General features: G+C 46.5%; 3 protein-coding genes across 3 annotated transcripts; all 3 read left to right on the plus strand.

Moving 5' to 3' along the window:
- The first annotated feature begins 21584 nt into the window (after positions 1 to 21584).
- On the plus strand, positions 21585 to 23050 carry LOC149402427 (uncharacterized). Its single transcript, XM_089608373.1, has 2 exons — positions 21585 to 21703; positions 21820 to 23050. The coding sequence occupies exons 1-2, from the start codon at positions 21585 to 21587 to the stop codon at positions 23048 to 23050; spliced, it is 1350 nt and encodes a 449-aa protein (XP_089464499.1).
- Positions 23051 to 23852: 802 nt separating this feature from the next.
- Positions 23853 to 25578, plus strand: LOC149402428 (uncharacterized). The gene is made up of 2 exons (XM_089608374.1): positions 23853 to 24125; positions 24217 to 25578. The coding sequence occupies exons 1-2, from the start codon at positions 23853 to 23855 to the stop codon at positions 25576 to 25578; spliced, it is 1635 nt and encodes a 544-aa protein (XP_089464500.1).
- A 24-nt stretch (positions 25579 to 25602) lies between these two features.
- LOC149402429 (uncharacterized) lies at positions 25603 to 26211 on the plus strand. The gene is made up of 2 exons (XM_089608375.1): positions 25603 to 25824; positions 25897 to 26211. Exons 1-2 carry the CDS (start codon positions 25603 to 25605, stop codon positions 26209 to 26211), a joined length of 537 nt encoding a protein of 178 aa, XP_089464501.1.
- The last annotated feature ends 45288 nt before the right edge of the window (positions 26212 to 71499 follow it).

Raw genomic sequence — 71499 nt, forward strand, 5'->3', positions numbered from 1 at the left:
TTTCTTAGTGAGACCCTCAACAGTGTGAAGCACATTCATAAGCTCGGTAACAGTGTACTCTAGCTTGTTCATGGAGTAGTTCAGCTTGAAGGTATCGAAAGATTCGGGGAGAGTTTCTAGGATCATATCTATTTTGGTCTTCCCATTAATTTCGGATCCTAGGATTTCCATCTCATTTAGGTAACTAATGATCAGAATCATATGGTCCCTAACAGGAGTCACAGCCTTCATGCGAAAGTTCATAAACTGTCTGACTGCTTGTTGTCTGGCCTGACGCCCTTGCCCTCCAAACATCTCATTGAGATTGTAGAGCATATCAGCGGCCGTCTCTATGTCACGATGTTGCTGTTGCATCACATTGTTCATTGATGCCAAGATATAGCAACTCACAATCTCATCGGATCGGAGCCAAGCCGCCAAGGTGTCTTTTTCCTCTTGAGTCGAATCATCATTCGTTTGAGGAGGACACGGGGTGGTGAGTTACCATTTGTGCTTGTCAACGGTAAGGAAAATATCGAGGTTACGTTTCCAGTCTATGTAGTTCTCGCCTTCGAGTTTATTTGAGGAAAGGATGGTTGAGAGAGGGTTGAGAGACATCTTGCTGAAGTTAAGTTGAAACAAGTTTATGATTAGTCTTTTGGTTTAGGATTTAAGTTTGTTTAAGTTTTTTGGATGAACAAGACAGGAAAAATCCAAAGGTGTTATGAACGAAATGTCACTCTACTCCTTCGAGGGAAGGCCGCAAAAAGTCTTCTTTCGTAAGTAAATTACTCATCATTAATGCATAGCCAAAATGTCAATACATCGAGCTTGACTAGCCACCTTGTAAAAAAGTTTGATCACTCACATCTTTACGCAGGGCCTTGAGGGAGGATTACTAGGGATTGAGTCTAAGTGTGTAACCAACCACTTAGTCCAAAAGATCGACTTTGAAAAACAATCCACTGAGGGGAGGCCTTGTCTCATTGTCTCACTCTCGGATGTAAAAAAGTTTGATCACTCACATCTTTACGCAGGGCCTTGAGGGAGGATTACTAGGGATTGAGTCTAAGTGTGTAACCAACCACTTAGTCCAAAAGATCAACTTTGAAAAACAATCCACCGAGGGGAGGCCTTGTCTCATTGTCTCACTCTCGGATGTAGCTCATTGAGTAATGATTAGAGCAAAGCGCCATTTAGTACTCTCATTTAAGAGAGGACCACGAGAGTGACTCTTAGTCTGGCGACAATTACACTTTTCATTAGTGTTGGGGATCGTGGGTTGCAAACAACAATTGTAACTGTCACGCCCCGAAAACCGAGACGTGAACTAAGTGAAGATAAGCGATATTAAACATACTTTATTAAACACTAAACGAGTAACTAAACATCCAACATTGCATACTCATAACCAAATTTTCAAAACCAAAGTCACACGGCCAAACAAACTCACGGCCAAGCAAGAAAAATCAAAACCAAATGTTCAAAATCCATAACAATTCGTCCAAAAATCCAAACACAATCCATCTTAAACTCAGTTTTGTAACACAATCTCAGTCCAAAATCATCAAAGCACGTCCAATAATCAAAACCCCCAAATTTTCAGATTTAAAACCCTAAAACCTAATTTTCGGCCAAAACTTCAAGGAAAAACCAAGGAAAAAATTTCAATCCACAATTTTCGAGTAATAACATCACAACCAAGCTCAATCAACCATTCAAGACAAACAATTTTCCCGAAATACCCCAAGACAATCAAAATCCCCAATTTTCTTCATCTCAAACCCTAGATCTCATAAATCCAACTCTGGTTTGATTTACTTACCAAAATGCCGGGAGATTTGAACTCCTCGGTGTGTCCTCACTCTTCACCAATGGTTCTTTCTCGAGCGGCGGCGGTGTGAGCTCACGACAATGGATTTCTCTCGGCCAAGAGTGCGCGGTGTGGAGCATGATTGCGCGCGAGGGTTGAGAGAAGAAGAAGATGGAGAAGGAGATGAAGAGGTGATGATGGTGGCGGTCGATGATGAAGATATTCCTTGAATTTTTTTTCTCTTCTTTGGTGTGGGTCGTGCGGTGATGAAGAACCAGGAGGAGAAAAAAAATCGGGAGAAGAAGAAAAGATAAGGAAGAAAGAGAAAGAAGTGTCTATTTTGTATGGAGACAAATTGCCTATTTACTCATCAAGTCCTTCGGTTTTATCACCGACTCATTCCGACCACATGAAAACATGAAAACCACGTCCTTGTCACAAAAATTTGTGACTTCAACCATAACCGATCGAACTTTTAATTAAAAGATTCAAACCAAGAATTTTCTCGTTCGTTCTCGATTAATTCAAATATATTCAAGTTTTCTCGGAAATAATTCTCGTCCTTGAGAATTTATTTTCTTAAATCAAATTCCGGAATATCTCATCGGAAAATAATTTATTATTCGCGACGAACTCGATAAATCCTTTATTTCATTCCGAGATTCCTCATTACCTTAATATATATAAACTAATTCGATAAACTTATTATTCAAATCCAAAAATACTGGAAATAATTCTTAGAAAATTAATTTACATAATTTTCTCGTCCTTTTGATTAACTTAATTTACAAGATTAATCTTAAAACTTCGAGTCGCAACAGTAACCCCCCCACTTAGTTTTTAGAGTTGGCACATTGTCTCTTATAAGTTCGGAAACACATTTCCTACCTATAGAGCGATAGAGTGGAATTCTAGAAATTGAATCTTTGATCGTCATGTTTCTAGGAAGAGCAGTGTTAGTGCATAAAGACACAAGGTACATACTCGGACATTTTCCTATATTTTTTACTCGGGAAAGTGTATGAGGAAAGTGTGAACTTCTAACTCATTCGAACACTTGAAGTTTGAGATTACACATCTTCTTGCATTTTTCGATAGTCTACGAGGAGACCTCCCACTTGAATTTTCAAGAGCAAATAGATTTTGAATATAAGTGATATAGATATAGTTTTGAAAACATTTTGAATACTTACTTGATTTGGATGACAAAACATTTTCAATTTTGAAAGTGAAAATGGTTTTTCAAAATTCAAACTAGTTTTGTAAAAATTCAATTTCAATTAAATACTCAAAAATCAAAACTTTTCAATCTTACACATTATGTTTATAACATTTAGAAAAACATTTTTTCTCAAGAAAGTTTTTCTATTTGAGTTCTAGAACTCTTGCAATGGGAGTCGGGATTCGGAATTAAAAAAAATTAAATTTTCAAGAAATCCTGGAATCACAGGCAGCGAACATCTCGGAGTAAAAATGCCATAAACGGCGACTCCAATGTCCAATTGAGCTACTTCTAACTGTTTTGGAAAGTAGACTCACAGACTTTTAATTTGGTTCAAGAATCATTCAAATCCAACAAGAAGAAAGATACGTCCCTTTTACAGTTGTTATTTTTTAAGTTCAAGGAAAACTGGACAGAATTTTGGTTCGGACTTAAGTGCAAAAGATTTAAGTGTAACGGAGCGTTTTATTGAGTTGTTAAGTCTTTTTGATGTGTATTATTAACATATTAATAGTATAGCAGAAGAGATAATAACAACAAAAATAAAATGAGCGAGTAAATAAGCAAAGCAAGCAAGACAATATTACTTGTCACAAAATTACCCGAAATTTCTCAAACTTATCAAAAAAAAATTGATCATGAAAGAATTAAAAACTTTTAGAACTCATTCTAGTATGTTTTAATATCATACCAAGGTTGTAGAAAATCAACATGCCTTTTAATTTAAAGACATGAGCAATAAATTAAAAAAAAATCTAAAATAACAATTCTAGCAAAACCATTACTCGAGTAAATTCAAGAAAACGATTTTCAAACTCATATTTCAAATTATTTGCACATGCTTATACTTTGACCGCTCTGATATCATTTGATGGAATAGATCTAGGGTTAATAAAAGTTTTATCGCTTCTAGCAAGCGGCGGAATATAAAAAATTTCTTTAAAACACATAAAACGTTTTTACAATCTAGACAAAGCGCATGAACATATAATTTAAAATTTCAAAACTACATTTAGTTTTTACTCGGTACAAACCTCGAATGGAGCTTGAACATTGAAAACCTTTGGAAAGTTGAAACGTTCATCTTTCCACGCCGCTCGCCTCTCCCACTAGTCTTCTTGAACCTGTTGAGCAACCACGAAAGTTTCTACCACTAGAGTCTTTGAGTGTGGTTAGGATTTAGTGAGTGGGCACTTTTAAACACGATGACTCAAGTACAAGTCTAGGAGCCAAAGAGCTAAACCAAATGATAGGTCTAATGAGGACCTAATTGCAAAAAACAAAAGAACAAGAAGGGTTAGAGAGAGAGAGAGAGAGATGGGCAGCCACTATTCTAGAGAGAGAAGCTCTCAATCTCTAAAATTGTGTATTGTGAATTGTGAATGAGGTGGGGTATTTATAGGAGGAGGATTACCTTCAAAAAGTAGTTTCCTCTTTTTCATTAAGTATCACATATGAGCAAATCTTATTTCCTCTTCCTTACCCCTCATGCATGTCCAACATGCCTTCTAGAAGGCCTTGGATTTGTCTCCTCATTTTGATTGCCTCTCTCTTGCCTTGTGTGCCGCCCATCTAGTTTCCTTCTAGAGGAAATTTGTTTCCTTTTTTTCTTTTGGCAAGTATCTTCATACATCAATGGACAAAATAATTCCTCTTTTCTCTCCTTGGGTTGGACGGTTTGCATGCATCTAGAAGGAGCTTCTAGAAAAGCCCATTAAGAATTTTCAAATAAATTCCATGAAATGAAATTAATCCTCAAGCCCGAATTAATTCATTATGGCCGTGTGGAATAATTTATTGTCATCATATGACAATGTCAAAAAAACCTATTTATTGACATTTATACCATCCCATGTCCAAAAAGGACAAAATTACCCTTTAGAAATTTTTTTGTAAAACTTGTCTAGTTCTTCTTTTGACTTAGCTTCTAGTTTAACTAATCATACTCTAATGACTTGTGGTAGTGACCTCATGGATCCAAATGAACAAAGTTTGAGCTAGCATACTTGGACTCAAAAGTTCACAAACCTTTTCCAAGTTCTAGCTTAATGTCAACTGACTCCACTAAAGAGTTGACACTGAAATCTCTCGGTTCAAATGAATATATTTTCTACTCAAGAATTCTACGTAATTGTAATGATTGGATCCATTGAATATTATCTATGTTTACCCTTCATGAATATCATCAACTAGATGAGATTTACATAAGTACCATTTTACCCTTCTAGTTGCTATTTCCTCAACTCCTTTGTCGCTTGTGAATAAGTTAGAAACAATGTATTGACGAGGAGCTAACAAGTCACATTGATTCATCCAAAAGAGTCATGACTCAATTTGGACACTAGCCAGTTCATTTATTCACATTCCAAGGAACAAAACATGAGGTGATATACATTGCATTTCAGTAATCTTGTACATGAATTCCATATCTATGACTTCACGAAGTTACTCATGACATCTTCATAACTTAGTACTTCACCAATATGTCTTGTCTATATCACATAGTGAATCTAGAACTCTAACTTTCTCAAATGAGAATACTAAGCTATGAAATGACATGTCTCATTTCAGGATTGAGGTAAGCACGATGCAATTCATACGTAGTGACTTCAAGACTGTGGGGGTATAAAAATTCAAATAATCAATATTATTTCGTATGGGATTTGGCCCGACTAAAGCCCACAATCCAATTGTAGACCGGCCCACAAAATCGATCATGGACCTAGTCCGCTCTCGGCAGATCGGCCCAAGTCCAGCAATACTCTCCGAGCCAATGAAGAACTCCAGCTCGGCCACGTCTTCCTGGTCAGAAGGATCGGTCAATCAAAGAGCAGACCACGCCACGAAGACCGGATCTCAGACGACTTCAGCCTTGGCGAGGAGTGTGGATCGAAGAACACGTGTCTTCGGCCAGAAGGTTCCATCTCGCCTATAAATAGAAGAGGAGATGACGATTTTCACACACACAAGCTCTCAGTCTCAGTTTTCAATTAATTCCATTGTATTCTTGTATTTACAATCTCCAGCTCGCCTTTTTGAGTTCGCCACCTCGCCCCTCTTGTAACTCATTTCGAAATTAATAGATTTAAATTAATATTCCCATTATTATAATTTATGCCTTATTATTGTTTCTTATACGACGTCCTTCGAAACCCACCTAAATATTATCTTAGCAATTCTTTTATTTATTTTTTATTGTTGATCGTTGTGAAAATCGACATCAACAATTTGGCGCCGTATGTGGGAAACTTCAGAAAGACCAATCTCGGAAGAAGCAGTTCGTAAATTTTTTTTTATCATGTCTTCCACTCCGACTCATTACGAATCCGGAGAGGAGATCCCCCTGGGGATCAGGGCAATCCTGGATATGCTGACCAAAAAGATAGATGAGCAAGCCGAGACCAACCGTGCTCTTAATGACCGGTTGAGTACTCTCTCGACTCCTCAAACCACCTCGGTTCCTCAAGTGGGATCCGGAGATTTGACCGCCTCTGAGTCTGCTTGCCAAGCAACCTCGGTTGCGCAAATAAGCCGAGCTATCCCTCCCAGAGTCCGTCTGGATTTCTCTGGGAAACAGGTCGCCCCAGGAACAAACCAGTCTCCCATCACAAGCTTTCAGCTTGGGGGGACAGCTGGCGAGGTCGCGACAGAAGTCACGATCGATCCTTCCGGACTCCATCCGCCTTCGCCCGGGGGAGCACCGTCCGGGTCTTTCCCGACTGATTCGGGACCTCGTCCTCCAGCGATCTATCAAACATTCACCCCCAGCGTTTTGGCGGGATGAATCAGACCCGTCATGGCCCGGTAAGTGCAACTGCGGTCAGTCTGGCACAATCGGGACCTCACCTCTTGTTTTTGCACGAAAATGAACAACGATTAGATACCTCGGGCGGTTCGATCATAGGCCGGACCAAGTGAACGCGCCCGGGCCAAAAACGGGAGCTCGTAGACCGAGCTGGACCCTCCAAACCCTGAGGTGTGTTTTGGGGGTTCTGACCGTGCCAAAGGTTGGCTGCCTACGTACCCTTTAGTAGGGATCAGGTCAGAACGTAGTTCAATTTGGGTGGGGAGGCTATCTTGGGCTCGGAGGCTTTGTGAATCCAAGGCTTTAGGGCAGGACCCAGCTCGTAGCTTCTAGCGAAGGCTTTAGAGGGGTCGACTGCTCGTAGCTCGGAGTTCTAGCTCAAGGGCCAAGAAGCAGGAGGGCAGTATATACTGCAGAGGCTCGGGTCGCAGAAGAGGAGCGCGCTCCCTCTCGTGGAGGGGGGTCCTTGACTTTCTGAGCCGAGAGAGGAGGAGGAGTGCGCGCTCTTGGAAATGTCACAAGAGGGCGAGAGAGAGTTCTCGAGAGAAGAGAAGTGTTCTTGGCATCAACCAGGATATAAGTTGTGTCCAAGAAACGGGTCCTTTTTCCTTCCCCAAGGGGGGGGGGTATTTATAGTGTTTGAGGGGAGGCCTTGGGGCGGCCCCTTGAGGCCCACTGGGTGGCCGGGAGCGAGGCGCGCGAGGCCACACACCTAAGAGGGTGTAGGACGCGTGGGACATGTCGCCTGGACGGGCGCGGGGCATACCAGGCACGGGACTTGGCCGGGCGCGGCGTGCCCGGCAGCGGGTGTGCCCGGCCGAGGTGGCAAGAACGCTCGGCCGAGGTGGTGAAGGCGCTCGACCGAGGTGGCCGAGCAGGCGAAGGCGCTCGACCGAGGTGGCCGAGCTGGCGAAGGCGCTCGACCGAGGTGGCCGAGCTGGTGAAGGCGCTCGACCGAGGTGGCCGAGCTGGCGAAGGTGCTCGCTCGAGGTGGCGAGAACACCCGTCTGAGGCAGCAGGGGTGCTCGGCCGCGGTGCCAAGGCGTGCGTAGGCCGGGAGGCCGGGGTGCGCGGGAGCACGCGCGCGGGCCGGGAGGCCGGGGCGCAGAGTGCACGCGAGCCAGGCGCGATAGGGCGCGCTGAGGCCCATTGGGCCGGGGGCCTCAGGGCCGGGGGCGCAGGTGCGTGCACACCGGCCGTGTAGGGCCGTGGGCGCATCGGGGCGTTCGGGCCTGGTGGGCCGGGGCCTGTTGGGCTTCCGGCCGGCAAAGCCCGGCCGTCATCGAATTGTTTTTGAATTTCCGGTGTTCCGAAAATGACCGGTAACATTAGCCCCCCAAGTTTACGGCTTACGGGACGTAAGTCGTGAACTTTTTAGAAAAGAGAAGGGCGTTGAGGTATTTTTACCTTCGATCACATGTGATCTTCCGCAAGCATATCTCTTGTGGTCGGACCCTGGGGGCCGGACCGGGCCAGTCGGGCCGCAAGACCCGCGCACGACCTGGCGCTGGGGGACTGGCGCGCGCGCGAGGCCGGCCCGCGGGCCGGGCCTTGTGTCGCGCGCGTAGGGGGAAGGAGCAGGGTTTGCTCCTTCCTCTATATAAATAGGAGGGCTCCCGCTCTCTCTTGTTTATACTGGCGGCCTGCAGGTAATCGGAAGACTCTTTTGACTTTGAAATTTCCCCCGGGCAGTTGACCTTCTTCTTTTTCTTTTTTCTTTTTTGATGGGGAGTGAGCTTGTTCCCCGTGTTGGTGATCCCGAGGTCGACCCTACCTGCCCTCTCCCAAATTTCGGGGGGGCGGCCAAGGGTCCCTTTGAGGAGCTCGACGAGATTCCTATCTTCGTCGAGGAAGACTTTGGCGCGGCCGACCAATGGCTCGCGGAGTTGGAGACCGACGCTGCGGCGATCGCCGAGCTGGCGGGACCTGGGAGTGGCCCACCTGCCAGGTGCGGCCCCGAAGGGGAGGACGAGGGGCCCGAGGGCCCGCGTTCGTCAAGGTTGGTGATCAACCTGGTCTCCCGCGAGGCGTCCTTTAACGCCCCCCTGCTCAAGCAGCGGGGTGAAGCGGTGGTGAGTGCCGAGCTCCCCCGGGCGTCTAACTTGGACGCCTCGGGTGTCGAGCTTGCGATTGTGCCGTCCGAGTCTTTCTTGGACGAGATTTACTCCGATGATCCCCAAGGGTCGGGCTCTGAGGCTCCTGAGGAGGACTCGGAGGTTCTTCCCGCGAGGGGGGAGGAGAAACATGATGGCGAGGTGTTGGCGACGGTATGGCCGGCCCTCGAATATGCAGAGGCTTCGGGTTACACCTACGCCCGATCGCTGGAGAGGACTCGCATGTACGGAGTAGGCGACTCTGTTGCCCCCGTCGGCTTAAACTGCAAGGGAATTGACGCTGCGAGCACGCTCACTTCCCGAGTCTTCGGCACGCTTCGGGAGGCGTATCACATCCCTCCCTTGGTGGGGTTACTTAGACCTGCCCCCGAGGACAGGCCCTCCCGCCCCAGGGACGGGTATGCGGCCGTGATGATCGGGAGTCTTGTCTGCGGGTTGCGTCTCCCGTTCCCTGCGATCGTCCAGCAGATCTTGACCCGGCTCGGGGTCCACGCATGTCAGATGAGCCTGGCGTTCTATCGCTTGTTGGCCACATGTTTCATGGAGTGGCACTGCTAGACGCAGTGTGCCATGACCGTGGACGACTTTCGTAACCTGGTCGCCGTCTTCCCGGCGCCGGGGCAACCGGGATTCCATATGGCCCGTGCCCGGAGCAACGTGAGGATGGTCGACAGATTGTGACCCGCCTAGCCGCCGGGCGTGGGTATGGGTCACCTCGGACGCTTTTGGCGAGGCGCCCCTTCACTTCGGCCGCATGGCCGACTTTCCAACGGACGAGGGGGCAGCGGAGCTCCCCTTTGTGAGGGAAATATCGGGGATGTCGGAAGCCCGCAAGGCTGGCGAGCGTTCCGTTCCCCCGAGCTGATGGCGCTCACCGGGTGGTTCCCGCCCTTTGCTCTGGGCACCGAAGAGGCGCTCCGGGCGAGCAGGCCCCCGAGTCCCGAGGCTCAATCAGTCGCTCCTGCTTCTTGAGGTATCTTTATGGTTGTAAAACTTGTTGTTTTTACAGGAACCTGACCTTTGTCACTTTGCTTTGTGTAGCTGCGAGGAGGCGAGCTAGGAGGCAGGCCCTTGCTTCTCGCGACCCCGAGTCAATGGCGGAAATTCGCTCCAGGGTCGCTGACCGCAAGGCGAAGGGCGAGCTCGTTGAGACCGCCGGTGTAGTCGAACCGGAGTCTCGGGCTTCTTTGAAGAGGGCTTCGACATCGGCCCCTTTTGATGAGCGCTCCGAACCCAAGAGGGCGAACTCGGCGGTGGAGCTGGAGGCAATAGAGGCCCGAGGGGACTGTTTTCGCCATCTCGAGGGATCCGCACTATCCTGGTGGAAGGGCGTGGTGTCGAAGGGCGACATAGCCTTCTTCCAGGCGGGTTTACCGACGCTCAGAGGGTCAGTACTTCGGTTTTTATTGTAAGCGTAGGTTTTTAGTTTTAACCTTTGCTTCTTTGTCGTCGCAGGCGTATGCAAGGGCCGTGCGAAGCGAAAGGATTTTGCATGACTTCGTCCGGCGTTTAGGGGCATCCCAGGAGGAGCTCGCCCGGACGAAGGCTAGACTGGCTCAGGTCGAGCGAGGTTCACACCCGGGGGCGGAGACCGAGATGCTTCTAGACCAGCTCCGTGAGGCCAGGGTGGAACTCCAGATCGCACAGGGCCAGCGCGACGAAGCCCAACTGTCAGTGGCCAAGATGACGGGCGAGCTCACCGAAGAGCCGCGAGCTGGAGAGGAGGCGACGCGATCAGCGCAGATTTTTCGCACTGAGGTCACCGACCTTCGGAGGCAGCTGGACTCTCGATCCGACGCCTTGGAGACGTCGCACCGCCAGCTTACTTCGAGCGAGGTGGTGCGAGTTAGGGCGGAGCGCGAGCGTGACTCTCTGGCGGAGGAAAACACTCGACTCTCGTCCCGGATTGTAGAAGCAGAGCGGAGAGCGTACGACTTGCAATATGACTACGACATAGGGATCGAGGAAGCCCGTCGTGTTGGAACAGTGGAATGTCGAGACACTACCGTGGCCGAGAACGAGGCCCGGGGGGTCACTTTTGACTTCTTCGACACCTTGTTCCCTTTGTTGGACGAGGGTGCTCCTTGAGCCAAGATGGCTTTATTTTTCAGCGCGTATGTTTAGCGCTTTGTTTATTTCCCTTTTCTAGGATTTTCTTTTCACGCACTTTTGTTTCAGCTCGTGTTTATTAGAGCCGTGGCTCTTTTTATTTATGAGACATTTTCGTTGCTTCCATTTTGAATGCATATCTCATTTTTCGAGCACTTTTCTACTCGCGTGTGCCTTTTTTTGTGGGCTTGTCGTGGCCCAGTGACTTCGCTTCGTGCCTTTCGGCAATCGAAGAGGTCGTACCGGGTAGTCCCCGGGGGCTTTGCATCCGTGCCATTGGCGACCGGACGTATAAGTCGCTTCGGGTTGGGTCGGCGTCTTTCGGAGCCCGTGCTTTTAAGCGACTGAGCTTGCCGGGTTAGGCCGGCATTTTCGAGCTCGCGCTGTTTGAGCGATCGAGCTCGCCGGGTGAGACCGGCGTCCTTGGGTTCGTGCCCTGAGGCAAGCGAACGCGCTTTGCGTCGGGTTTAGGCCGACGTCTTTTAGTGTTCTCGCCCTGGAGCGTCGGAACATAGGCGCACCGGGTTAGGCCGGCGTCTTTTTAGGTGTTCGCGCCCTTGAGCGTCGGAACATAGGTGCGCCGGGTTAGGCCGACGTCTCTTTTTTTTTTTTTTTGGGCCCGCTCACCCTGGAGTGAGCGAACGCGGGTGCGTCGGGTTGGGCCGACGTCTTTTTGGGCTCGCTCACCCTGGAGTGAGCAAATGCGGTTGCGCCGAGTTAGGCCGGCGTCTTTTACTCAAACCACATGCGCCGGGTTAGGCCGGCGTCTTTTGGTGTTCGTGCCCTATGGCTAGCGAACCTTAGTTTGGCTCAAATTTGGCCTTTTCGGGTTTGAGGCAGCGCCTTTACACGACTTACATGCGTCTCGGAAGACGTCTTTCACCTGCGCCTTTACGCGTCTTACGGCACGCCGGGAAGGCCGACGTTTTACTCGAACCCGTATGCACGAAGGGCCGTCGGGGTCCGAGCTACCTAAGTTTGTGCCCCCGTGGGGGACTTAGGCCTTGTGCGTCGGGTTAGGCCGACGTCTTTTGGGCCCGCTCACCCTGGGGTGAGCGAACGCGGTTGCGCCAGGTTAGGCCGGCGTCTTTTTTTTTTTGGAGAGTCGGCATGAGGAGTATCAATCGACTCGTAGACTCAGTGCTCGACTCGAGGGGCGAGCTCGATTCGAGGAGAGAGCTGGACTCGGAGCCCGTCCCGAGGAGCGAGCTCGACTCGGGGGGGTGAACCGGACTTAAGGAGCGAGCTTGTCTTGAGGAGCGAGCTCGACTTGAGGGGCGAGCTCGACTTGAGGGGCGAGCTCGACTCGAGGAGCGAATCTGGACTCAAGGAGCGAACTCGACTTGAGGGGCTAGCTCGACTTGAGGAGCGAGCTCGACTTGAGGAGCGAGCTCGATTTGGGGAGCGAGCTCGACTCAAGGAGCGAATTGGAGCTTCGAGGGGCGAGCTCGACTTGAGGAGCGAGCTCGTCTTGAAGGGCGAACTTGAGCTCGACTCAAGGAGCGAACTCGAGTTGAGGAGCGAATCTGGACTCAAGGAGCGAACTCGACATGAGGGGCGAGCTCGACTTGACGAGCGAGCTCGACTCAAGGAGCGGACTGGAGCTTCGAGGGGCGAGCTCGACTGGAGGGGCGGGCTTGTCTCGAAGGGCAAACTTGAGCTCGACTCAAGGAGCGAACTCGACTTGAGGAGCGAATCTGGACTCAAGGAGCGAACTCGACTTGAGGGGCGACCTCGACTTGAGGAGCAAGCTCGACTTGAGGAGCGAGCTCGACTCAAGGAGCGAACTGGAGCTTCGAGGGGCGAGCTCGACTGGAGGGGCGAGCTCGTCTCGAAGGGCGAAGTTGAGCTCGACTCAATGAGAGAATCTGAGCTCGAGGAGCGAGCTCGGCTGGAGGAGCGAGCTCGTCTCGAAGAGCGAACTTGAGCTCGACTCAAGGAGCGAACTCGACTTGAGGAGCGAATCTGGACTCAAGGAGCAAACTCGACTTGAGGGGCGAGCTCGCCTTGAGGAGCAAGCTCGACTTGAGGAGCGAGCTTGACTCAAGGAGCGAACTGGAGCTTCGAGGGGCGAGCTCGACTGGAGGGGCGAGCTCGTCTTGAAGGGCGAACTTGAGCTCGACTCAAGGAGCGAATCTGAGCTCGAGGAGCGAGCTCGGATGGAGGAGCGAGCTCATCTCGAAGAGCGAACTTGAGCTCGACCCAAGGAGCGAACTCGACTTGAGGAGCGAATCTGGACTCAAGGAGCGAACTCGACTTGAGGGGCGAGCTCGACTTGAGGAGCGAGCTCGATTTGGGGAGCGAGCTCGACTCAAGGAGCGAACTGGAGCTTCGAGGGGTGAGCTCGACTGGAGGAGCGAGCTCGTCTCGAAGGGCGAACTTGAGCTCGACTCAAGGAGCGAACTCGACTTGAGGAGCGAATCTGAGCTCGAGGAGCGAGCTCGACTGGAGGAGCGAGCTCGTCTCGAAGAGCGAACTTGAGCTCGACCCAAGGAGCGAACTCGACTTGAGGAGCTAATCTGGACTCAAGGAGCGAACTCGACTTGAGGGGCGAGCTCGACTTGAGGAGCGAGCTCGACTCAAGGAGCAAACTGGAGCTTCGAGGGGCGAGCTCGACTGGATGAGCGAGCTCATCTCGAAGGACGAACTTGAGCTCGACTCAAGGAGCGAACTCGACTTGAGGAGCGAATCTGAGCTCGAGGAGCGAGCTCAACTGGAGGAGCGAGCTCGTCTCGAAGAGCGAACTTGAGCTCGACCCAAGTAGCGAACTCGACTTGAGGAGCGAATCTGGACTCAAGGAGCGAACTCGACTTGAGGGGCGAGCTCGACTTGAGGAGCGAGCTTGACTCAAGGAGCGAACTGGAGCTTCGAGGTGCGAGCTCGACTGGAGGAGCGAGCTCATCTCGAAGGGCGAACTTGAGCTCGACTCAAGGAGCGAACTCGACTTGAGGAGCGAATTTGGACTCAAGGAGCGAACTCGACTTGAGGACCTTTTTTTTTTTTTTTTTTGGTGGCCGTGAATTCTTGAGTGTATGTCGCAGACCCATTAGCCCCCCAAGATTTTAGTTTACAGGGCGTGCCGTGATGACTAAAAACTTTGTTTTTATAATAAAGTGGGTAAAAGAGACTGCAAACTCTATTTTTATTGATGTTTGCTAACATGGAACATCCTTGAACAGTGTGGCTCATAGGTATTTATTGAATAAGGGAAATCAGAGCAATAATGGGGGGGGACTTGATCACTGGTGGTACTGTCTCAAGTGTTTGGCGTTCCACGAGTGCCGGATTGGAGTTCCGTCCGTGTGCTCGATGTAGTAGGTCCCGTCGTGTATGACTTGTCGGACTCTAAACAGTCCTTCCCAATTAGGGCCTAGGACTCCGGCGCCTTGCACTTGGGTGTTTTGGAACACGCGTCTGAGTACAAGGCTGCCGACGGCGAAGATCCGCCTTTTGACTTTGGCGTTGTAGTATCTCTCGACCTTTCGTTTTTGTGCAGCGAGTCTGGTGAGAGCTTCGGATCTTTTCTCGTCGATGAGATCCAGTTCGAGGCGCATGGCTTCCTCATTTTCTTTTTCGTCGAAAGTGTCAACCCGATAGGTGGGGACTTCTACTTCCACGGGGACCACCGCTTCGACCCCAAAAGCTAGGGAGAAGGGGGTCTCTCCGGTGGCGTTTCGAACGGGCGTTCGATAGGCCCACATGATGAAAGGCAGTTCTTCAGCCGAGGCGCCTTTTTTGGCTTCGAGCTTTTTCTTGAGGTTGCTCTTAATCGTCTTGTTGACGGCTTCCACTTGGCCATTAGCTTGTGGATGTCGCGGGGATGAGAATGTCTTGCTTATCCCTAGTTGGGCGCAGATCTCTTTAACCCTCGCGTTGTCGAACTGCGCGCCGTTATCGGTCACGATTGACGCGGGGATGCCGTGGCGGCATATTATGGACTTCCAGATGAAGTTCGTAGTGTTGGCCTCGGTGATCCTGGCCAGAGGCTCGGCTTCGACCCACTTGGTGAAGTAGTCGATAGCGACGATGGCGTATTCGTATTGTCTCGGAGCTTTAGGAAGCTTGCCGATAATATCTACGCCTCATTTTGCGAAGGGGCGAGGAACAACGATGCTACTTAGGGGAGATGGCGGCTGTCGTGGAACGTTGGAGAAACGTTGACACTTGTCGCACTTTCTCGCCCAGTCGTAGGCGTCTTTTTTCATTGTTGGCCAGAAATAGCCTTACCGAAGCACTTTTAGCGCGAGGGACCTTCCAGCGGTGCGGTTTCCGCAGAGGCCTTCGTGGATCTCGCGGAGGACCTTGGTCGACTCGACGCTGTTGAGACATCGGAGCAGCGGGGTTGAATACCCGCGCTTGTATAAGGCTTCGCCTCTCAACACGTATTTGGATGCGAGGGCTTTTAGCCTTTCGGCTTCTTTGCGGTCTTCGGGAAGTACCCCTCTTCGCAAGAAGTCCGTAAGCGGTGTCATCCAAGTTGGATGAGCGGTGCTCTCAATTGTTCCTACCTCGTCACGTGAGACGGATGGTCGCAAGAGAGACTGGATTGGGATGGTTCCCAACGCGTCTTCGGTGATACCGGATCCGAGGCGAGCTAAGGCGTCGGCCTCGGAGTTCTCTTCTCTTGGGATCTGAACGATCTCGAACCAGGAGAAGGCATCTAGCTTGACATTTGCCTTTGCCAAGTAGGCGATCATGTTAGGTTCTTTGGCAACGTAGTCGCCTTTAACCTGATTTACGATTAACTGCGAGTCACAGTGTATTCGTAAATTTTGTACGTTGAGCTTTTGAGCGAGCTCTAGTCCTACGATGAGGGCTTTGTACTCGGCCTCATTGTTTGAGGCCTGGAACCCGTAGTGGAGGGCGTAACGTAACTTTTCCCGGTCGGGATTTGTCAAAACCACACCGGCGCTTGCTCCTTGGGCATTAGATGCTCCGTCTATGTGTAGTTCCTAGATGAGACCCGTAGGGTCGACCTTTTTCTTTCGAACCGACAAGTCGTCGGTCGAGCCGTCTTCAGCTCTTCCCATGTCGGGAGTGTAGGAGAATTCTGCCACGAAATCGGCTAAGGCTTGAGCCTTTATTGCCGACCGCGGATGAAACTCAATCCCGTACTCACTCAATTCTTGGGACCAGATCGCCATGCGAGTCGATGTTCCCTTTTGAAGAGCCTTACCGATTGGGTGTCCGGTCCGGAAAACGATTGGGTGAGCCTGGAAGTATGGGCGTAACTTTTTGGCGGCTACGAGGAGAGCAAGAGAGAGCTTCTCTATCTCCGTATAACGCATTTCGGCGTCGAGTAGGGCTTTGCTTATGTAGAAGATGGGCCATTGAGCCCTATCTTCTTCACGGATCAGCACAGCGCTCACAGCTCGTTCGGAGACGGCGAGGTAGATGTAAAGCGTCTCGCCTTCTTTTGGCTTGGAGAGGAACGGGGGTTTACCGAAGTAGGCCTTCATTTCTTGGAAGGCCTTTTCGCACTCGTCCGTCCATTCAAAGTCGTCCGTCTTCTTAATTGCTTTGAAGAACGGTTGACACTTGTCGGTTGCTCTGGCCACAAAACGTGCTAGGGCGGCAATCCGACCGGTCAGACTTTGGACTTCCTTGACACGTCGCGGGGACTTCATGTCAAGGAGTGCCTTGATTTTTTTGGGGTTCGCTTCGATACCTCGACGGCTAACTATGTAGCCCAGGAACTTCCCGGACTCGACCCCGAACACACATTTGTTGGCGTTGAGCTTCATTTTGTACCGGCGGAGGATTAAGAACATCTCCCTCAGGTTGTCTACGTGGTTGGTAGCCAACAGGCTTTTAACGAGCATGTCGTCCACGTATACTTCCATGGTCTTGCCGATTAGGTCGGCGAAGATCCGGTTTACCAATCGTTGGTAAGTAGCTCCTGCATTCTTAAGGCCGAAAGGCATGACCTTGTAGCAGTAGAGGCCGCGATTAGTGACAAAGGTTGTCTTGATCTGATGGGGCTCGTGCATTCGTATCTGGTTATAGCCCGAGTAGGCATCCATGAAACTTAAGAGTTCATGTCCTGCCGTGGCGTCGACCAGTTGTTCGATGCGTGGGAGTGGAAAGCAATCTTTCGGGCAGCTTTGTTAAGATCTTTGTAATCTATGCAAATACGCCACTTCCCGTTGGGCTTTTTGACCATGACCACATTGGCCACCCACTTCGGGTACTTGGCTTCTCGGATGAAACCAGCGGAGAGAAGTTTTTCGACTTCCTCGTTTATTGCTAGGTACCGTTCGGGGTTGAACGCACGTCTAGCTTGTACCTTTCCAGTGACGCTTTTATCGTCATTCAATCGGTGCACAATCACATCGGGGTCTATGCCGGGCATGTCTGCATGTGTCCATGCAAAGACATCCTTAAACTCCCAAAGGAAGGCCGCGAGTTGAGTTTTGATGGCGAGAGGGAGTTGTGCACCGATCTTCACTACCTGGTCAGGTTTAGCTTCGTCGAGAACGATCGAAGTGAGATCATCGGGGGTGTCAACTTTCAACCTCTCGATATCGTCGCGGGGGTCTAATTCCCCGAGTTGCCGTGCGCCTTTTTGATCACACGGGTAGTCGTCTTCCAGTTGGTAGACCGTGTTAACCCTCTTTTCAGCGGGCTTGCCGTCCACGCCTTGGACGTAGCATATCCTCGCCTGGGTCTGATCACCGGCCATGACGCCAATTCCCTCTTCGGTGGGGAATTTCACTAGCAGGTGATAAGTGGACGTGATAGCCCTTAGTCTTTTCAACGTGGGTTGCCCAATGATAACATTGTAGGGCGACTCCTGGTCGACCACAAGAAAGGGGACCATGTGAACGACTTCGATGCCTCCGGCAGTTCCGGAGGTGACTGGTAAATCAATGATTCCTTCAGTCATGACCTTTTCTCCCGTGAACCCAAACAGAGGGGTTTGAGTCGGGATAGGGCGGAGCCCCCCGAGCTTCATGCGCTCGAGGGTGGTCTTAAAGATTATATCGGCCGCGCTGCCGTTATCAATAAGAACTCTTTTTACCAAATTGTTGGCCACCTGGGCCTTAATGACTATAGCGTCATTGCGCGGGTGCACAACTCGCTTGGCCTCTTCATTAGTGAATTGTATCATCTCGTAAGGTACGGACGGAGGTTCCTCGTAGGTGAGGTTAACCTGCCCGGCAAGGCCTTCATGGGAGGCAGCTCTGAGGAGCTTTTTCCTTTGCCGGGCCGAGTCCCCGTCTTGCAAGCCACCTAGTATGGTGGTGACGACGTGGAGTTGCGCATCAGCCGTAGCTGTGACCGCCGTGCGGTCGGTGTTTGGGTTGGTCCCTCCACCTTTTTCAGGTTGTGGCCTGTTGTCGGTGGGGGCTGCCGCTCCTACCAAGCGAAGGACAAAATCTTTGAGTTCTCCCTTCTGGATTAACGTCTCAATTGGTTTCCTAAGATGGAAGCACTGAGCGGTCGTGTAACCGTAATCCCGGTGGAACTCGCAATAGCAGGACCGGTCGCGAGACGCGGGGTTGCCTCTTATTGGAGCCGGAGCGACAAACTTGTCACGCGCCACAGCGTAGATTTGCTCTACCAGGGCATTCAAGGGAGTGTAACCCGAGTAGTCTCTAAAATTGCTCGCAAAACGCGGCTTTTGAAACGTATGGGGTCGGCTATCGGAAGCTTGACCTGCTTTGTTTACCCTCTTACGGGGATTGCCAGGCTCGTTGCCGGACTCGTCCCGACGGCGGGAGCTTTGGTTGCTGCTCCTGCGGCCGTCGAGGTAATCTTCTACCCCCATAAAGGTTTTGGCTCGGTTCATTAACTCGGCCATCGTAGAAGGGACTCTGCCGACGACGGACTTTAGGAAGTCTCCAGTGCGCAAGCCCTCGATGATGGCTGTAATCGCGTCACTGTCGTCAAAGCGGTCGACGTTGTTCGATTCTGTGGTGAATCGAGTGAGATACTGTCTCAAGGACTCGTTATTCTCTTGCCTGATTGACCATAAGTACATCTTGGTCTTCTTTTGGACCATGGATGTAGCAAATCGTGCTAGGAACATGTCCTTCAGGTCTTTGAACGATTGGACGCTCCCCGGTCTTAGATTCTTAAACCACTCAAAACCGGGTCCGGTGAGGGTAAGACTAAAGGCTTGGCATAGAGCCCCAGGTGAGACGCCCTGCATCGTCATCCAGGTCTCATAATGTTGGATGTGATACGTGGGATCAGATTTCCCATTGTATGGAGGGAGATTCGGGAGTTTGAAGTTTCCCGTGCACACCTCAGCAAGGATTTGGGCGGTGAAGGGAGAGGAATGTTCTTCCACGACCCCGTACGTATCACCGGCCAAGCCGCCTTCACGCAGGTCACGCACCTCGTTACGGAGGTTGTGAATCATGGTGACGACGTCGAGGCCAGTGTTGGGGGTCGCTCCTTGTTCAGGAGGAGTCACCTGTCGCCTTTCGTTCGACCCTTGAGCCGTGCGAGGGTCCCCATTGATTGGGGCCGTAGGGTTGTGACCCTTACGAGCGCTCAACCTCTCTCTGAGGTCTTCGCCACGGTTGTTCCGTTGGGCGGTAAGTCGATCTCTAAGATCCGGCCCGGCGGTATGGGGGCGCGAGCTTCGAGCCACGCGCCTTACTCGCCGAGTCGTTGTACCTTCCCTGACATTGCCTCTTTGACCGAGTCGGTCATGGGCTGAACGTCGGGAGGTCTCTTCTTGAGAGGAGACCGGTATTGCTTTCGTTTTCGACGGGCCGGCTTCGATCTCAACAGGGAGTTCCCCGTCCTTGGTGAGAGAAGTCTCGACGTCTGCCGAAATTTCCAAGCCTTCATAGTTGGGGTCATAATCATGTCCCTCGTCCATGAGGTCCTCAGATTCCCCAAGGTGGGAGCCGTGTGCAGGCGCCTTGCCCGCCAGTTGGCGGTGGTACCTTGCATTGGCTATTTTCAGATGGCGGATTTTCTCCTCCATCTCAAGGATGCGGTCGTCCCGACTGTCCTGAAGAGGAGGGGGCGAGGGAGTGGGGCTCTCGTCGTTGAGAGACTCCTCATCGCCTTGTGCTCGGGAGCGCAGGAAGTATTTCTTCACGGCGGTTGCGTTTTCGGGGTTGCTCACACCCTCAGAACGAACGGGTGGTTGACCACTCATGTCTTTCTCGAGTCGAGAAGAAAGGGGTCGAACTGGAGAAGGGAGTTCGGGCTGTGTAAGTCGGGAACGCCCCTCCTTCTAGCGCCAAAATGTTATCGCACGAAAATGAACAATGATTAGATACCTCGGGCGGTTCGATCCAAGGCCGGACCAAGTGATCGCGTCCGGGCCAAAAACGGGAGCTCGTAGACCAAGCTGCACCCTCCAAACCCTGAGGTGTGTTTTGGGGGGTGTGACTGTGCCAAAGGTTGGCTGCCTACGTACCCTTTAGTAGGGATCAGGTCAGAACGTAGTTCAATTTGGGTGGGGAGGCTATCTTGGGCTCGGAGGCTTTGTGAATCCAAGGCTTTAGGGCAGGACCCGGCTCGTAGCTTCTAGCGAAGGCTTTAGAGGGGTCGCGTGCTCGTAGCTCGGAGTTCTAGCTCAAGGGCCAAGAAGCAGGAGGGCGGTATGTACTGCAGAGGCTCGGGTCGCAGAAGAAGAGCGCGCTCCCTCTCGTGGAGGGGGGTCCTTGACTTTCTGAGCCGAGAGAGGAGGACGAGTGCGCGCTCTTGGAAATATCACAAGAGGGCGAGAGAGAGTTCTCAAGAGAAGAGAAGTGTTCTTGGCATCAACCAGGATATAAGTTGTGTCCAAGAAACGGGTCCTTTTTCCTTCCCCGGAAGCGAGGCGCACGAGGCCACACACCTAAGAGGGTGCAGGGCGCGTGGGACATGTCGCCTGGACGGGCGCGGGGCGTACCAGGCGCGGGACTTGGCCGGGCGCGGCGTGCCCGGCAGCGGGTGTGCCCGGCCGAGGTGGCAAGAACGCTCGGCCGAGGTGGTGAAGGCGCTCGACTGCGGTGGCCGAGCTGGCGAAGGCGCTCGACCGAGGTGGCCGAGTTGGCGAAGGCGCTCGACCGAGGTGGCCGAGTTGGCGAAGGCGCTCGACCGAGGTGGCCGAGCTGGCGAAGGCGCTCGACCGATGTGGCCGAGCTGGCGAAGGCGCTCGACCGAGGTGGCCGAGCTGGCGAAGGCGCTCGACTGAGGTGGCCGAGCTGGCGAAGGTGCTCGCTCGATGTGGCGGGAACACCCGTCTGAGGCAGCAGGGGCGTTCGGCCGCAGTGCCAAGGTGCGCGCAGGCCGGGAGGCCGGGGTGCGCGGGAGCGCGCGCGCGGGCCGAGAGGCCGGGGCGCAGAGTGCGCGCGAGCCAGGCGCGATAGGGCGCGCTGAGGCCCATTGGGCCGGGGGCCTCAGGGCCGGGGGCGCAGGTGCGCGCGCACCGGCCGTGTAGGGCCCTGGGCGCATCAGGGCGTTCGGGTGTGGTGGGCCGGGGCCTGTTGGGCTTCCGGACGGCAAAGCCCGGCCTTCATCGAATTGTTTTTGAATTTTCGGTGTTCCGAAAACGATCGGTAACACCTCTTTCGTGGCGGCGAACCCAATATGACCGAACTGGACAGGTTCAAGGAATCTATAACGGCCGAGCTGAGAGCTTTTCGTTCAGAATTTCATTCTGCGATCAGCTCGGCTCCCGAGATAGATCGTCTCGTTGAAGAAACAAGGTGAACTCCTTTCGCCAGAAATATCACTGAAGTGCAACTGGGAGATACCGGAAAGGTTCGCCTTCCACGATACAGCGACACCTCAAGTCTGAAAGCTTTTATATTGTCCTTCAGAGTTGCAATGGGACGGTTATGCTTGCTGAGAGAGAATTAGAGGCAGGATACTGCCAACTATTCGCTGAAAGCTTGTCCGGACCCGCCTTGGAATGGTTCTCCAAACTCGAACCAAATTCCATTGATGGTTTCGATAAGCTATCGGCTGCATTCCTGAAACACTATTCAATGTTCGTGGAGGACGATCTGACCATAGCAGACTTATGGGGGATCCAACAAAGAGAGAACGAATCTTTGAAGGATTTCATGATCCGTTACAAGGACGTACTCTCGAAAATCTCCAACGTATGCCACGAATCTGCCATAACCTCTCTAAGGAACGGATTAAGGCACGACTCAAAGCTTAAATTGGAGATGACTGTTAACCGCCCCCTTACACTAGAGGATGCAATTCATAAAGCCGCGAATTACGCAAAGGCCGAAGAAGAATTTGCTTCCTACGAAAGGCAACGCGTGGCCGAAAAGAAACCACCCTCCAATACATGGGTGAGGCCCGCAAATACTGGGAATAACCCTCGTAGGATTAATCCCCATGACGCCGCACCTCACACCAAAAAGCAACACGCCCCTCCTAATTATATGCTCAATGTCAGTGACGACATTAAGGAGGGAGGTCTCCAGGCTAAGAAATGGACACGGGACCCCAATGCGTATTGCAGTTTCCACAAGGCTAACGGCCACGACACGGTTAATTGTGAGACCATGCGTAAGGCTTTAGCCGAGAAATATGCAAAGGGGGAACTAAAAGATGTTGATCTAGGACCCCCGCCAAAGAAGAAGAGCTTCAATAGCAACAACAGGGGAAGGGGCAACCCCTCCCCCAAAAGAGCGAGACCCGAGGAGGAAGGGGAACCAAACTCCCCGCCGACTGTCGTAAAACACAGGGTTGACTTCATAATGGGCGGCTCAAAGTTTTGCAACGAAACTGTTAACTCCATCAAAACACATCAACGTCGGTTAAGTAACCAAACCACTAAAATCAGATTAGAACAAGATGTTCAAATCTCGTTCTCCGAAAAAGAAGCAATAGGGACAACCGAACCGCATGACGACGCACTCGTAATCACGATCGACGTGTCTAACTGTGAGGTCGCGAGAGTTCTAATCGACGGAGGTAGCTCTGTAGATCTTATCTTCAAAGATACCCTGGCAAGGATGGGAATCAACGAAGACGAGATTGAAAGGGAACAAACCCATCTGACAGGTTTCAATGGGCCACTACCCCGTCCTTAGGAACGATCAGGTTGCCCGTAAAAACACATGGAATCAATAAAATAGTAGAATTCCAAGTACTAGATTGTCTCTCCCCATACAATATTATCTTTGGATGACTGTGGATACATAGGATGAGGGCTGTGCCTTCAACCTTTCATCATTGTATTCGCTTCCCTACGCCTGAGGGGATATAAGAGATCCGAGGTAATCAAGCGACCTCCCGTAGCTGCTATCTCACTAGCCACAAACATTGTGCTAAAACAATTAAAGAAGAACAATAGCAACTAATGAACGTGGAGTCGGACGAGGGCATCTCTATGCTAAAAGAACCCGACTCATTTGATGCACCAAGTACCGAAATAACGATCCAAGTACAACTCGATGGCTCCGATCCTTCCAAGTGCGTCGGAATCGGGACCAAGCTCAGTAGTAGTACCCGGCGAGAACTAATTTGCTTCTTAAAATGAAACAAATCCACCATCGCCTGGTCAACCGTAAGATATGCCGGGAATAAACATCGACATTACGTCTCACCAACTTAACGTTGACCCCAGCTTTAAACCCGTAAAACAAAAAAGGCGAAATCTCGGTCCCAACAGGGCACGGGTGGTCAACTACGAAGTCAAAAGACTGCTCAGTGCAGATTCAATCCGCGAAGTGAAATACCCGGATTGGCTGGCAAACACTGTCGTCATAAAGAAAAAAATGGGAAATGGAGGGTATGCGTCGATTTCACCGATCTAAATAAAGCATGCCGGATCAATTACACGCCTTGCGAGGAATTGGGGCTAATTCGGATCAATTACATGCCTTGCGAGAAATGCCTTCACCCCGTAATAGTCGTGAAGTCCAAAGGTTGACAGGACGCATCGCTGCCCTCAACCGCTTCATTTCTCGGTCCACAGATAAATGTCTTCCTTTCTACCGGCTCCTTAAAGGAAACAAGAAGCTCGAATGGGACGACAAATGCGAAGAGGCGTTCAAAAAATTGAAAGAGTATCTATCGACGCCCCCAATCTTGGCAAAACACGTTGCGGGAGAGCCACTCTATCTATACGTCGCAGTGTCTCAAGCGGCAGTTAGTGGAGTGCTCGTCAGAGAGGAGCAAGGGGACCAACGACCAATCTTTTTATACAAGCAAGTCGTTAGTCGATGCTGAAACCCGATATCCTATTATGGAGAAGTTGGCCTTGGCCGTCGTTTCTGCCGCGCGAAAACTTCGACCATACTTCCAATCTCATACCATAATAGTAATGACATCACATCCGCTCAGAAGTTTCCTACATAACCCTAATCAATCAGGAAGATTAACTAAGTGGGTCGTGGAGCTGAGCGAATACGATATTGAGTACCGAGTAAAGACATCCGCAAAATCGCAAGTTTTAGCGGATTTCAACATCGAACTCCCGAGGGAAAATCCCACCGTGACCGAAGTCGAAGGCACTTGGACACTTAAAGTGGACGGAGCATCATCGAAGCAAGGGGCAGGAGTAGGGATATACCTGACGTCGCCCCACGGCGAGACCATAGAACAATCGTTCAGGCTCGACTTCGTCGCATCAAACAACGAAGCCGAATACGAAGCACTAATCGCCGGACTTAGGTTAGCTACCGCAGTTGAATCAAAGAAAGTGGAAGCTTTCTGCAATTCCCAACTCGTGGCGAACCAATACTCCGGAGAATACGAGGCTAGGGACGAGCGAATGGAAGCTTACCTGAAAGTCGTAAAAGATCTCACGAAACAATTCGAAGAATTCTCCCTGACTAGGATTCCTCGGGGTGAGAATACTTCGGCCGACGCATTGGCTGCCTTGGCATCTACCTCGGATCCGGACCTCAAAACGATCATCCCAGTCGAAACAATCAAACAACCTTCCATTGCCATAACCACTACCGTGGTCATAACAATAGAAGGGGGGGATTTGAGAGATGAAATACTACATTACATCACGACTGGTACGGTCCCATCCGATAAGATGGCAAAACGCAAGGTCGTGCTGAGAAGCGCGAGATTTTGCATCATAGATGGAAGCCTGTTTAAAAGAAGCTTCGCGGGACCCTACCTCAACTGCGTCAGGACGGAGGAGTCTAAACGAATCCTGGAAGACGTGCACGAAGGGGAATGGGGAAATCACGCAGGTGGACGAGCGCTTGCCATCAAAATAAAGAGGCAAGGCTACTTTTGGCCGACCATCCTGGCACACTGCGAGGCGCACTCGCGCCGCTGCAATCAATGCCAACGTCATGCCCCCAACATAAAAAGACCCGCGGAAGAATTGTCCTCTATCTCGGCGCCATACCCATTCATGAAATGGTCTATGGACATTGTGGGACCAATGCCGGTCGCCCCTGGCGGGTTAAGATTTCTATTAATCTTAACGGATTATTTTTCAAAATGGGTGGAAGCTGGCGCCTTCGTCTTGATAAAGGACGTCGACGTCACAACATTCATCTGGAAAAATATAGTTTGGTGGCATGGAACTCCCCACGAGATCATAACGGACAACGGATCACAATTCATATCGAAAAAGTTTAGAACTTTTTGATTCCATAATAACATTGAGGTAAGAATGTCAACACCACGATATCCTCAAGGAAATGGGCACGCGGAAGCAACAAATAAGACCATAGTTGACTCCATAAAGAAAAGGCTCGATACCAAGAAAGGGCGGTGGGCAGAAGAGCTGCCAGGCGTGCTATGGGCATACCGAACCAGCCCGCGGAGGCCAACAGGGGAAACCCCGTTTTTCCTCGTCCATGGAGTCGAATCTGTCATCCTAATCGAGCATCAGGTGCAAACCCTTAGGGTAAAATATGCACCTGAGGATGAGCCAAAAATGACGAGGCCCTATGCGATGCCTTAGACCTTGTGGAGGAAAAGCGAGATTCAGCCCTATCACGGTTATCCCATTATAGGCAATCCATCGCTAGACACTACAACAAAAGATGTTAATACAAGAAGATTTGATGTAGGAGACTTGGTCCTCCGAAAAATCTTCCAAAACACTGCTGAGGCAAATGCCGGAAAACTCGGGGAGAAATGGGAAGACCCCTACAGGGTCACCAGAGTAACCTATCCCGGCCTTTATGAACTTGAAACACTCAACGGAATCCCGGTTTTAAGATCATGGAATGCTCGAACCTCAAAAAATACTACTGTTGAAACGAGTAAGAATTGAACTACGTCCGACTTGATCCCTGCATAAGGGTACGTAGGCAGCCTCTTACCACAAAGGCACAGTCCCCCCCACCTTTTTGAGCTATGGAGCTCGCATCTCGGCCAACGACCCCGACCTCGGACTTGGCCAACAATGCAAATACCTCAACATCTCGGGCCAGAAACGACATCTCACGGCTTCATCAGAGATCGACCTCACCTAGAAACCTTAAGGGAAACTTTTTAGATCCCCGACGATCTAAAAGACTTGACATAACTTTAACCAAATTCGTTTGCGGACTTCGGCTTCAAATCTAAAGGGAAACGCTTCGGACCGGCAATAATCCGAACAACTTAACGTATTTTGAACGACGAACCAATTCAAAACCTCAGCCTAAGGGAAACTTTTTAGTTCTGTGACAATCTAAAAGACTTAGCGAATCATCTGAAATCTTTAAGGGAAACATTTTAGGCCGAATATGGGCGACCTAAAAGACTTAACAGATTATGCGAATCCAATCTATCTCAGAAGTAAAAAAAAATAATATTTTAGACATATTCAGATCGGTCGGACGGACTAAATAAAAGACGGAATATAAGCATCTGTGCAAGCAAAGGAAAGTTTGACGAGCTAAACACCTTGACAAATTATTCGACATAAAATTGCATTAAAAATAATTAGATAAAATAATTCGAATATAAAATAGAGGTACCGCAGCCCCCTATAATTGTATCAAAAGTAGCAAAAACTTCACCTAAAACATACGGGCCCCAGAAACAAAATAAACATTTTTATTGAATAAAGAAAAAAGAAGACGGCTGCCGACTTAAGCATGGTCACGGGGTCCGACCTCAATGTCTCGATGCTCGGGGGTGAGAGTGAATGCCACTTCTTCGTTCCCCTCTGGGATAGAATAGAGAACCTCGTCAGTTCGGTCGAGCATCGAGCCGTGCTCATTGAGGGCTTCCGCGGGCTCGACCTCGGTCGCAGGGGCGTCGGTGGGAGATCGGTCCGAGTACGGAGTGAATGGGACGTCCTCGATCTCAGGAAGCGATGGCCGCGTAATCGGCTTCATACTGAGTGATGTCGTCCTCAGTATCTTTCATCTCGGCGATGCAATCCGAGATCTCGCCCTTCAAGGCCTCCGAGATCAGCTCTTTATTCCCCCGGCACTGCTCGAGCTTCTTCAGGATGAGGACGGCTTCGTCCATCTTCTCCTTCTGTGCACGATGCTTGAGTATCTGTTCACGATACTTCAGCGAGGTCGCCTTCTTCGCCGCATGCATATCCCGATCCCGCTCCGCCTTCGTCGTCCTCTTCATCCGGGCGATCTCTTCGAGAGCATCTTTCAGCTCTTTGTTCCGAGCCGCCAGATCGACCGCCAACCTCTTGCTCTCCTTTTCGAAGTCATTGGAACGGGCCGCCCATCCCTTGATCTTCTCCTTTTTGTCATGGACGTCGGCGGATAAGAATTGAACCTTGCCACGAAGGCGTTCAATCTTGCCGTTCAACCTCTCCAAGAGAGCATCCTTGGCCAGAAGGTCGTCCTGAAGGATGGCAATTTTCTCATTCATGCCCTGGAGCTCGGCTTGAAGAGACTCCGTCCTCTTTTGAACCTTGGCGAGCTTTTCCTGCTCGACCTTGGAGTCGTGAAGACGCTTTTCGTAGCAAAAAACACCTCGGTTCAATTGGGTGGACAACTGGAATCAACCAAGCTCTCCCGTTAGTTCGACCACAACAAGATCAGTAAGAATTAATTATTTCTCTAAGTATAACAGGTCGACTACATACTAGAGATAAGAATAAAAAGACTCACTCCGGTTATGGCCGAAGCCATCATCCTGTACCAGTCCACCTCGTCTAGCTCAGGGACCTTCGGAAGCCCCATGCCGGAACAGGTCAATTGACGAAGAAATCCCACCGAAGAGTAGATATCGTCGCACAACATATGATCCTGCGGATAGTGAAAATTGACGGTATGCTTCTTCTTCCGAGATGCAGCGGGTCAGAATCAGCTTGGCCTCTGGATTTCGACCTCGAGGAAGACCTGCTTCCTTCCGCTGCAGCCTTACCCTTGGCCGCCCGAGTCACCGCGGTCACGGGGACCTCAGGAGTAGGCTCTTCTTCATCCCTGCCAGCGAGGTCGAGAACCGAATCTTTCTTTTTTTCTTCCTTTTTTCTCCGGGGGCACCGCCCTCAGGAACCCGATTCGCTGGCATCTTCCTCTTCTTGGGCGCTCCCACGGCCTCGGCCCTTTCAGGGGCTCGACCCTCTTCGGCCCCTTCGGGGATGTCTTCCTCGACCCCGGGGATTCGAGCTTCCTTAGCCTCGGGAATTTCGGCTCCCTGGACGTCCGTCAGGGCAACCTCGGTCGTCTCAAGTACCTCGTCAGACGGCACCAAAACAACTGGGATCTCGGACGTCAAACGAACCGCGGTCACTTCGACCTCGGGATCGTTGATAGGAACGGTCGGGGTTGGGGCCGAAGTCGAGGCAGCGCCCCCCTTCTTTTATTTCCTCACCTCACGAGCACTGATCGGGGTATTCATGTTGTCTCCTACGTCTAATTGATTATAATAAAAACTTGATCAAAATGGCACGTACACAATTGACCGCGGGAAAGAGGACGAAATCAAATCAAACTAACCTTCTTCAAAACCTTCTAAAAAAGCTAGGGGCTGAGGCCAAAGCTTGGCCGAGATAAACCTGTAAGAAGTAAAGTTTGACCACTCTACTTCGCCCTCCTGCAATATGGAAAGTTTCTCGGCGAACTCTGCTCCCTGAGATGGGGCCTTAATCTTTTCTATAAAAAAAAAAAAAAAAACAGAACAGATAAATGTCAGTCTATCTCACCCACCTACATAGTGAATATCAAAGAGAAAAAATATGATGAATTAATTTTCTGTGCATACTCGGCGAGCTCGCCCACTTCGAGGAAAAAGAACGAGCTCGATCCCCAAGTGAGTGCTCGTTCACGGCAAAGTAAAAGTATCGCCTTCCCCAATATTTATCCTTCAAAGGCAGGCCCGAGATCACACCTCTACCTGCAGCCCTCGAAAGATAGAAACACTTCGGATCGTGTTTCGAATTCACCTTAACGACACAAAGACGGACCAAGTCCATCAACGAGAGTTCGAATTTTTCCTCATGAGCCACAACAATCAGACCCATCACCATCCTGACGAAGGTCAGACACATCTGGGGCAGGGTTAACCCTAGGGTCTGAACGAAGTCGAACAGGAGAGTATGAATGGGAAATCTCAATCCGCATTTCTCCAGCCAGATCTCGTATATACAGCAGAAACCCTCCACGACAGTGTCGGCGGTGGCCCCAGGAGGAGGAAGAAGAATTCTTATTTCTGGGGGAATCTTATATTTTTCGCGGATTCTCCTAAGGTCAGTCGAGGTCACGGTAGAAGGTAACAGTATGTCTTCGTTCCCTGAGCTCGACATTCTAAAATTAAGGTTTTCAGGGGCGATGTGTTTAAAGTTATGAACTTTCCTGAGTTCGCTGGTCGAACAAAGAATAAAAGTGGTCGAAGTCTAAATAAAATCGAAGAATTTAGAGAGAGTTTAAGGGAGAGAGAGAGAAACTCAGAAGAGAAAGTTACCTTTTAACCGCGGACGACGAGAATATAAGTAAGAAGAAATGACTCTTCGGTACGCTTATTTATATGTTTCTTGATTAACTAAAATCCCAAAAAAATCTAATGATTTCATAAATCAAATCGAATCTAATCTAAGATATTTCCCGCGATATCTGCAAAGATAACAGATTCTCCGACTCTTCGACTTCGGCCTACGAAATACGGTCACGTCATGCCACGTGTGAAGAGGACGCGCTGCCACGTGGTCCCGAATCTTCGATCTCCCCCTATTTATCCGGAATAGTTCAAATTCTCCGCGCTAAATATTTTCAACATAGCAAAATATTTTCAAAATATTTGGGGGCTAATTGTGGGGGTATAAAAATTCAAATAATCAATATTATTTCGTATGGGCTTTGGCCCGACTAAAGCCCACAATCCAGTTGTAGACCGGCCCACAAAATCGATCATGGACCTAGTCTGCTCTCGGCAGATCGGCCCAAGTCCAGCAATACTCTCCGGGCCAATGAAGAACTCCAGCTCGGCCACGTCTTCCTGGTCAGAAGGATCGGTCAATCAAAGAGCAGACCACGCCGCGAAGACCGGATCTCAGACGACTTCAACCTTGGCAAGGAGTGTGGATCAAAGAACACGTGTTTTCGGCCAGAAGGTTCCATCTCCCCTATAAATAGAAGAGGAGATGACGATTTTCACCCACACAAGCTCTCAGTCTCAGTTTTCAATTAATTCTATTGTATTCTTGTATTTACAATCTCCAGCTCGCCTTTTTGAGTTCGCCACCTCGCCCCTCTTGTAACTCATTTCGAAATTATAAGATTTAAATTAATATTCCCATTATTATAATTTCTGCCTTATTATTGTTTCTTATACGACGTCCTTCGAAACCCACCTAAATAATATCTTAGCAATTCTTTCATTTATTTTTTATTATTGATCGTTGCGAAAATCGACATCAACAGAGACATAAGAGGTTAAATGGTTTGTTCTTATTCTGTCTCTAGAAGTGCACTGGTCAATTCAGTACCTTTAGAAGATACCTAGAAGAACTATAGAGTCTCCAACTCTCAATGTCCCATAACCAGACATCATAGATTCTCCTAACAATCATACTGAGATCAATAGCCATTTTTATCCTGAGATGTGAATATACTATTTTAAGCAAACCATGAAGAGTTTTTTCATGCAAATCTATATTTGACTCTTCATTTGTTGTTAGTTTTGTTTTAGAACTAAAGACTATAGTTTATCATAAAGCTTCAAACAGAGAAGGAAGAATGAATGAACGTTTCAACTTTTATTAATAATTCAACAATTACAAGCAAGAGTCTTCGTAAGACTTTATTACATCAAATGTACATAGATAAAGACTACTACTCTTCTTGTAGGTACCATTGACTATATTTGTGTGCCATCCAACGAGGAAGTCAGAAAGCAGTTAATGGTATAAGCTCACGGGACACCATATTCGGTACATCTAGGTGTGACGAAGATGTATCAAGACTTGAAAAAGGTATATTGGTGGCCAGGAATGAAGAAAGATGTAGCCGAGTTCGTTCAAAAGTGCCTAACTTGTCAACAAGTTAAGGCAGAGCATCAGAAACCAGCTCGAATGTTGCAACCACTTGAGATTCCACAGCTCGTCACGACTCAGTCTGGGTCATGATCGACAGATTGACCAAATCAGCTCATTTTCTGCCCATCAAGACCACTCGCACTGTGGATAAGCTCGTTGAACTCTACATAAAGGAGATTGTTCGTCTCCATGGGGTTCTTAGCTCGATTGTTTCTGACTGTGATGCTCGCTTCACATCTAACATCTTGAAGAGATAACAAGAGAACCTGGGGACTCCCTTGAAGTTTAGTACTGCTTTTCACCCACAAACCAATGGTCAAAGTGAACGAACGATTCAAGTGTTGGAAGATATGCTTCGAGCTTGTGTATTAGACTTCCAAGGCTCGTGGAGTCGTTACCTTCCGCTAGTTGAGTTCTCGTACAACAACAGCTACCAAGCAACAATTGGTATGGCGCCGTATGAGGCTTTGTATGGGTGGAAGTGTCGCTCTCTAGTTCACTGGGATGAAGTTGTGAGAGCAAATTTATTGGACCTGAGATGTTAGAGCAGACCACAGAAGCGATTAAGAGAATCCAAGCTTAAATGAAGAGATCTTAGAGTCGTCAGAAGAGCTACGTAGACAAGCGTAGAAGACCGCTAGAGTTTGAGGCAGGAGAGAAAGTCTTTCTGAAAGTCTCACCTATGCGAGGAGTAATGAGGTTCCGAAAGAATGGAAAGCTCAGTCCAAGGTATGTCGGAACTTTTGAGATCCTTGAGTGTGTAGGCAAGACAACTTATCGCTTGGCGTTACTGTCATCCATGTCCAACCTCCACGACGTGTTCCATGTATCCATGCTACGAAAGTATGTGCCTGATTCGTCGCATTAACTGCAAGAGAAATAGGTTGAGATCTCTCCTGAAGTTTGGTATAAAGAGCCAGCTGTTGCGATTCTTGATCGCAAGGATAAAGTTTTGAGAAACAAGACCATCCCTTTGGTCAAGGTGTTATGCAAGAGACACGCTGTAGAAGAAGCTACATGGTAGCTTGAGAGTGAGATGTAAAAGAAGCACCATGCTCTGTTCTAAGTTTCAAGGATGAAACTCTTTTAAGGGGGTAGGGATTGTAAAGAATAAACTTATAAATCTCTCGACTTGTAAATTCACGTCTAATATACAAGCTTCCATTTGTACAATTATATTATTGAGTGAATTAGGGACGTATAAGTTTATTGAATTAGTTTAGCTTATTTTAAGGTAATGGAAAATCTCGAAATAAATAAAGGATTTATCGAGTTTGTCTCGAATAATAAATTTTTTCGAAGAAATATTCCGGAATTTAATTCAAGAAATAAATTCTCAAGGAAGAGAATTATTTTCGAGAAACTTTAAATATATTTAAATTAATCCAGAATGAACGAGAAAATTCTCAGTTTAATCATATAATAAAAATTCGATCGGTCATAGATTTATTTAAATAATTATGTGATGAAGAATATAATTGTAATAATATTCACGACCCATTTGAAATGAATTTTTAAAGTGCGGTCAGTTTGGAGTTATGAGAGGAGAGAAGGATTTAAATGAGCAATTACAGGAAAGTTATTCATATAAATACCTTCTTTTTTCTCTCTCTCTTTATCTTCTTCATTCTTCTCCTTTCTTCCTCACGTTCATCTCTTCTCTTCTCCCTCTTCTTGCGCGCGCCACCTACAAGAAGAAGAGAAAAAAAATTCCAGCAACAATCAATTACAATCCGGCCATCACTCATCTTCATCTTCTTCTCCTTCAATCTTCGTCCTTCTTCATCTTTGCGCGCCACCCGCCGAGCCGAGCCTCACCACCGCGCGTGCTCCAACAAGGAGGAACGATCACCGCGAGCTCACCGGGAAAAGGACGCGCGAGCACAGGGAACAAGAAATTTCACGAAATCAAGGTAAGAAAATTTCTTACCCGAATTGAATTTGAAGGTTAGGGTTTATGTTTAAAAATGTGGATTTCGTATTTGTGATGTTCTTGAGGTTGATTGGTATGATTCCATGCTTGAATTTGTGTTTGAGATTGATTCCTCAAAGTTGTTTCTGAATTGGGAATGATTTGGATTTTCGCCGGATTTTTTTGGTGTGAACAGCCTCTATAAATTGACGTGGGCAGGTCACTACGAGTCTATTTTGGATTCTTTTGATATTTTTCTTGAAAAGTAGATGTTATGAGGATACGAAAAAATCCAAGAACGTGTAATTCTGTTAAGAATTGAGTGAGTTATGAATTTTCGAAAACAATGATTTGATTTTGTTTCGTACGATTTCTTCGGTACGAACACGTATGAGTCTTAAATAAGTTTAATTTCCGAAAAGCCGGAAAATAATTAAATTAAATTCTCGAACCCCCGAACCGACTCATAGCGAATCCCGATAATGAACCTTAAACTTTTCAACATCTTCCGAATCGAATGACTAATGAACTTTCAACTTCAGATTCTTGTTTTGTCAACGCTTTAGGATGTGCTGAGTCTCGAGAAGCGTGAAAAGCGAAGAATTTCCAAAAGTCAACAAGTTTTTCGACGATCTATTTCGGGTAAGCGCGGAGACATAAGTCACCTACTTACCAAGTGAATAATCTTGTGGTGTGCATTTACGTGTTACTAAAAAGAGTAAGTAAAACCTTAAAAGACATAAACACCAAAGATTAAGGGTTCGGCCACTTTTTATCGAAACCTTAGTTCGGGTTTTACCCGTAAGTTCAAACGCTAACTTGAACCAGCCACGTTGCTACTTTGACTTTGTTGTAGTTATATCCCTCTGCTAACCATAGAGTTTAGCTAGATCTGAGGTGGCACGAGAGCATGTCGGACTCTCGGATTCGAGCCGATGGTAGATGTACCGGGAGTCACGTCCCAAGTCTTCAAACTAAAATACTTAACGAGCATGAAAGGGGAACCAAAATTCTTTCGGGATTTATTCCGAGATGTTTGTAATTAGTTGTGTACTCTATATGCTAGAGTATCCAAATAATAAATAATGTTGTTGGTGGTAACCACGAGTTACGACTCGTGTTGAGGACTAAGACGGTCCTAATGGCGCTGAGTACTCCACGAGCGCTTCCAAGAGCACCCCATTCTTGCAGTGGGAAAGGTCGCCACAGTGAGCCCATTTGGTGTGTCATGATGGCATGTACCGCCGGGGCCCAAACAAAGATGGTACAACTAGTGGATCCCAGACAGTCATAAAACACTTAAGCCAGTGATGACTACTTCTCGAAGTCTAAGGTTGGCTTCTTGTCATTCCAAGGGTTGTAGCAAGGGATGTTGTATAACCTTGTGGAATGACAAGTGATGGCGTAGAGCGAGGCCCCGCGTTAGGCAAGCTCTAGGATCATATGCATCTGCATTCTGCATCCCTATGTGTTTGTTTTCACGTCACATGGCATTAGTCATTTTTTTCCTAAGTTAGACTCCCGGTTACTGAGTCAATCGACTCATAACTTTATGACCCTTGGTAATGTAGATAAGGGTAAGGCGGTGATGTGAGCAATAGAAATGAAGATCGAAACCGGGCGTATATCTCTTGACCTATTGGCTACTGGGAACTTACCCAGAATCAAATTACTATATATTAGTATTTTTTCAAACTCTGTCCTAACTATGCTCCCCAAACTATCCCATGTATATATGCTTAAAGTCGAGAGCTTGTGTATAAATAAGAGTCGCTATAAGACTCTAAGTCCTATACTTAATTATCATATGTTTAGTATTTCCGCAATTTAAATTATGTAATATATTTACTTATTTGCGTTCTCTATATTTATAATTGCGTACTATCTCGGAGTTAGCCTTTTTGGCTCGTGAGCGATGTTGATGTCGATTTCGGGATTGTCAACAATCATAAATTATAATATGATATATATTTGATTTATTTAAATATGAATATCAGAAGACTTCGTATAAGAAACAAATATTTTAACTAGAAGAAATGAATAAGGACGAGCAAAAGAATAACAATATATTTATTGATGAACTAATAAATTACAAATGGGCGAAATGCCGAGCTCTAGCAGGCGAACTCAACAATAAGAAGATAGGAGAGAAACACTAAGAATAATTTTATATCCGCTTCTATTTATAATATAAGAGAATTCATCGAAGAGGACACGTGTTGATCAGCTCGGCTCTACCACGTTGCTGGTCGAAGTCGTCTCAGATCCGGTCTTCGCGGTGAGGTCTTCTATTTGACGAAGACTGGTTCCTTCGACTAAGTCAACCCGGTCGACTTATCCTTCTTCAGCCAGTAAGAGTCGGACTGGTCGATTGGTCGACTTTGGATAGAACTAAAGCCCAACTATAATGATTATATTTTAGGAAATTGATTTTTGAGCCCCACAATTAGCCCCCGAATATTTCAAAAAAAATATTCCGAGTATTCTTTGAAAATATTAAAGCGAAACTTTCGAAATTTCAGAAGTAAAAAAAAGGGAGGAAAATGATCCAAAATTTCCTTTTGGCATATGGCGCGCATTTGCGAAATATTTTTGACACGTGGCGCGATATTAGCCGCCCTTCAATGGTCGAAATCGAAGAGTCGAGTGTCAGTTGAGATTTTATATTATTTTAACTGACAGAGTATTTGATTTGATTTGTAATCATTAGATTTTATCGGAATTCGGTTTAATATAAATAAGAGTAATTCGAAAAGACTTCTTATTCCATTTATATTTTAAGCAGCTTCAGTGAAAATGTAACTTCTATCTTCTTTCACTTTCTTCGAAATACTTATTTCTTTTCTCTCTAAGACTTTCAGCTTTTTCGTGAGTTCGACTTTGTATTTCTTTCAGTTCAACTAGCGAACTCGAACAAATCCATAGTTTTAAACACATCGCTTCAGTTCAGCTAGCGAAGTGAAACAAACTTCAAACCTTCAAACACTTTAATCTTTTTTCTTTGAATTTAAATGTCTGGGTCCGGGATTTTTCAGTCGGGATCCAATCTTTTGAGTAATGAGCACATCCTCATGCCATCGGCTGTCAAGAGCTCGGATCTTGTAGACATTCGTTGTAAATATCAGATAGCCCCCGAGATCGGGCTTCTTCTCCCATCACCGCTTGATACGACGAATACCCTGGTTGAGGGGTATTGCTGTATTTACGATGTTTGATTGGAATCATGTGGGCTTCGATTTCCAATCCACTCTCTTCTCTTCGACTTCGTCGAGGCCCTGGGGTTAACCCTGTTGGAATTGATCTAGGGTTTAAGAAAAAGTTTAACTAGTAAAACGTTTTTACTAACCTAGACAAAGAGCAAGCACATGTAAATAAAACTAATATGAGCATTAAATATTACTAACCTTTTTAGAAGCTTGAACGTTGAGAAGCTTTTGGAAAGTTTCCACGTTCGTCTCCCGCGCAGCCCATCTCTCTTTCTTTCCTCGCCAACTCGAGCAACCACGAAAGTTTCTATCACTAAATCACTCGAGAGAAAAAGGAATTAGTGTGTGGGCACTTTTAAACACTACGACTTAAGAACAAGTCTTGAAGTTGAAGAGCTAAAACACTAGGTCAAATGAGGACCTAGGTGCCAAGACCAAAAACGAAATTGAATAAAGAGAGAGAGAGAGGGGAGTCGGCCAAGCTAGAGAGAGAAGCTCTCAAATCTCTAAAACTTGGATGAATGAAATGTGAAGAATAAGGCTCCTATTTATAGGAGAGGTCTCACCTTCAATAAGGTAGTTTCCTCTTCTATAGAATTTCACATATTCATGAGCAAATATTGCCTTATTCTTCTCAGATTCACACGGCCAAGACTTGCCAAGCAAGTCCTTAGATTAGTTTCCTCTTTTATTTGCTTCTCCCTTGACCCATATGGCCGAAATCCCTCTTGCCTCTTAGAGGAAATTTGTTTCCTCTTTTTCTTTTGGCAAGTATCTTCATACATTCATGCACAAAATATTCTCTCTATTCCTTTGGGTAGTGGGCGCCTAAATCACTCTAGAAAGGGCTTCTAGAAGCTTTTCCATTTGTTCATGACAACATGAAAAAGACCCATTAAGAATTTTCAATAAAATTCTTATGAAATTAAATTAATCCACAAGGCCCAAAGAGACTAATTTAGGCCGAGTGATAAATGTCATTAAATGACCTTGTCAAAAAATTTATTGACATTCATTTCATCCTATGTCTCAAAAGACAAAAATACCCTTTTGACAATTTTCACAAAACTTGTCTCGTTCTTGTTTTGACTTAGCTTCTAGTTTAACTATTCCTACTCGATGTGATTTGTGACAGTGACCTCATGGATCCAAATGAACAAAGCTTAAGCTAAACACTTGGACTCAGAAGTTCACACACCTTTTCCAAGTTTAGCTTAATGTCAACTGACTCCACTAAAGAGTTGACACTGAAAATCTCTCGGTTCAAATGAATTTATTTTCTACTCAAGAATTTAACCAAATTATGATGAGCAGATCCACTGAATATTATCTATGTTTACCCTTCATGAATATCATCAGCTAGTCGGGATTTACGAAATTACCATTTCACCCATCTAGCTGTTATTTCCTCAACTCCTTTGTCGCTTGTGAATAAGTTAGAAACAATGTACTGACGGGGAGCTAACAAGTCACATTGTTTTATCCAAAAGAGTTAGGACTCAATTTGGACACTGGCCAGTTCATTTATTCACATTCCATATAACAAAGCATGAGGTGATATACATTGCATTTCAGCAATCTTGTACATGAATTCCATATCTATGAGAACCTCACAAAGTTACTCATGACATTCTCACAACTTAGTACTTCACTAATAGGCCATGTTCAGAATCATATAGAGAGTACAAACTCTGACTTTCTCAAATGAGAATACGTAAGCTGTGAAATGGCATGTCTCATTTCAGGATTAAGGTAAGCACGATGCAATTCATACGTAGTGACTTCGAGACATAAGAGGTTAAATGGTTTGTTCTTATTTTATCTCTAGAAGTTTACTGGTCAATTCAGTACCTTCGGAAGATACCTAGAAGAACTATAGAGTCTCCAACTCTCAATGTCCCATAACCAGACATCATAGATTCTCCTAACAATCGTACTGAGGTCAATAGTCCTTTGACCCTAAGACTGCGAATATATCGTTTTAAGCAAACTACGAAGAGTTTGTTCATGCAAATCTACATTTGTCTCTTCGTAAGTTTGTTTATGGACTAAAGACTAATGTTTTATCATAAAGCTTCAAATAGACAAGGAAGAATGAATGAACGTTTCAACTTTTTATTAATGAATAAGCAATTACAAGCAAGAGTCTTCGTGAGACTTTATTTCATCAAATGTACAAAATAAAGACTACAACTCTTCTTGTGGGCACCATAGACAATAATCCAGTGCTCGGGTCCAGGGTTGGATTGGAAACGGCTAACTACGCCAACGGCGAAACATATATCAGGTCTAGTGCAGAGCATAGCATATATGAGGCTTCCTACGGCAGAGGCGTAAGGAATTTTCCTCATGTCTTCAATCTCTTGTGCAGTCTTGGGAGACTGGTTCTTAGAGAGTGAGACTCCATGCCTAAAGGGTGTTTGGCCCTTCTTGGAGTCTTGCATTGAGAAGCGATCCATCACCTTATCAATATAAGATGCTTGAGAGAGTGGCAGGGTCCGGTTTTTCCGATCTCGAAAGATTTGGATCCCCAGAATGTACGCGGCTTCTCCTATATCCTTCATGTCGAATTGCATTGCTAGCCAGACCTTAACCTTAGATAATTTACCCACATCTTTACCTAAGAGAAATATATCATTGACATATAGTACCAGAAACACAACTTTGCCTTCGTGTATTAACTTGTAAACACAAGGCTCATCTATTGACTGTTCAAAGCTGAAGCTTTTCACAGTTTCATCGAATCTAATATTCCATGACCTAGATGCTTGCTTTAGTCCATAAATAGACTTAAGCAACTCACAAACCTTGGTCTCTTGACCTTTTTCCACGAAACCGTCTAGTTGAGCCATGTAAATGCGCTCGTCAAGATTGCCATTCAGGAAGGCTGTCTTGACATCCATTTGCCAGATCTCATAGTCGAGAGCTGCAGCTATAGATAGGAGTATGCGGATGGATTTAAGCATCGCGACTGGCGAGAAGGTTTCTTCATAGTCAATCCCTTCTTGTTGGGTATAACCCTTCGCCACAAGTCGTGCTTTGAACGTCTCGACGTTCCCATCTGGACCCTTTTTCTTCTTGTACATCCACTTACACCCTACGGGTTTAATCCCTTCAGGAAGGTCTACAAGTTTCCAGACTTTGTTTACATACATCGAGTGCATTTCAACTTTCATGTCGTCAAGCCAAAGGTTTGATTCAGAACAAGCCATCGCTTGGCTATAGGTAACAGGATCATCCATGTCAGAGACGGCTATGAGAGAGTCTCCATAGGACATGTACCTGTCAGGCTTTTGAGTAGCCATCCCACTACGTCGAAGTACTACTTGACGAGATTATGAAGAGTTAGGTTATGTTTCAGTTGGGGTAAGAATAGTTCTTACAGATGAGGTAGAAGCTTCCTCACCCAACTTTTCTTCAAGCACAATTTTGCTTCTAGGTTTCGCATCCTTCATAAAGTCCACCTCGAGGAAACGAGCATTCGTGCTAACGAAAGTCTTATCGTCCTCGGGACTATAGAAAATGAAACCTTTGGTTTCCTTTGGATATCCCACAAACAGGCACAATTCTGACCTACTAGCCAAGTTGCTAGTCTTTTGCCTTAGCACATGTGCAGGGCAACCCCAAATTCGGATGTGGCCCAGATTTACTTTACGGCCAGTTCATCTTTCATAAGGAGTACCAGGAACCGTTTTGTTGGAATCGATCTAGGGTTTAAGAAAATACTTAACGCTTCGGTAAGCGGCGGAATTTTAAAAATTTTCTTTTACAAGTAAAAACGGTTTTTTACTAACCTAGACAAAAGAGCAAGTACATGTAATTAAAATCTATTATGAGCTAAGAAGTTTACTAACCTTTCTTGAAGCTTGATCTTTGAGAAGCTCTTAGAAAGTTGCAACGCTCGTCTCCCCTCGCAGCACGTCTCTCTTTCTTTCCTCGGCACCTCGAGCAACCACGAGAGTTTCTATCACTAAATCACTCGAAATAAAGGAATTAGTGAGTGGGCACTTTTAAACACTACGACTTAAGAACGAGTCTTGAAGTCACAGAGCTAAACACTAGGTCGAGTGAGGACCTAGGTGCCAAAACAAGAAAAATCGAAAATAAACTAGATTGAGAGAGAAGAGGGGCGGCAGCCACAAGTTCTAGAGAGAGAAGCTCTCAATCTCTAACTTATGTGGAAATGAGAAAAATGAGAAGAATGAGGCTCCTATATATAGGAGAGGTCTTACCTTCAATAAGGTAGTTTCCTCTTCTATAGAATATCACATATTCATGAGCCAATTTCCTCTTTACCTCTATGACATACTCGGCCAAGGTAGGCTTCATTAAGCCTTGGATTTGTTTCCTTTTTTGTTCCTTGCCTTGCTTCTTTCTCAACTTGGGCGCCTACCTCATTTCCCTTAGGGGAAATTTGTTTCCTCTTTTTCTTTTGGCAAGTATCTTGATACATTTATGCACAAAATATTCTCTCTTGTCTCTTGGGTATGTTGGGCGCCTATCTCATTCAAGGAAGGCCTTCTAGAAGCTTTTCCACTTGTTCATGACAACATAAAAAAAGGCCCATTAAGAATTTTCAATAAAATTCTTATGAAATGAAATTAATCCACAACGCCCAATGATCAAGTCATGGCCGAGTGACATTAAGTCATCAAATGAACTTGTCAAAAAATTTATTCACATTCATTTCATCCTTTGTCTCAAAAGACGAAAATACCCTTTTGACAATTTTCGTTCTCATTTTGACTTAGCTTGAGCTAAACACTTGGACTCAAAAGTTCACAAACCTTTTCCAAGTTTAGCTTAATGCCAACTGACTCCACTAAAGAGCTGACATTGAAAATCTTTCGGTTCAAATGAATTTATTTTCTACTCAAGAATTCACCTAATTATAATGAGCGGATCCACTGAATATTATCTATGCTACCCTTCATGAATGTCATCAGCTAGTCGGGATTTACTAAATTACCATTTTACCCTTCTAGCTGTTATTTCCTCAACTCCTTTGTCGCTTGTGAATAAGTTAGAAACAATGTATATGACGAGGAGCTAACAAGTCACATTGTTTCATCCAAAAGAGTCAGGACTCAATTTGGACACTGGCCAGTTCATTTATTCACACTCCAAGGAACAAAGCATGAGGTGACATACATTGCATTTCAGCAATCTTGTACATGAATTCCGTATCTATGAGAACTTCACAAAGTTACTCATGACATTCTCACAACTTAGTACTTCACCAATAGGCCCTGTTCGGAATCACATAGTGAGTCCGAACTCTGACTTTCTCAAATGAGAATACTAAGTTGTGAAATGGCATGTCTCATTTCAGGATTAAGGTTGGCATGATGCAATTCATACGTAGTGACTTCGAGACATAAGAGGTTAAATGGTTTGTTCTTATCTTGTCTCTAGAAGTGCACTGGTCAATTCAGTACCTTCGGAAGATACCTAGAAGAACTATAGAGTCTCCAACTCTCAATGCCTCATAACCAGACATCATAGATTCTTCTAACAATCGTACTGAGGTCAATAGTCCTTTGACCCTAAGATTGCGAATATATCGTTTTAAGCAAACTACGAAGAGTTTGTTCATGCAAATCTACATTTGTGTCTTTGTAAGTTGTTAAGTTTGTTTATGGACTAAAAGACTAAGGTTTTATCATAAAGCTTCAAACAAAGAAAGAATGAATGAACGTTTCAACTTTATTATTAATGAATAAGCAATTACAAGCAAGAGTCTTCGTAAGACTATATGACATCAAATGTACATAAATAGACACTACTACTCTTCTTGTTGGCACCATTGACAACACGTTTTAGACGGAACTTGGTTCAGAATGTAAGCGGCTGTTTCGAGAGCATATCTCCAAAAGGAAAGAGGGAGTGATGAGTAAATCATCATTGATCTAACCATCTCCATAAGAGTTCGGTTCCTTCTCTCTGACACTCCATTTTGTTGAGGTGTGCCAGGTGCGGTAAGCTGAGAAGCGATACCTTCTTCTTTAAGAAAGTCATCGAACTCTCCAGACATATACTCACCACCTCGATAGGATCGAAGGGTTTTGATTTGTTACCAGTTTGCTTTTCCACTAAAGCCCTAAAGACCTTAAATACGTTAAAGGTCTCGGATTTGTGTTTGAGCAAATAGACAAAACCGTATCTTGAGTAATCGTCGGTGAATGTTACGTAGTATTCGTATCCACCACGTGCCTGATGACTGAGTGGACCACATATATCAGAATGTACTAGTTCCAGCAGCTCAGTAGCTCTTCGACCCTTGTCAGAGAAAGGTCGCTTAGTCATTTTTCCTTCTAGGCAATATTCGCAAGTAGGTAGTGAACCTATTGCAGAGGCTTGGAGTGGACCGTCCCTCACAAGTCTTTTAATCCTGTCTAGACTGATATGACCATGTCTTAAGTGCCAGAGGTATGTTGATTTTGTTAGATCGGAGGATTCAGAAAGTTTGATCCTCTTTGGTTCCCTAATTAGATCATTATCTATTTCGGTGTCTAAAAGAGAAGGTTGAGTGGGATAGATGTAGAAAAGAGCATTCTTCATACATGCATCAGTGACAAAAGAATTATCAGGAAACGAAATACGAATTCCATTCTAAATGAACTTTAAACAATAATCGTGCTCAAGAAGACGAGCAACGGATATTAAGTTCTTCCGAAAGGTAGGAACAAAATAAACATTATTCAAGTTTAAAGTGCGGTCTTCAAAAGACAGCGTCACGGATCCCACAGCCTTTGCAGACACCAGGCTCCCATCACCCCGTTTGAAACAGAAGTCGCCTTCCTCTAAGCTTTTGGTTTTCTTAAAACCATTCAAGGAACAACAAATATGGTTAGTACCAGCGGAGTCAAGAATCCACGTTGATACATTATCAGCTACTAAGCATGCTTCGGTAACTAGTACAATACTATGTTCCTTTGCTTTGAGATTGGCAGGACAGTTCTTTTTATCGGCCTTGTGAGGTCTCTTCTCAGTTCCAGAGGCGGAGGCTTTGTGCTCAGTAGCATGTACCTCTCCTTGATTCATCTTTCTCTTAGTGAGACCTACAGCAATGTGAAGTTCCTTCATAATCTTGGTAACAGATTACTCTAGCTTGTTTATGGAGTAGTTCATCTTTAAGGTATCAAGAGATGCGGGGAGAGTTTCTAAGATGACATTCTTCCCATCAATCTCAGATCCTAGGATTTCCATTTTATTCAGAAAATTAATGATCGGTATCATAAAGTCTCCAACAGGATTCCTAGCCTTCATATGACAGTTCATAAACTGTCGGACTGCTTGTTTCCTTGCTTGACGCCTTTGCCCTCCAAACATCTCATGGAGATTATTGAGCATGTCGGCGGCAGTCTCGATGTCATGATGTTGTTGTTGCAACACATTGTTCATTGATGCTAAGATATAGCACCTCACAATCTCATCGGAGCAGAGCCAGGCCGCCAAGGTGTCTTTGTCCTCTTGAGTCGAATCATCATTCGTCAGAGGAGGACACGGGGTGGTGAGTACCCATTTGTGCTTGTTAACGGTAGGTATTATGTCGAGGTTACGTTTCAAATCTACGTAGTTTTTGGTTTCGAGTTTGTTCGAGGAAAGGATGAAAGAGAGAGAGAGTTTGGAGACATTTTGCCTATAAAAGTTGAAACAAGTTTATGATTAGTCTTTTGGTTTAGGATTTAAGTTTGTTTATGACTTGATAAAATCCAAAGGTGTTATAAACCAAACGATAATTTACTCCCTCAAGAGAAGGCCGCAAAAAATCTCCATTTATAAGTAAATGACACATCATTAATGCTTAGCCAAGATGTCAATACTGTTGTCGGTCGTTTTCGGAAAACCCGAGACGCCGAGAAGGCACGTCGCTCAAAGGGCCGATGGTCAGGCCGGAGGTCCTGAAGAGCGGCAAGTCTTCAAGCCCTCGCCCAAACTCTTGACTCCTTGAGTCGAGCCTAGCCCCTCAAGTCGAGACTTGAGTCGGCTCCCCGAGTTGAGCTTCGCTCCTCGAGTCGAGCCTTGAGTCAGTCTCCTCAAGTCGAGCCTTGAGTCGTTCCTCGAGTCGTTCTCGAGTCGCTCCTCGAGTCAAGCCAGTAGTCACTCTCGTCGAGTCGAGCCTTGCTCCTTGAGTCGAGTCACTCTCGTCAAGTGGGAACCTTCATATTTCACGTGGGAAGAATGGTATTCGAAGACCCCTAAAGGCCCGCAAGAGTCCGGCAAGACGAGCCATTCACCGCGCGCACAGCACGCTACGCCAGCCAACCGTGCAGCAAGCAGCGCGCCGCGCTAAGACGCGTCTGCGCCGCGCGCTCCATGAGCCGCGCATCCTGCGCCGCGCGTCCTGCGCCGCGCGTTCTGCGCCACGCCCCCTGCGCCGCACTTTGTGCGTCGCGCGTTGTGCGCCGCACTTTGTGCGCCGCGCGCTCCGTGCGCCTCCAGTTGATGCCGCGCGCGCTCCTAGTCCCACATGGACGAAAAAGAAGCCCTCTAAGGCCCCCAAACACCTATATAAACCCCCTCCCATTGAGGGGAAAGCCATCCAATAAATTCTCTTCATCTCCTATCGACACGCTCGATTTCTTACTCTTCTCTGCTTCTCTGGATGCCATATTTCGCCTGAAGCAGTCTCTCTTCTCTCTCCCCCGTTCTCAGAGGTTCCGAAGCACTCACGGGGACTTCTCGGACGTCGCTCCCTCTGACCGAACATTCTCCGGTGCTCAAGCACGCCCCTAGGGTTCTCGACTAGAGTCCCCCTCGCGCGTCTAACACGCTAGACGTGTACGCGATCTCCAAAGTTCTGAGACGCTACCGAGGACTCCTCGCGCCCCGTCTCCTTCGTTGAGCACGCCTCTCCACCAAGGCTCCACGCCTCATACTGCGTCTTTCACGCTTGAACTACGTTCTGACCTGATCCCACGCACGGGTACGTAGGCAGCCGACAACCATGGCACGGTCACTCCTCCTCCTCACCCCCTACCTCTCCCGAGAGGCGAGTTGATCGGAGAAAACCCTAGCTCGAGACTATCGAGTTCACACTCTTGGCCCGGGTGCGATCACTTGGTCCGGCCTTGGATCAAACCGCCCGAGGTTTTAAATACTTGTTCATTTTCGTGCGAAAACATTTTGGCGCTAGAAGGAGGGGACTTCCCGACCTATTCAGCCCGAAATCCCTTCTGTTCATCTTCTTCTTTGCTTCTGCGAACTCAACCTTCTCGAACTTGAGAAACGATGAGTAGCCAATCACCCGTACGTTCTGAGGGCGTGAACAACCCCGAAAACGTCACTGGGACCAAGAAATACTTCTTGCGCTCCCGAGCGCATGGTGACGAAGAGTCGCTCTACGAAGAGAGCTCGACCCGCTCACCATCTCCATCTCCTGATAGCAGGGACGACCGCATCATGGAGTTAGAGGAGAGTATCCGCCGACTGAAGGCGAGGAACGCAAGGTACCACAGCCGACTGGCTGCAAAGCAACCTATGCGTGACACGATAATCCCCAACGGGGATCCTGAGAACCTCAACGAGGAAAGCCGCGACCGCGACCCTGATTACGAGGGTACTGGTGAGTCGGAGGATATCGAGACTTCTCTCACGAAGGATGGGGGACTCCCCACCGTGCTTGAAGCCGGTCCGTCGAATCCCTTACCACGAACATGCGATGCGCCGGTAGCTTCTCAAGAGGGGAATTCCCGACGTTCAGCTCTCGACCGACTAGGTCCGAGGGAGAATGTTGCGGAAAGTCAGGGCGCGCGGAGAGCGCACCGTCGCAAACAAAGCCTGCGCCTCCGTACGACCAGCCCTGACCTTAGGGACCGCCTAACTGCTCAACGCATTGGGCGTAGCAATGATCTGAGAGAGCGACTAAGCTCTAGACCCAATATCCCGCTGGCGGCCCCAACTAACGGGAACCGCCGCGCAGGACAGGGGTCTAACGAGAGGCTGCAGGTGACTCCTCCCGATCAAGGGGTTACTCCAACGACCGGTCTCGATGTGGTCACTATGATCCACAACCTTCGAAATGAGGTACGAGATCTCCGAGAATACGGAATAGGTGGAAGTGCCTATGGGGTCGTTGAGGAGAATTCATCACCTTTCACTACTCAGATACTGGCTGAGGTTTGTACGGGGAATTTCAAGCTCCCGAACCTCGCTCCCTATGATGGGAAGGCAGATCCTGCTTACCACATCCAGCACTATGAAACCTGGATGACGATGCAGGGTGTTTCTCCTGGCGCCATGTGCCAAGCTTTAAGTTTGACCCTCACCGGACTCGGCTTTGAGTGGTTCAAGAACTTAAAGCCAGGAAGCATCCACTTGTTCAAAGACCTGAAGGACATGTTCCTAGCACGGTTCGCTACATCTATGGTCCAAAAGAAGACCAAGATGTACCTGTGGTCAATCAGGCAAGAGAATGGCGAGTCTCTTAGACGATACCTCGCCCGATTCACTGAAGAGTCAAACAAGGTCGACCACTTTGACGACGGTGACGCAATTGCCGCTATCATAGAAGGCTTGCGCACAAGTGACTTCCTCAAGTCTGTCGTCGGCCGTGTCCCTTCTACCATGGCCGAGTTAATGACTCGAGCTAAGACCTTCATGGGAGTCGAAGATTACCTCGACGGCCGCAAGAGCACTAATCAAAGCTCTCGCCGTCGAGAAGAACCTAGCCGCGAGCAGAACGAACCTCGTAAAAGGCGAAACAAGGGGAACCAGGTTTCTGGCAACCAACCCCCTGTACCTCAGAAACCGCGACTTGCAGAAAACTTCAAAGGGTACTCGTCATTCACGCCGCTGAACACAGCGCCAGAAAGAATCCTGGCTCTGGCACGTGACAAGTTCACGCCCCCGGCTCCAATGAAGAAGGATCCCGCAACTCGCGATCGATCCAAGTATTGTGAGTTCCATCGGGAATACGGTCATTTGACCTCGGAATGCTACAACCTCAAAAGGCAAATCGAGGCTTTGATCCAACGGGGTGAGCTGAAAGAGTTTGTGTTACGCATGATTAGCGCTGCGGGCCCCACCACGAACAGACAACAGTCTGGTCAGGGAGGAGGAACGGCCGCTTCTGCCGACCGAACCACGGCTACTGCCAACGCCAACCCATAACTCCACGTGGTAACCACCATACTGGGAGGTCCACAAGATGGAGATTCAACCCGACAACGGAAGAAATTCCTTAGGGCCGTGTCTCAGGAAGACGCTGCTATGCACGTCAACTTCACATATGAAGAACCTCCGTCCGTGCCTCACGAGACGATGTATTTCACCAATGAAGAGGCCAAGCGAGTTGTGCATCCGCACAATGACGCGATCGTGCTCAAGGCCCAAGTGGCCAATAACTTGGTGAAAAGGGTTCTCATCGATAACGGCAGCGCTGCCGACATAATTTTCAAGTCCACCCTAGAGCGCATGAAGCTCGGGGGGTTGCGCCCGACTCCGACCCAAACGCCATTGTTTGGGTTCACTGGGGAAAAGGTTATGACCGAGGGCATTATCGACCTGCCGGTCACCTTTGGGACCCCTGGAGGAATCAAGGCCGTTCACATGGTCCCATTCCTAGTGGTCGATCAGGAGTCGCCTTATAACTTAATCATCGGGCGACCCACGTTGAACCGGCTAAGGGAAATCACTTCCACGTACCACCTACTGGTGAAATTCCCCACCGAAGAGGGAATTGGCATTATGGCTGGAGACCAATCCCAAGCCAGAATATGCTACGTGCAAGGAGTTGATGGCAAATCCGCGGGAAAAGCGATCAACACAATCTTCCAACTGGAAGACGATTTCCCATGCAACCCAAGGGATGCAAGGAAGTTCGGAGAACTTGACCCCCGGGATGAAATCGAAAGACTCAAGGTGGAAACCTCCGATGATCTTGTGCCAATTGTCCTGGACGAATCTAAGCCTGATCAGGTTGTAAAAGTCGGCACCCGACTTCCACTCGCCATCAAAACTCAGCTTACTGCCTTCCTTAGGGAGTTCAAGGATGTTTTTGCATGGACTCATGCGGACATGCCCGGAATCGATCCCAATGTAATAGTGCACCGATTGAACGACGACCCAAAGGTCGCTGAAAAAGTGCAGGCTAGATGAACGTTCAACCCAGAACGATACCTGGCCATAAATGAAGAGGTCGAGAAACTCCTCACCGCAAACTTCATTCGAGAGGCTAAGTACCCCAAGTGGGTCGCCAACGTGGTAATGGTAAAAAATCCCAACGGGAAGTGGCGAATTTGTACAGACTACAAAGATCTTAACAAAGCCTGCCCTAAGCACTGCTTTCCACTCCCGCGCATCGAACAACTGGTGGACGCCACGGCCGACCATGAACTTCTAAGCTTCATGGACGCCTATTCAGGCTACAACCAAATTCGAATGCACGAGCCCGATCAAATTAAGATGACCTTTGTCACCGATCGAGGTCTCTACTGTTACAAGGTCATGCCTTTCGGCCTTAAGAACGCGGGAGCAACGTACCAACGCTTGGTAAATCGGATCTTCGCCGATCAAATCGGCAAGACAATGGAAGTATACGTGGACGACATTCTCGTTAAAAGCCTACTGGCAACCAATCACGTACGCGACCTAAGGGAGATGTTCACAATCCTCCGCCGATATAAAATGAAGCTCAACCCCAACAAATGCGTATTCGGGGTTGAATCCGGGAAGTTCCTCGGTTACATCGTCAGCCGACGAGGCATAGAGGTGAACCCGAAAAAAATCAAGGCACTCCTTGAAATGAAGTCGCCAAGACGAGTCAAAGAGGTACAAAGCCTGACCGGTCGGATTGCCGCTCTGACACGCTTCGTGTCTAAAGCCACCGACAAGTGTCAACCGTTCTTCAAAGCTCTGAAGAAGACGGACGGCTTTGAGTGGACAGACGAATGCGAAAGTGCCTTCCAAGAAATGAAGGCTTACTTTGGGTCCCCACCATTCCTCTCTAAACCGAGAGAGGGCGAGACGCTATACGTGTATCTCGCCATCTCTGAAAGAGCTGTAAGTGTTGTCCTTGTCCGCAAAGAAAACAAGGTCCAATGGCCGATCTACTACGTGAGCAAGGCCTTACTTGACGCGGAAACGCGCTACACCGAGATTGAGAAACTTTCTCTGGCTCTCGTAACGGCAGCAAAGAAGCTACGATCGTACTTTCAAGCTCACCCAATCGCGGTGCGAACCGAGCATCCAATCGGTAAAGCTCTTCAAAAGGGAACATCGACTCGCATAACGATCTGGTCCCAAGAATTGAGCGAGTACGGGATTGAGTTCCACCCAAGAACGGCTTTAAAGGGGCAGGCCTTAGCCGACTTCGTGGCAGAATTCTCTTATATTCCCGATATGGGAAGAGCGGAAGCTGACTTGAACGATGATGAGCTAACTCGAAAAAGGAAGGTAGACCCAACGGGTCCCATCTGGGAGTTATACGTAGAAGGAGCATCTAATGCTCGGGGGGCTGGCGCCGGAATAATTTTGATTAACCCCGACGGGGAAAAGCTGCGATACGCCCTTCACTACGGCTTCCAAGCCTCCAACAATGAAGCTGAATACGAAGCGCTCATTATAGGGATAGAGCTGGCACAGAAACTCGGCTCCCATAACCTGCGAATACACTGCGACTCGCAGTTGATCGTAAACCAGGTTAAAGGAGATTACACCGCCAAGGAACCTAACATGGTCGCGTACCTGGCTAAGACAAACTCCAAACTCGATGCCTTCTCTTGGTTCGAGATTCACCAAATCCCAAGAGAACAAAATTCGGAGGCTGACGCGCTTGCTCGCCTCGGATCTGGCATCGACGAAGACGGATTGAGGACCGTGCCCATTGAATTTCTCCCACGGCCGTCCGTCTCCCGAGACGAAGTCGAGACCGTAGAGGTGGCATCTCAGCCCACTTGGATGGACTCAATTGTCGAGTTTTTGCGAAGAGGGGAACTCCCCGAAGACCGCAAGGAAGCCGATAAACTGAGGGCCTTAACATCCAAATACACGCTCCGTGAGGGCATACTCTATAAGCGCGGTTACTCGACGCTGCTGCTCCGGTGCCTCAATAGCGTTGAGTCGACCAAGGTCCTCCGTGAAATTCATGAGGGCATCTACGGGAACCACGCCGCTGGAACTTCCCTTGCGCTCAAAGCGCTTAAGCAAGGCTATTTCTGGCCTACCATGAAGCGAGATGCTTGCGAATGGGCAAGGCATTGCGATAAATGCCAGCGCTTCGCGGAAATTCCGCGACAGCCCCCGACCCCATTAAGCAGCATCGTTGTCCCACGTCCCTTTGCTAAGTGGGGCGTGGACATCATTGGTAAGCTCCCTAGAGCGCCAAGGCAATACGAGTACGCCATTATCGCTATCGACTACTTCACTAAGTGGGTAGAGGCCGAGCCGCTTGCCAGAATAACTGAAGCAAACACGACAAACTTCATCTGGAAAAGAATCATATGCAGGCACGGTATCCCCGCCTCGATTGTGACCGACAACGGAGCACAATTTGACAACGCGCGAGTAAGAGATATCTGCGATCAATTGAAGATCATCAAGACCTTCTCCTCGCCGCGTCATCCTCAGGCCAACGGCCAAGTCGAGGCAGTCAACAAGACTATCAAAAGCAACCTGAAAAAGAAGCTCGAAGACAAGAAAGGCGCCTGGGCCGAGGAATTGCCATTCGTCCTATGGGCATATAGGACAACCGCGCGAAACGCCACCGGCGAGACGCCATTCTCCCTTGCATATGGGGTCGAGGCCGTGGTTCCAATTGAAACCGAGATACCCACGTTCCGAATCGATACATTCGACGAAGCGGATAACGACGAGGCCATGCGCCTTGAGTTGGACCTGATCGATGAAAAGAGAGCGAAAGCATTCAGACGCCTCGCCGCACAGAAGCGCAAGGTCGAAAGATACTACAACTCCAAGATCAAAAGGCGAACCTTTGCCGTTGGAAGCCTCGTCCTCGGACGAGTGTTCCAGAACACACAAGTCCAAGGCGCCGGCGTCCTAGGCCCGAACTGGGAAGGCCCTTACAGAGTCCGCAAAGTCATTCACGACGGGACATACTACATCGAGCACACGGACGGAATTCCGATTCGCCACTCGTGGAACGCGGAGCACTTGAGGCAGTACTACCAGTAGCTAGCGTCCCCCGCATTTTTATCGCTTTTATTTCCCATTTTCAATAAGGCCTACGAGCCAATGTTTTAGGACTTTAATTTTCTCGCAAGTTTTTCGCAAAAGTAATAAAACTCGAGTTTTCCGTTTCAAATTCCGTTTTATGCAAGTTTTCTGGTCATCAACAATTAACTTATAACCCAAAAACTTGGGGGGGCTAGCTATGGTAAGGAAACTCTCAAAAGAACACGCTCACTCTCAAAAGAACACGCTCCACCAAAAAAATCTTAAGACGCCTACATGGTGCACGTAAGACGCGTAAAGGCGCAACCTAAGAAGCCTACATGGCGCACGTAAGACGCCTAAATGGCTCAACTTAAGACGCCTACATGGCGCACCTAAGACGCCTACATGGCGCACGTAAGACGCGTAAAGGCGCAACCTATAAGACGCCTACATGGCGCAACCTAAGACACCTACATGGCGCACGTAAGACGCGTAAAGGCGCAACCCGTAAGACGCCTACATGGCGCAACCTAAGACGCCTACATGGCGCACTTAAGACGCCTACATGGCGCAACCCAAGACGCCTACATGGCGTGCTTAAAACGCCTACCTGGCGCGGCCTGAGACGTCCACTTGGCACAATCCGGCACACGTAAGGCGCCTACGTAGCATGGCTGACTCGCAGTTGAAAATACTTAAGAACGCAAACCATCCAAGTGACTGGCGTGTTTGAAAAGGTATCCTGCTGAGGTAAAAGGATGGGCAAAACAATTGACACAAACAATTGACCATCTAAGCATGCCATAAAAGATGAATGTGCGAAAACATTCATAAGAATAAATAAATAACTTCTCATAAAAGAAAGGGGCAACTGCCTCAAATCCTAGAAAGCATGCGCTAAGACAAGTGCGCTAAAGGGAAAAATCCTAGTAAGCAAGCGCTAAAACAGGTGCGCTGAATGGAAAAACCTAAAAAGCATGCGCTAAACACTTGCGCGAGAAAAATAAAGAAAGAAAAAATGTCACTCGGCGGGATCGTCACCTACTGGATCGGCCCCATCGAGTGATGGGAACAGCGAGTCGAAGAAGTGGAAGGTGACCCCCCGAGAAACATTCTCGGTAGCTGTGGCGTCCCGACACTCCACCGCCGCCGCATGTCTTGCCTCCTCGACTCCGACATCAAAGTCGTCTTGAAGGTCGGACGCAAGCTGCTCCGCCGCGGCTTTCTCCTCGGTGACCCGAGCCACCTCCTCCGCCAAGGAGTCGCGCTTATGCTCCGCACGAACACGGGCAGCCTGGCTCGATGTAAGCTGGCCCTGAAGAATGCCAACTTCTTCTGTGTGCGATTCCAACTGACGTCGAAGGTCCCGCGCTTCGCTCCGGAAGACCTCCGTCGATCGAGTCGCCACTTCGAGGGCTTGATGTTCCGTCGTTAGCTCCTCAGCCATCTTCGCCACCGCCGCCTGAGCACAGTCGCACTTGCCGCAGGTAACTCCCAATTCCACGCGAGCCTCCTGAAGCTGCTCGCGGAGACTCGCAAACTCCGCCTTTGAGTGATCGCTCGGCGTGGGCCAGCTGAGACTTCGCTTGAGCAAGCTCTTCCTGGGCACGGCTCATCCGCCTGATAAGGTCGTGAAGGATCTTCTCGCCCCGGGTCGCTCGAGCAAGCACCTGAGAAGGCAAAAAGATAGTTTAGCAAAAGATAGGTTCATCACAAACGAGGCAAGGGAAACTTACTCTCTGTGCATCGGAAACGCCGTGACGAAAGAACTCCACGTCGCTGCTGGCCACGACGCTCTTCCACATCTTCATCGAAGATTGAGCAAGGCCCAGGGAACATTCCCCTCTAACCTCTGCAGCCTCCACGTCGACCATCGAGTTTACGCGCTTGGAGTCCGAAGACGTGTCTGGTAAAGCCGAGGAGGAGGGTCGCTTCAAAGAAGCGCGAGGACCGCTCCCCATCCGATGATCGGTATCGGGTTTCTCCCGACCGCTCCGCGCAGCAATCCGACAACAGACCGCCGCCAACGACTTCGAGTCCCGAGAAGCCTTCGCTAGGCGCGCTCGAGCCCTCGCCCTAGCCGAAGAGACTACAAAAGCAACAAAAGTCAAAAACCTAAGCTAAAAAAAAGAGCAAGAAGTGTGAAACATCGACATACCTTGAAGATCGCCACTCGAGAGAGATGATGCGGCACTGGGGGCACTCTCGCTCCGCTGGCTAGGTGGAAACGGCGGAACCACCCGGTGGAAGCCATCAGCTCAGGGGAACGAAATCGTTCGACGGCTTTCCGAGCCTCCAAAATTCCCCGGATCTCCTTCACAAAGTCGAGGTCATCAGCCCCCGCATCGGCGGAAAACTCGGTCAAGGGACCGAACCGGAGCTGCGCATCGCCAAAAGCCTCCGCCGAGACCCACACCCATGGTCGTCGGTTATGCTTCTCTGAATCGACGATCAACTTAGTATTCCGGCGATCGTGGGCCACGAAGAGACTGGGTTGCCCAGGCGTAGGGAAGACCGCGATGAGATTGCGAAAGTCACTCACGGTCATTACCCGCTCAGTCTGGCAATACTACTCCATGTGGCACATCGCCACGATGCGGTAGAATGCCGGACTCATCTGACATGCGTGCACCCCCAGACAGGCGAGAAGCTGCTGAACGATGGGTTGAAATGGCAGCCGCAACCCGCAGTTGAGACTCACAACTGAAACTGCGGCAAATCCACGACGAGGCCGTAAAGGGCGGTCGCCCTGTAAGGGACGGAGAAGCGCCACGGACGACGGAATGGCAAATGCCTCCCGGAGACCGACGAATGTCCGGTAGGTGAGCGAGCTCGAAGCATCAACCCCCGAACAATCGAAGTCCTCGGGAGCAGCAAAGCCCTCCTCGGGATACCACTCCATCCTAGCAAGCGACCTCGCCGATACTAACGCCTCTGCGTCAGGGGTCTCGGGCTGAGAACCCCCTGGCTCCACGGAAGGGCACCTGCCCTCCGACACAACCGCGGCAGCCGCCGACGGTACCTTGGGACGCTCCGATGCGAGGCCTTCGGCCCCCGGACATGTCTCTGGCTCACCTCCGGGATCCTCAGACTCGGGACCAAAGTCGTCCACGCAGTCTATCTCATCGAGAATCGACTCCAGCAGAGTCACCGCATCCGCGTCCGTAACATCTCCCGGCACGCCTTGAGAGTCCAAGTCGGACTGCGGCACGTCGAGGCGGGCTTTGTCACGAACCCCCTCGCCGACTAAGTTGATCACGAGGCGAGGGGCAGGTTCCCCGGACGCGGGATGATCAAGCTCCCCACCTGTATCGCGCCCAGTTGGCGCATACTCTTCGTGAGGCTGAGCAGCGGGCACGGTCGCACCCAGCTCGCCTTCCTCCAGTCACTGCTCTACTCCGCTTGGATTTTCTTCCACGTGCAGAGGAACTTCCCTTAGTCCCGCGAAGAGATCATCCTCTATGTGTTCAGAACCCTGAAACAAGAGAGAGAAATCAATCTCGGGACTCTCAGTTGAGAAAAGGGGAGGGACACCCATAATGCAAGCGTAAAAGAGAAAACAAGCGTAGAAAAGAGAGAAAAAAATAAAGTGAGGAATAAAGAGAAGGGGGGAGGCCTATTTATAGACTTCTAGGGGGGTAGGAGTCGAAATCCTACTCCCACAAGGAGCAAAATCGGAGAAAAACTCCAAAAAGTCGGAGTTCTCCCGCGCAAGGCGAACCAGCCCCGCGCACGGGGCGCGCCGCGCGCCAAGCCCGCGCGCCGCGTGGGTCGCGCTGCACAGATCGCGCGCCGCGCCGTCCAGGGCGCGCGCCGCGCGGCCCCCTAAAAAAAAAAAAAAAAAAAAAGAGGAAAAGATATTTCCTCGGGGTCACAAGACACGGGAAATATTTTCCTCAAACACCCAACTAGAAGAACAAAAAGTTCATCGCTGGGACACCTCCCGAGCGACGAACTTGGGGGGCTATTGTTGTCGGTCGTTTTCGGAAAACCCGAGACGCCGAGAAGGCACGTCACTCAAAGGGCCGATGGTCAGGCCGGAGGTCCTGAAGAGCGGTAAGTCTTCAAGCCCTTGCCCAAACTCTTGACTCCTTGAGTCGAGCCTAGCCCCTCAAGCCGAGACTTGAGTCAACTCCCCAAGTTGAGCTTCGCTCCTCGAGTCGAGCCTTGAGTCAGTCTCCTCGAGTCGAGCCTTGAGTCGTTCGTCGAGTTGAGCTTCGAGTCGTTCTCGAGTCGCTCCTCGAGTCAAGCCACTAGTCACTCTCGTCAAGTCGAGCCTTGCTCCTTGAGTCGAGTCACTCTCGTCAAGTGGGAACCTTCATATTTCAAGTGGGAAGAATGGTATTCGAAGACCCCTAAAGGCCCGCAAGAGTCCGGCAAGACGAGCCATTCACCGCACGCACAGCACGCTGCGCCAGCCAGCCATGCAGCAAGCAGCGCGCCGCGCCAGCAAGGCCGCGCGCCGCGCCAGTCAGGTGCGCGCCGTGCCAAGACGCGCCTGCGCCGCGCGCTCCATGCGCCTCGCGTTCTGCGCCGCGCATCGCGCGCCGCGCGTTGTGCGCCGTACTTTGTGCGCCGCGCGCTCCGTGCGCCTCCAGTTGATGCCGCGCGCGTTCCTAGTCCCACATGGACGAAAAAGAAGCCCTCTAAGGCCCCCAAACACCTATATAAACCCCCTCCCATTGAGGGGAAAGCCATCCAATAAATTCTCTTCATCTCCTATCGACACGCTCGATTTCTTACTCTTCTCTGCTTTTCTGGATGCCATATTTCGCCTGAAGCAGTCTCTCTTCTCTCTCCCCCGTTCTCAGAGGTTCCGAAGCACTCACGGGGACTTCCCGAACGTCGCTCCCTCTGACCGAACATTCTCCGGTGCTCAAGCACGCCCCTAGGGTTCTCGACTAGAGTCCCCCTCGCGTGTCTAACACGCTAGACGCGTACGCGATCTCCGAAGTTCTGAGACGCTACCGAGGACTCCTCGCGCCCCGTCTCCTTCGTTGAGCACGCCTCTCTCCACCAAGGCTCCGCGCCTCATACTGCGTCTTTCACGCTTGAACTAAGTTCTGACCTGATCCCACGCACGGGTACGTAGGCAGCCGACAACCAAGGCACGGTCACTCCTCCTCCTCACCCCCTACCTCTCCCGAGAGGCGGGTTGATCGGAGAAAACCCTAGCTCGAGACTATCGAGTTCACACTCTTGGCCCGGGTGCGATCACTTGGTCCGGCCTTGGATCGAACCGCCCGAGGTTTTAAATAGTTGTTCATTTTCGTGCGACAACAAATACACCATTTTTTTTACTAGCCACCTTGTAAATTGGTTTGATCACTCACATCCTTTCGCAGGGCCTCGAGGGAGGATTACTAGGGATTGTGTCTAAGTGTGTAACCAACCACTTAGTCCAAAAGATTGACTTTGAAAAACAATCCGGCGAGGGGAGCTGGTCTTGTCTCATTGTCTCACTCACTACCAGAAATATGGGATACAACTACAGTTTTTTTTTAACTCCAGTTTAGCCTTTTAATGGAGTCTTTGAATACAGACTACGGTTACCTTTTTTTAGGCCTATATTAGACTCCAGTCGAATATAAAGCTGTAGAGAATGGTCTATTTTTATCTACAGCTAATATAAAATGTAGTGATAATACTCACAAAATTAAAAATGATAAAAAATTCACCATTTTTAAATGGAGGGAAATTTCCCACAAAATTTTGGCACATTTACACTACAGTCAAAGGTAAAGAAGGAGTTGTAATACTTAAAATATAAAAAATTAACAAAATTTTACTATTTGAGTGTGGGGGGGAAAATTTCCCACGAACAAAATTGGTTTCATGACTAAGTATACTTTCTCTCTCTTTCATCTTTGTGTATCTCTCTCTCTTTCTCTCTATCTCTACGTATACACTCACCTCCGATCTACAGAACTACAATCCTCACCTTCAACCTCCCCTCTCAAATACCTCATTCAGTCCTCCAAATCCTGACCTGGAAATATGAATCACAAACATAACATTCAGATACTCTCTCTCATCTCGTATCTCTCTTTCACCCAGAGTCGCTGGCAACCATCGCCTGTTGTCAATGGTGCCCACAAGAAGAGTAGTAGTGTCTATTTATGTACATTTGATGTCATATAGTCTTACGAAGACTCTTGCTTGTAATTGCCTATTCATTAATAAAGTTGAAACGTTCATTCATTCTTTCTTTGTTTTAAGCTTTATGATAAAACCTTAGTCTTTTAGTCCATAAACAAACTTAACAACTTACGAAGAGACAAATGTAGATTTGCATGAACAAACTCTTCGTAGTTTGCTTAAAACGATATATTCGCAATCTTAGGGTCAAAGGACTATTGACCTCAGTATGATTGTTAGAAGAATCTATGATGTCTGGTTATCAGGCATTGAGAGTTGGGGACTCTATAGTTCTTCTAGGTATCTTCCGAAGGTATTGAATTGACCAGTGCACTTCTAGAGACAAGATAAGAGGTTAAATGGTTTGTTCTTATATTGTCTCTAGAAGTGTAAAATGACATTCCGACTAGCTGATGACATTCATGAAGGGTAAACATAGATAATATTCAGTGGATCCGCTCATCATAATTAGGTCGAATTCTTGAGTAGATAGTAAATTCATTTGAACCGAGAGATTTTCAGTGTCAGCTCTTTAGTGGAGTCAGTTGGCATTAAGCTAAACTTGGAAAAGGTTTGTGAACTTTTGAGTCCAAGTGTTTAGCTAAAGCTTTGTTCATTTGGGTCCATGAGGTCACTGTCACGAATCACATCGATAGGAATAGTTAAACTGGAAGCTAAGTCAAAACAAGAACGAAAATAGTCAAAAGGGTATTTTTGTCTTTTGAGACAAAGGATGAAATGAATGTCAATAAATTTTTTGACAAGTTCATTTGATGACTTAATGTCACTCGGCCATGACTTGATCATTGGGCCTTGTGAATTAATTTCATTTCATAAGAATTTTATTGAAAATTCTTAATGGGCTTTTCTTATGTTGTTATGAACAAATGAAGAAAAATCTAGAAGGCTTCTAGAAAGTCTTACACGCCCAAACCCAAGAGAAGAGAGTTTATTTTGTGCATAAATGTATTTAGATACTTGCCAAAAAAAAAAAAAAAAAGAGGAAACAAATTTGCATATGGATGCACATGGGAATCGGCCAACTAGAAAATGGAACAAAATAGGAAACAAATCCAAGCCTTTAATGGCATGAGTTGGGCGCCCAACATGGGTAAAGAGGAAACTAGTTTTTTGCTCATGAATATGTGATATTTTGTAGAAGAGGAAACTACCTTATTGAAGGTAATCCCTCTCCTATAAATAGGGCCCTCATTCTCATTGTTTTCTCATTCAACATAAGTTAGAGATTGAGAGACTCTCTCTCTAGACATTGTTGGCCGAAAATCCTCTCTCTCTCTCTCTAGTTTATTTTCGATTTTTTCTTGTCTTGGCACCTAGGTCCTCACTCGACCTAGTGTTTAGCTCTGCGACTTCGAGACTCGTTCTTAAGTCGTAGTGTTTAAAAGTGCCCACTCACTGATTCCTTCTTTTCGAGTGATTTAGTGATAGAAACTTTCGTGGTTGCTCGAGGTGCCGAGGAAAGAAAGAGAGACGTGCTGCGAGGGGAGACGAGCGTTGCAAACTTTCCACAAGCTTCTTCAAAGTTCAAGCTTCAAGAAAAGTTAGTAAACTTCTAGCTCATATTGGTTTTTAATTACATGTACTTGCACTTGTCTAGGTTCTTGTAAAAGAAAATTTTTAAAATTCCGCCGCTTATCGAAGCGTTAATTATTTTCTCAAACCCTAGATCGATTCCAACATCGCCTCCTCTCCGCCGCGCCTTCGCCATCTTGTCGCTTGACGGAAGAAGGTGATGAAGATGAGAATATTATTTCTTATGATTTATTTTTCATTCTCTTCGATTTTCTCCTAGAAAAGCTAGGGTTTGATTCTCTGTTTCTCTTTTCCTTTCGATTTCAATGTTCCAGCGAGTGTTTCCGCCGAGAAGAAGGGGTGATTCACGTGGTCAGGTGAGGATTCAAATATATTTTTTGCCTAATTCTCTATGAAATTGGGGTTTTAAAACAATTGGGGCTTTTGTTCCTCTATTGTACTCCGTGGATTTCATGTTAATTTGAGACTCGAATTGGCTTGTTTTCGGTACTAATTCTGTTATTTCCAATAATCTTTATAAAATTTTGTTTGAAGTTTTATTTCTCTTTAATTTGTTACTCAGTTGCTATGATATTTATGGAAAAGTCCTTTCTGATGATGTGTACACTGAAGAGTCCAGTTTTGCTAAAGGTTCGGGAGGAGATCAGGTACGTAATTGTAATTCTTCTTCTACTTTAAACTTTACTGTAATGATCTTCTGTTTTGATTATACCTTTTTTTGTTAGTATATAGTCGATGTGTTGATATCCCATAAAACTAATTTCAAAGAAGTTAAAGCTATTATTTTATTTCATAACATTTTGCATACAAACTGATATCTATGGACTCACAAGCGACGAAGTCAAGAGTCATTTGCAAGTTAGTCAAGTTTTTTTTTAACTTAGATACCATATAAAATTTCAATAGTTTGCTGATATGCATACAAACTGTTCGATTAAATGACGCAAAAAGTAAAAGAGGCTCATGAGCACTTGAAAGTGGGGTTACATCCCTAATTTACTAAATATTTTTGTTCCAAGTGCATATGTGTTAGGCTCAGAGTCAAATTTACTTGCTCTAGATGTGGGAAGAGACGAGCTGAGTTTGCGTACAGAGTCTGGAACTGCAAGCACTCACCATCAGAGCCTCTATGATATCAATACGCTTGAGTGGGATGAATATGGTGCTTATGAGGGGATTGAATGACTATGCTCTTGTATTTTTAGGATTATACTGAGATGTCGATTGCATATAGGCCTTCCCATGAGGATGCAACTTATGACATGAAGTATGGTATCAGATCTGGTAATATTCTCTTCAAATGAAAATGAGGACCTACTTTTTGGGTATTTTTTAAAACAAATCTTAACTGTTTAGAAAGTAGATTAACAAGCTATTCTTTATGGGTTTGATATTGCATTGTGATATAAGGGAGGTGGTAGGTCTTCCATGAAAATACTCTTTAAGGATTTTTTGGGGACTGAGGTTTGTTTATAGTACATGACAATTCGTTGTTTGATTATGCATATATGTTGTTCTATTTTATTATGCATCCCAATACTTGTTTTTTTTTTATTATGCATATATGTTGTTCTAGATTGGTGATTACAGATAATTAGGTTGTTATGTGATTATTGCAATTTTTTTCCTCATTTTATTTTAGTGTTGTGATAGAAAAATGTTTGAGTTCGATTGTGCAATGTGCAAAAAAGAGATCTATTTAACAATAATCACAAATTTCGATGAGACAATGTTGGGATGGTACTTATATAAGGAAATTGCGTTAGTACCAACACCAAGTTTACATAGAGATTGTGTAATGTAATGAAAAAGGAATGCTTTGATTTAAAAAAAAATTGAAAAGGGAATGTTGTTCATTTCCCAAATATATGCCATGAGTTTGAGTAAGCATTTTTTTCGTAACTAGTCATGTGCTGTGTATATATGAAAAATTGTTCCTGTGTATATGACCTTAGAAAATTGTCAAGATCATTTTAATCGTATATATACTAATAAGTTATTGACACCTAATCGTCATTCATTTAATAACAAGTTTATTGATTTTAATCAACTATATACCAAGAAAATTGTTGGTGATAGTGTTAGCTTTTAAGTTTTTTTGCAACCATGAATATCTATCTTTTATTGGGTTTTAAATGGAATTGAAACTGCTATTTTTATGGCTAATATGTCTTTGATTTTTATAACTTGCTTTGTTAAAATTGAGTGTGTGTATCGTATTGAAGTTTAAATCTAATCTTAGTAAGTTAAGTTATATTAGAAAACATACTTAAAACATATTGAAGTCAAGTTATATAAGAAAATAGCTACAATACGTTACTGTCAATCATTTTTGTCTATGGGGTGATTATACTTTAGTGCCTTGCTTATACTGTATATAAACTCGAGTTATATTTTGCAGGACCTGACTCTCAAAGAAGTTGTTTAGAGTCAAAGAAGTTGTTGAGAAACGCATCACTTCGCGCTTCACCGTCACTCCAACGCTCTTGTCGATGTTCTTCCGCTGGTAAGTTTATAATTTTTTCATGTTTTAATGGTATACTTTGCCATGTTTTTTATTGTCTTTATTTTCTGAAACTGTTATTGCAGGCTGGGGTTCTCACTGGAAAGTCTTGTCGATGGGCTGCTGATGAGCAACAAGGATAATGTGTGGGTGGAAGATGGTAAATGCTATCTTGTCCTTGTGTTTGAGGCAAAGGCTTTGGCACTATCCGATTATGAGAAAAGACAGGTAAATGAAACTGTTATACTGTGTATAACTGATACAAAGTCATGATGATCAAACTTTATAAAATATGCAGATATCTCCATGAGCACATCACATATTTTGAGAGAAACGAAAAACTGGAAGCACTTGAAGCAATGAATGATAAGTTTCGTAAGCGCTTCAAGAATCCAAAGTTGTCAAAAGTAACTGCGCCAAAGTTTGCAGGCACGCCTCGATCGCTTGGTGTCGGGCTCTTGTGATCAGCCTTGGACAGATCGCTCGGGTCTCTTGAGGTAGCAAACAAGAACTTTGTTATCATTATATGATCTATTTCTTGTAATGATTTTGTAGTGTCATAGGTTTAAGTATAATTTTCATTGTAATTCATGACTTGGTATTTTTTTTATGGCATTGGTTTAAGATTTGGGTATAAGATTGTATTTAATATTTTTTATTTGCTATATTAAATTATAAATAATTAAAATCGGTGGGATATTATATGTTGTTTTGTTGTATTTTTAATTTATTTTCTATTTTTAATTATAAATGTTTTTTATTTTATATTTATATAAATATATATTTTTATTAAAAAATTGCTCTACACAAATAAGATGGAGTCTATATTGTTAAAATATAATTTCATACATATAAACTACAATTAAAAAATGTAGTCTTCAACAGAAAAGACTGGAGTCATAGGCAAATAGATAAGACTCCAGTGCAATAGATGACACAAAAACACAGTACTCTGTTCAACTCAATTAATTATAACTACTCTTTAAAGCTGTAGTGTTTATAGACTCTCAACTTGAACAACTACAGCTAAACAATGTAGTCTTCAACAAAAAAGACAGGAGTTATAGGCAAAGAGATAAGACTCCAGTGCAATAGATGACACAAAAACGCCGTAGTCTGTCTAATTAAATCAATTAAGACTACTTGTTAAAACGGTAGTGTTTTTTTCTTATGTAATTGAGTTATATATAACTACATCATAACGCTGTAGTATTTATAGACGAGACTAGTAAGACTACATCTAGAAAATGTAGTTATATATTTTAACTACAGTCTTATAAAATAGATATACTACGGCAAAAAACTGGAGTCATAATAAAAAAGATAAGACTCCAGTGCAATAGATGACAGTCGGTAAACTGTAGTCGACTTAAAATGACTACGGCGTTCGGCAGTAGTTACAGGCCAAATTTCTGGTAGTGACTCTTGGACTTAGCTCATTGAGCAATGATAAGTGCAAAGCGCCCTTGAGTACTCTCATTTAAGAGAGGGTCACGAGGGTGACTCTTAGTCTGGCGACAATTGCACTTTTCATTAGTGTTGGGCATCGTGGGTTACAAACAACAAGTATAACCCTCCCACTTAGTTTTTGGAGTTGGTACATCGACTTTTATAAGTTCAGAAACGGTTTTCCTAGTTATAGAGCAATAGAGCGGACAACAAGAAAAGAATCCTAGATATTCATGTTCAGAGCAGTGTTAGTGCATAAAGGCACAAGATGCATACTCGGATCTTTTCCTATTTTCTATTCGGGAAAAGTGCATGAGGGAAGTGTAAACTTCAACTCACTCGAACACTTGAAAGTTTGAGATTACACATCTTTTTATTTCTCGGCTTGTCTACAAGGAGACCTCTCACTCAAATTTTCAAGAGCATATAGATTTTGAACATATGTGATATAGATATAGTTTTGAAAACATTTTGAAAACTTATTTGATTTGGATGACAAAATATTTTCAAGTTTGAAAATGAAAACGGTTTTTCGAAATTCAAACTAGTTTTGTAAAAATTCAATTTCAATTAAACTTTCAAAAATCAAAACATTTTAATCTTTCACATTATGTTTATAATCTTATAAAAAAAACATTTTTGCTCAAGAAAATTTGCTCATTAGAGTTCTATAACTCATGGTATGGGGCTGAAAATCCGGATTTCTAAAAAACTGGATTTTCGGAACAGTCGCGCACCTCAGAGTAAAATCACCATAACAGGCGGCTCCGATGTCATTTTGACCCAAAACAGGTGGCCTTGGAAAGAGGACAGACAGACCTTTAATTTGATTTAAGAATCATTAAATTTAGATTTCTGAGCAGAGAGTTTTACTCCAGCTTGAAGTAAACAGAAATAATTAAAGTTTGGTCTTTGAGAGCGTAAAAAGAATCGAGTGTAACAGAACGTTTTAGGAAGTTGTTAAACCTTTTATTTGTGGTTTATTAACATGGTATAATAACATGATATAAAAGAAATAACAACAAGCATAAAACGATTCAAGTAAATAAAAGAAACTAGCAAGACAATTTAACTAGTAACAAAATTTACTCGAAATTTTCTCAAACTTTTAAAACACGTTTTTCAATATAAAAAATTAAAAAAAATTTAGAACTGATTCTAATGTATTTTAATAACATCCCAAACTCATAGAAAAACAACATGATTTTTAATTTAAAGGCAAGAGCAATAAATAAAAAAAAAATCTAATATAACAATTCTAACTTGTCACAAAATTAGTAAACTTTCGAAAACGAATTTCAAGCTCATAATTTTAAATACATGTACATGCATATCTTTAACCATAGCTCTGATATCATTTGTTGGAATTGATCTAGGGTTTAAGAAAAAGTTTAACGCTTCGGTAAGCGGCGGAATTTTAAAAATTTTCCTTTAACTAGTAAAACGTTTTTACTAACCTAGACAAAGAGCAAGCACATGTAAATAAAACTAATATGAGCATTAAAGATTACTAACCTTTTTAGAAGCTTGAACGTTGAGAAGCTTTTTGAAAGTTGCAACGTTCGTCTCCCTCGCAGCACGTCTCTCTTTCTTTCCTCACCAACTCGAGCAACCACGAAAGTTTCAATCACTAAATCACTTGAGAGAAAAAGGAATTAGTGTGTGGGCACTTTTAAACACTACGACTTAAGAACAAGTCTTGAAGTAGAAGAGCTAAAACACTAGGTCAAATGAAGACCTAGGTGCCAAAACCAAAAACGAACTTGAATAGAGAGAGAGAGAGGGGAGTCGGCCAAGCTAGAGAGAGAAGCTCTCAAATCTCTAAAACTTGGATGAATGAAATGTGAAGAATAAGGCTCCTATTTATAGGAGAGGTCTCACCTTCAATAAGGTAGTTTCCTCTTCTATAGAATATCACATATTCATGAGCAAATATTGCCTTATTCTTCTTAGAGTCACACAGCCAAGACTTGCCAAGCAAGTCCTTGGATTTGTTTCCTCTTTTATTTGCTTCTCCCTTGACCCATATGGCCGAAATCCCTCTTGCCTCTTTTAGGAAATTTGTTTCCTCTTTTTCTTTTGGCAAGTATCTTCATACATTCATGCACAAAATATTATCTCAATTCCCTTGGGTAGTGGGCGCCGAAAACACTCTAGTAAGGGCTTCTAGAAGCTTTTCCATTTGTTCATGACAACATGAAAAAGGCCCATTAAGAATTTTCAATAAAATTCTTATGAAATGAAATTAATCCACAAGGCCCAAAGAGACTAATTTAGGCCGAGTGATACATGTCATTAAATGACCTTGTCAAAAAATTTATTGACATTCATTTCATCCTATGTCTCAAAAGACAAAAATACCCTTCTGACAATTTTCACAAAACTTGTCTCGTTCTTGTTTTGACTTAGCTTCTAGTTTAACTATTCCTACTCGATGTGATTTATTACAGTGACCTCATGTATCCAAATGAACAAAGCTTGAGCTAAACACTTGGACTCAAAAGTTCACAAACCTTTTCCAAGTTTAGCTTAATGTCAACTGACTCCATTAAAGAGTTGACACTGAAAATCTCTCGGTTCAAATGAATTTATTTTCTACTCAAGAATTCAACCAAATTATGATGAGCAAATCCACTGAATATTATCTATGTTTACTCTTCATGAATATCATCAGCTAGTCGGGATTTACGAAATTACCATTTTACCCTTCTAGCTGTTATTTCCTCAACTCCTTTGTCGCTTGTGAATAAGTTAGAAACAATGTATTGACGAGGAGCTAACAAGTCACATTATTTCATCCAAAAGAGTTAGGACTCAATTTGGACACTGGCTAGTTTATTTATTCACATTCCAAAGAACAAACCATGAGGTGATATACATTGCATTTCACAATCTTGTACATGAATTCCATATCTATGAGAACTTCACAAAGTAACTCATGACATTCTCACAACTTAGTACTTCACCGATAGGGCCTGTTCAGAATCACATAGTGAGTCTGAACTCTGACTTTCTTAAATGAGAATACGTAAGTTGTGAAATGGCATGTCTCATTTCAGGATTAAGGTAAGCACGATGCAATTCATACGTAGTGACTTCGAGACATAAGAGGTTAAATGGTTTGTTCTTATTTTGTCTCTAGAAGTGCACTGGTCAATTCAGTACCTTCGGAAGATACCTAGAAGAACTATAGAGTCTCCAACTCTCAATGTCCCATAACCAGACATCATAGATTCTCCTAACAATCGTACTGAGGTCCATAGTCCTTTGACCCTTAGATTGCGAATATATCGTTTTAAGAAAACTATGAAGAGTTTGTTCATGCAAATCTACAGTTGTCTCTTCGTAAGTTGTTAAGTTTGTTTATGGACTAAATACTAATATTTTATCATAAAGCTTCAAACAGACAAGGAAAAATGAATGAACGTTCCAACTTTTCATTAATGAATAAGCAATTACAAGCAAGAGTCTTCGTGAGACTTTATTTCATCAAATGTACAAAATAAAGACTACAACTCTTCTTGTGGGCACCATTGACAACAAACCCTACCACAGATGTGCCCAAATTTTGTTCGGATGGTTCTGGGCCTTCTAATCGTGGCCCACGAATAAAAAGTCGACCTCGCCCTGATGGATTTAGTCCGTCTTTGCGTGGTTAATGCGAACTCGAAACACGACCCCAAGTGTTTCCATCTTTTGAAGGCCGCGGGCTGGGATGTGATTTCTATTCTCCCTTCGAAAGACAAGAATTGGGGACAGCGTTACTTTTACTTTAACGTAAATGAACTATCCCTTGGAAGCCGAGCTCACAGTTTCTCAGCGAAGTGGGCGAGCTCACCGAGTACGCGGATTTAAAAGTTTGCTTAAATTTTTTTCGTTGAGTATATTAACGTTTTCCTTTTTTTTAGGAAAAATTAAGGCTCCTTCGCTCGCAGAGTTCACTGCCAAGCTTGCCATTCTTCAGGAAGGTTGCGGTGAATGGTTGAGCTTCAATCCGGAGCGTTTTATTTCGGCCAAACTTTGGCCATCTTCTCCAACTGTTGTTCTCAAAGAAGGTTAGTTCGGCCAAAAAATTTTCTTCTCTCTCTATCTTTCTTTAGTCTTTTGACTGAGAATTCTTCTCCTTTTTTTATAGTTATCGACAACAGCATGAACGTGCCTGTCAGCGCTCGCGATGCGAGACGTAACAAGAAGGCCGCCATGGCTTCCTCTTCGGCTATTGCACCCTCGGGTTCTTCTCAGGACCTCGAAGTCGAGGTCATCAGAGGGCGTCTTCGACAAGACATCCCAATCGTGGATGTCAAGAATGATGCGGTCTCCGTAGGGACCGGCGATGCGCATGGGTCTGTTCCTGCCACGATGGCTAGGCAGGTCGGTAACACGGCTGAGGCCGCGTTGGCTCCGTAAAAAGGAAGCTGTCGGCGGGCCAAAATGAGAAGGACGACGCCCCCCTCGAGGGCGAGTTGAAGAAGAAGAAGAAAGGTAAGGGCAACGGGGATAAGGACCCGGAGCCCGTGGTGGCCGCAAGCAGGCAAGAGAGCGGAACCCCTGAGGCCGAAGTGGCTCAGGGAGACAAAGTTGAGAAGACCCCGGCCGGTGGGACTGGTCCGGCAAGGCCTCAGGGTGGTCTGGCGAGGTCTCGTGGAGGTGATCTCGGTGCATCTTCTTCAAAGCCGAAGAAGGCGCACTATGTCAACTTCCACTACAACCAGGACCACCTGTTGTGCGACGATCTTTACTCGTTCGCAGGTTTCTCATGCAACTGACCATAGAAGGTCACGAGTTGCCTAAGGTCCCCGAGCTAACGGAGGCGGACTGGTACCGCAGTATGGCATCGACCATCACCGGGGTAAGTTCTCTTTTTACTATCATTTTTATTGCAAGGTCAAACTGGGATACTTAGCGATATTTTGTGTGCAGTTGTCGACTCACTCAACTGGGGGTGTACCGGTACGAGAAGTGCCTCCGGAAGGCAAGCGCTGCTTTTGCCGAACTAGCTTCGGTGAAGAAGCGGAGCTAAAGGAGGTGGGCGGCAAAGTGGCTTCCCTCGAGGAGGACGTCGCTGCAAAGGATGCCCTCTTGGAGAAGTAAAAGGCCGCCCAAGCGGATCTGGTGGCGAAGGCCGAGGCTCTGGAGGCTGAGGTCAAGAAAAAGGAGGCCACGATCGAACGGTGGGGCGTTCACTCGGTCGAGTTGAAGAAGAAGCTCGAGGTGGCCGAGGCCAGGGTGAGGAACTGGGATCGAGACCTAGAGACCGCTCGGGACGAGGCGGCGAAGCTCAAGAGATCGGCCAAGGCCGAGAAGAAGAGAGCAGTCCTAGCGATGAGGAAGGCGACCTCGCTGCGATATTGGGAGCAGATACTGAAGTATCGTGCTCAAAAGGAGAAAATGGGCGAGGTCATCCTCGTCCTAAAGAAGCTCGAGCAATGTCGGGGCAACAAGGAATTGATCTCGGAGGCGTTGAAGGGAGATATTTTCGACTGGGCCGACGAGCTGAAGGACACTGAGGATGACATCGCTCAGTACGACGCGGAATTCGCAGCCATCGCCATTCCCGAAGTCGAAGATATCCCCTTCACGCCTTACACTGACCGTTCCCCTTTCGAAGTCCCTACCGACTCCATCGCCGACATTCCTGCCGAGGTCCCGGAGCAGAAGCTCCTCCATTTGATGAGCATGGATGGATGATGGGTGTGATGGACGAGGCCCTAAACCCAATTCCGGAGGGCAACGAGGACGCGCTACCATTTACCCCGACCCCGAAGCACCCCGAAGCCTGAGCTTGAAGCCTCGAACTTCTCGACTTCTTTTTTGATATTTTTGTTTTTCGGTCATTATTATAATTATTATTTTGGCCCATTTGTTTTGGGCGAAATTATTATTTTTTTAGACAATTATAGGGGGCTTCGGTACCCATATTTCACTTGAATTATTATTGTTATTATTTTATGCAATTTCATTTCTAAAATTTTGCCAAGTCTTTTAGCTCGCCAAATTCTTTTATGAATGCATGAATGTTTGTATATTTTGTCTAAGTCATTCTGGTTGTACTTTTGTTCTGAGGGTTTCCATCAAATGTTACTTAGTCAAGGTCTTAATCAATTCGGGTTTTCTAAAATTTGTTAAGTCATTTAGATCGCCGAGATCCAAAATGTTTCCCTTAAGATTTTAGGCCGAAGTCATATTATGATATTTTCAAATTCGCTAAGTCTTTTAGATCGTCGAAGTATCTAAAACGTTTCCCTTAGGATGGAGTCACGTGGACATATGTCTTTTGTATTTGCTAAGTCTTTTAGATCTTCAAATATCTAAAATGTTTCCCTTAGGCTGAAGTAATCAAATGAATTTTACCCAGATGTTAAGTCTTTTAGATTGTTGAGATCTAAAAAGTTTCACTTTATTTTTCTTGGGCGAGGTCGACTTTGTCGAGGTGTGGCCTCTAAATCAGTTGTAACGTGAGATGACGAGGTGAGATTTTGCATCTCGCCTCGGTCGTGAGGTATTTACACCATAGTCGTAGTTCGAGGTCTGGACCTCTCGGACGAAGTGTGGGCTCCGGAGCCCTATTATCGTATTTTTTAAATTCTTTTCTCGAAAGGAGATTTCGAGAGGTATGAGTATTTTTATTAAGGTGAGAGTGTGCATTTGCGAAGAAAAGCTGCCTACGTACCTTTATGTAGGGATCAAGACGGATGTAGTTCGATTCTTACTAGTTTTAGCAGTAGTACTTTTTAAGGTTTGAGGCGTTCCATGATCTGAAAACCAGATTCTGTTGAGTGTTTCAAGTTCATAGACACCGGGATGCGCGATCTTGGTGACTCTATAAGGGCCTTCCCAATTTGCACCTAGTTTCCCGGCGTTATACTCGGCAGTGTTTTGAAATATTTTTCGGAGGACTAAGTCTCCCACTTCGAATTTTCTAGAGCTTACGCCCAAATTATAGAATCGGACGATGGACTGTTTGTAGTGGGATAGTCGTATCAAGGCCAACTCCCGCTTTTCGTCTATAAAGTCCAAAGCATCGCATAGTGACTATTCATTTTCTGGCTCATCCTGGTGTGCGTGTATCATCCTTATAGTTTGCACTTAGTGTTCGACTTGGATGACTAATTCGACTCCATGTACTAAGGAAAACAGAGTTTCCCCGGTTGGTCTTCCCGGGCTGGATCGGTAGGCCAAGAGCACACCTAGTAACTCTTCTGCCCATCGTCCTTTCTTAGCCGTGAGCTTCATTTTGATGGAGTTTACTATGGTCTTGTTTGCTGCCTCTGCATGTCCGTTTCCCTGAGGGTATCGTGGTGTTGACATCCTCAGTTCCACGTTATTGTTGTAGCAAAATGTTCTATATTTTTTGGATATAAACTGTGACCCATTATCTGCCACGATTTTGTGGGGAGTCCCATGGCGACAGATTATATTTTTCAGATGAATCCTTCGACGTCGACGTCTTTGATTAAGACGAAGGCGCCTGCTTTGACCCATTTAGAGAAATAATCCGTTAAGATTAGTAAAAATCTTAATCCGCCAGGGGCGGCCGGCATGGGCCCCACGATGTCCTTAGACCATTTCATGAATGAGTATGGAGGCGAGATGGAGGACAACTCTTCTGCGGGTCTTTTTATGTTAGGTGCGTGGCGTTGGCATTGGTCGCAGCGGCGCGAATGTGCCTCGCAATCTGCCAACATGGTCGGCCAAAAGTAGCCTTGCCTCTTTATTTCGATGGCGAGTGCTCTTCCCCCTGCGTGACTTCCGCATTCTCCCTCGTGCACGTCTTCTAGGATTCGTTTTGACTCACCCGTTCCAATGCATTTAAGGTATGGTCTCGCGAAACTTCTTTTGAACAGGTTTTCCGTTTATCACGCAGAATCTTGCACTTCTCAGTACGAGTTTGCGTTTCGCCATCTTGTCGGACGGGACCGTACCAGTCGTGATGTAATGTATGATTTCATCTCTCCAATCCCCTCCTTCTATAGTTATGACTGCGGTGAGAGTGATGACTATGGAAGGTTGTCTGATTGTTTTGACTCGTATGATCCTTTTACGGTCCGGATCCGAAGTGGACGCTAAAGCGGCCAGTGCGTCTGCCGAGGTGTTCTCACCCCTAGGGATTCACGTTAGAGAGAATTGATTGAATTGCACCATAAGGTCTTTTACGACTTTCAAATAGGCTTCCATTCGCTCGTCTCGCATCTCGTATTTGCCGGAGTATTGATTTGCTACGAGCTGAGAGTCGCAAAAAGCTTGTACTT

The sequence above is a fragment of the Urtica dioica genome, chromosome 3 (genome assembly GCF_054948205.1).
Source record: "Urtica dioica subsp. dioica isolate 48M chromosome 3, U.dioica_male_clone48M_v1_H2, whole genome shotgun sequence".
Lineage (NCBI taxonomy): Eukaryota > Viridiplantae > Streptophyta > Magnoliopsida > Rosales > Urticaceae > Urtica > Urtica dioica.

What these genes read in the sequence shown, in the direction of transcription:
- LOC149402427 (XM_089608373.1), top strand. Translation starts at nt 21,585, where the DNA reads ATGACCGAACTGGACAGGTTCAAGGAATCTATAACGGCCGAGCTGAGA. An exon ending in CGTCTCGTTGAAGAAACAAG is followed by an intron (nt 21,704 to 21,819) that starts GTGAACTCCTTT and finishes TGTCCTTCAGAG; the next exon opens with TTGCAATGGGACGGTTATGC.
- LOC149402428 (XM_089608374.1), top strand. Translation starts at nt 23,853, where the DNA reads ATGCCTTCACCCCGTAATAGTCGTGAAGTCCAAAGGTTGACAGGACGC. An exon ending in CGGCAGTTAGTGGAGTGCTC is followed by an intron (nt 24,126 to 24,216) that starts GTCAGAGAGGAG and finishes ATTATGGAGAAG; the next exon opens with TTGGCCTTGGCCGTCGTTTC.
- LOC149402429 (XM_089608375.1), top strand. Translation starts at nt 25,603, where the DNA reads ATGTCAACACCACGATATCCTCAAGGAAATGGGCACGCGGAAGCAACA. An exon ending in TCATCCTAATCGAGCATCAG is followed by an intron (nt 25,825 to 25,896) that starts GTGCAAACCCTT and finishes GCGATGCCTTAG; the next exon opens with ACCTTGTGGAGGAAAAGCGA.